Genomic DNA, 72,089 nt, shown 5'->3' on the forward strand with positions numbered 1-72,089 from the left:
CTTATGGTTCTTTTTGTCCATTCATCTTTCCCTTCCTTTGGGAGGAGGATTACCCAGCCAAAGCTTGAGGTTCTCTGGGTGCTCACCACCACCACCACCACCACCACCACCACCACCACCACCACCACCACCACCACCACCACCACCACCACCCTCTCAAAGTTATAAATGAGATTGAAATATGATAGAAGAAAGTGTAGTTCGATGAATTCAGAACTAGTTGAAGGTTACGAGATAAATGGAGAAAACCTAAACCAGAGAAGGATAAAGGAAAGAAAAAGAGCCCTCAGCCTATATCAGTAGTGAATATTAATTCAAAAATTTTTATCAAAATGGTAGTAAAAAGACTATAATGATATATCCCATGGATGATTCACTACAGCCAAGTTGGCTTAATGCCAATAATCATTCATCCCTGGAGAAAATTAACATAACTAACTATATTAAAAATCAAACTCCCAGAACTAGTTGAATGACCTATGGTCATTATTGTGGCCATTTCAACACAAAGAGGGATCTCTGGTAGAGTAGCCCAAGGATTTATTCTTGGCAATATTCTTTGGAACACGAATACTTATTAATGATTAAGTGAAAGGCATAGAAAGAAGTAATGCTTATCAAATCTACCAAGGGCAGGAGCAATAGTTATTGAGTGAGGGTGATCTTTTCTCAAGTTGAGCATCTTTTTTTTTTAACCCTTAGTTTCTGTCTGAGAATTGATACTCAGTATTGGTTCTAAGGCAGAAGAGCAGTAAGGGCTAGGAAATGGAGGTTAAGTGACTTGCCCAGGATCACACAGCTAAGAAGTGTCTGAGGTCAGATTAGAACCCAGGACCTCCTGTCTCCAGGTCTGACTCTCTAACTACTGAGTCACCTAGCTGCCATAATCTTCAACTTTCTTGACCTCTCTGCTGCATTTCACACTACCGACCATCCTCTCCTCCTAGGCCCTCTGTCCTTTCTGTGTTTTCATAACAGTTCTGTCTCCCAGTTGTCTGATTACTCTTTCTTAATCTCTTTTACTGACAACATTCATCTCATAACTGTAATAATAGTAATGATAAAAATAGCTAGCTTCTATATAAGTGCTTTCATGTTTTCAAAGGGTCTAGGTATTGTTGTGAGGAAGATCATTTAGTATTAGTTACATATAGTTTATATGGACCTAGCAGGAAGGGCTGGAGGATTCCAAGGTGGAATGAAGGAGCAGGAAGTAGGGCTTGTGCTCTGAGAGAGACTCCATTAGTGGTTGGCACAAACTGTTGCTAGCCCTGGGAGATCTCAGAGTTAAGGACACCCTGCATCCTGACTCCCTGGGGTCCTGAGTGGTGGAGGCTTTCAGTAAGTGGACAAGACCTACAGAGCTGCACCAAGTGGAGGAGGAGTTTGGGATCTGGTGGACAGCATCTCAAGCACACTCTGTCTACTTGGGTACCTTGAACCACCTTGTCTTTTGGCATTCTGTGATCATCTTTGGATTACCCTGAGAACCCTCAAAGCCATCCTCAGGCCCTTTAACTGTGCTGGTCAAACCTTGCTGGAACCAGGTTTGAAGTAGCCTTCCCAGTGACTCCAGAACTGCTCCTTGCCTAGGTCAATTAGAATTAGAGTAGACAAGTCCTCCCTTTGCCCCTGTGATTTGCCCTTTAGGGTTTTAAGTGTAGAATCCCCTATCCCACCTTTATTAGTAAATCATAATTAAAACTGTTAAAACCCTTTACCTTGCTTGCTGGTTCCAAAGACCCTGGCCTAGGGTGAGCAGAGTGACAGTTGGGGCTAACTGCCATTCTTGATTCTTGGTCTCCCTATCCTGTCAGGTCTTGTCTCTCCTTCAACCCAGTGTGTGTACCCACAAACCATTAGGACACATTTACATCCCTGGTGCCCCATCTCTTTTACAGTATGTACTTTATTTCATCTTCACAACAACCCTGTGAAATAGGTGGTTTTATTATCCCAGTCTTACAGAATTGGAAACATGTTAAGTGACTTGAACTCGAGTCTTCTTGAAGTCCAACACACTGTGCTATCTGGCTACTTTCAGCAACTGCCTCTCATGCTCCTTTAACTGTGGGGTGATTCCCCCAAGGGTCCGTTCTAGACTCTCTTTTCTTCTCTCTCTGCCTTGTCTCTCTCACTAATCTCATCAGCATGCATGAGTTAAATTACCATCTCTGTGCAGATAATTCACAGATTTCTGTCTAGCCCTAGTTTCTCCTTCCTCCTCCCCAAGTCTCTCATAACCAAACGCCTAGTCGCCATTTCTAATTGGATATTCCAGAGTGATCTGAAGCTCCATACGACCAAAGAACTTCTGTTTCTCTTCAAACTCCTCTCCTTTCCCAACGTCCCTTTTCCTATAGAAGACACAAGTGCCCTTCCTATCTCTTGGTTTTGTAACTTGCCAAGTGGTTTTCCTTAAGCCTATATTAGACTTTTCCCACTCCCCTACTCAACAAACTTTGTAGATGCCTACGATGTGGAGGATAAATATCAACATCTGTTTTCAGCTTAGAACAACCTTCGTAATTGGCCCAGTCCATTTTTTCCTGCCACATTGCAAATTATTCTTCTTATTCTGCTTTGTGATTCAGCCAAACTGGGCTTCATGCTGTCCTACACACATAGCACTTGGTTTTTCTAAGCCTTTGCAGTGGGCTGTTCCCCCTGCCTGGAATACATCTCATTCTCATTTTTGCCTCAGATGATATCTCTCTTTGATACACAACGCAAGCATCACCTTATACATGAAGTCTTTCCTTACCCCTCCCCAAAAGCTTGTGCCTTCCATTCCTAACTACCTAGTATTTATTCTTTATATACATACATACATACATATATATGTAAATATATATGATCTCTAGGATAAATATCATATATATTTATCTTCATATATAAATGTATTTAATTATATATTTCACATATAAATTTATATAAATATATAAAAGTATGTATTTACAAAAACATATAAAATATTTATCTTCATGTCTATCTATACATACATACATACACATACTTGTTTGCCCTTTGAATTAGAAATTCTTTGTTAGTAGATATTATTTTGTTCTTTGTCTTTATACCCACATAGCATCACAGCGTCTGGCACATAGTATATATTTGTGGATTGATTGAGTGATCCAAAAATATTTGAAAAGACCAAAAACATTAGACTGAATTTAATAAAAGGAAAGTTAATAGGGATAAATGCCAAGACTTGGGCTGGCAAAAGCAACATCAGCAGTATAAGATGGTGCAGCTACAGTCAGAGAATTTGAGAATAGATTTGGAGGTTGTGGAAAACTCTAAGCACAAAACGAGACAGCAGGACATCATGGAAGCCAAGGGGAAAAAATGCAGAAGAGATCCCAGGTCATGCCAAGAGGGGATGATCTTTCTGGGTCTCCTCTGGCCAGACCCCATTTCCGACCACACCTTGTTCAGGCCTGGCTGCCAGAGAAAGGACGTGAACAAAATTGAGGCCATCCAGAGGCGGGTGATCAGGATGGGGAGGATTCTTTTAGGGCCTGCCGTCTGCCAGTTGAAGTAACTGGGAATGCTTACCATGAAGAAGTTTTTGTTTGTTTGTTTTATAAAAACTCCTTCTACCTATTTTGGTGAGGCTGGAAGGGCTTAGCAGCCAACTTAAGAAATCTGAAGAGTTGTTCCATGGATGAGGGATTAGATGTATTTTGCTCAGCCTCAGAGAGCAGAAACAGGAACAATTGATAAGTTGAACAGAGGCAGACAGAGGATGAATGTGGGGGAACCTTCCCGACAATTAAATTATCTAGAAGTGGGCTCTATTGCTTTGGCAGGTAATAGAGTGTGCCTTGCTAGAGATCCTGGAGTTGTATCTAGGCGACTATTGAATACATCGTCGAGGGGATTCTTGGTCATGTCTGAGTCGAGCTAAATGAACTCTGAGGTTCCTCTTAACTCTGAGATTCTATGATTCTGTAATGCTGGGACTGACGTCACACTCTTCATTTGGGTATTTTTTATCCTTTTTTTTTTTTTTTAAACCTGTACCTTTCATCTTAGAATCAATACTGTGTATTGGCTCCAAGGCAGAAGTGTTAAGGGTAAGCAATGGGGGTCAAGTGACTTGCCCACGGTCATACAGCTAGGAAGTGTCTGGGGTTGGATTTGAGCCTAGGACCTCCCATCTCTGGGCCTGACTCTCAATCCCCTGAGGCACCCAACTGCCCTCATCCTATCTTTTTTATTTTTCTTTTTAGTTGTAATAAGCAGTCATTTTTGAGACAGTATAGGTAGGTGGTGCAGTGAATAGAGCACTGGGCTTGGAAACAAGAAGACTCATCTTCATGAGTTCAAATCTAACCTCAGACACTTATTAGCTGTGTCATCCTAGACAAGTCACGCAACCCTGGTTTGCCTCGGTTTCCTCAAATCTGTAAAATGAACTAGAGAAAAAATAGGAAACCACTCTAGAATCTCTGCCAAGAAAACCCCAAATGAGGTCACAAAGAGTTGGACATGACTAGAGAACAACCAAACAACAATAACAATTTTTAAGATTAGGCTGCCTTATTTTAAATAGTAAAATAAAGAGCTCAGAATTGAATGTATATAATCTAACATCTTATAAACTGACACAACAATATGATATCAAAGGCAGTCTCTTTGAGGCAAAGAATTCTTGTTTTTATGGATATTTGACATTCACCTGTCAGTAGGTAACTTGGCAGATGATCACTTTGGCTGGATGTTAATTGCTAAGTAAAAAGTTGAAGCCCAGATATTATAAGATTAAAGGCAACTCTTGATTATTCAAATTAAATATGCACTTTTGAAATATTTTTATTTAGCTATTTTTAGTCATTTCCCTGTCCTTTAGTGATGAAAAAATCACATAAATGATTTTATTCCTTGCTTGTTTTAACAAAAGTTTTGTTAGGGAAAGAGGCTGAAATGATTTTATTTTTATTTCATTTATGTATTTATTTCTTTATTTTAAACCGTTACCTTCTATCTTGGAGTCAATACTGTGTATTGGCTCCAAGGCAGAAGAGTGGTAAGGGTAGGCAATGGGGGTCAAGTGACTTGCCCAGGGTCACAAAGCTGGGAAGTGTCTGAAGTCAGATTTGAACCTAGGACCTCCCGTCTCTCTCTAGGCCTGGCTCTCAATCCACTGAGCTACCCAGCTGCCCTCTGATATTTTATTTTTAAAGTAACGTTAGGATATTTCTTGCAAATTTCACTCAGCAACGCCACCTCTAGAAAAGTAGCATGGATAGAGGGTCTACCATAAAGTCAGAAAGACCTGAGTTCAAGTCCTCCCTCTGACATATATGAGCTATGCAGTAGGCCAGTGAACTTCTTTCAAGGCCCCCAGACAAATCTCTCTGACTAGAAATTGAAGGAAAGTGGAGATTTTCTGTACCAGGCATTCCTCCTATTCACGAAATCACTGATGTAGACTTTTAAAAAGTCTCTAACTTCCATGGCTTCAGAGGATAGAAAGCTGATTAATATTTTTTAAATGTATACAGATTGGAAAATAGATGTAGGCAAAAAAAAAGTGATAGAAAATGTCAAATAAATCAGACAAAAAATTCTCCCATGCAAATATGCAGAATAATGCAGACATGTTAAAAAATTGACCATTAACTTTGAAAGAGCCCCTCAAGGCAATAGCCCTCCTATGAGGAATCATAGCTGAAAGGAAGAAATTGCATCTGAAAGAGGATGACAAATTGGGCTGTAAAAATTAGACATTAAGAAAAGAATCTACCCCCAGAATTTTCTCCAACCTCGCCCTCACCCCTTTCCTTTAATATGGAATGATTACAGAAGGAGGGGCAGTCAGGTAAGGAGAAATGTCCTATAATTCTTTTTCTGGGAAACTTGAAATGCTGTGACCTACACGCCTTTTCTCCTGGGAACTTGGTTTCCAAAAGGGATGAACTGATATGGTTAATTACTGTCATCTCTCGGACTTTTTTAAGATGTGGCAGAAGATGAGGAACTCGTCTGTTCTCCTTCAGAGGGGAGCCGTGGAGAACCCTTCCTGAAGTTACTGGCGAAGGATGTGGTTCCTCTAAGTCACAAGGAATCTAAATGACTCTGGATCAAGGAGAAAAGTTTGTGCCATGCACACAACCGCACTCAGAATGCTGCTCTCCTTCAGATTCTGTACCTTCTCTAAATGCACTGACTCAATGGAAACATCCACTTACTTTGAGAAGATGTGCTTCTTCAGGCTGAATCCAATGGTTTCCCTCTTCAGATTTCCAAAGAAACATCCTTTAAACAAAGTTGTTTCTTACCCTATCCTCTCTCTCACTTTCTCCACTAATGGGAAAGGCAACAGCTGTTACCACAAATACTGAAAATCTACAGGAACTCAGTGTCCAAATCCAGTTTTAATCACATTAGTTTTTGACACAAGCACACACACACACACACACACACACACACACACACACACACATCCCTACCCTCCAAACCCTCATCAACATTCGTATTTTTCAACTTCAAGATTGCCAGAGAAAACACTGAAGAATAGAAAAGAATTGGTTTTGCCCAGGTCCTTGGCCTTGGCATCCCTGAGCAAAGCTTGCTACCCTGGGGGCTCTTGCTTGACTCTCCCTGCCAAGGCAAGGGTTTTAGAAACAAAGACATTTCAGCTGTCACTGTGATAGAGTGAAGAAGTTCTCACTGTTGAAGTGGGAACTGTGCCATGCCCAGAGTAGGGGATGAAAAATAACAACTCGGCCCTGGTTAGTCCTAAAATCATAGCATCAGAGACAAGGAAAGAGATTTTCAAAGTCTTTAAATCTATCCCATCTGGGGTTTGATGGCAAAACTGGGCTTTTTCAAAGGATGATTGACCTTTACCAAGATTCAACTTTTATGGATGAAGCAGGTAACCTTACTCTGCTACTCCAAACAGCAACATTTCTTTTTTTTTTTTTTTAATTTTTTAAACCCTTAACTTCTGTGTTTTGGCTCCTTCGTGGAAGGGTTGTAAGGGTGGGCAATGGGGGTCAAGTGACTTGCCCAGGGTCACACAGCTGGGAAGAGTCTGAGGCCGGATTTGAACCCAGGACCTCCCGTCTCTAGGCCTGGCTCTCAATCCACTGAGCTACCCAACTGCCCCCGCACATTTCAATACTTTATTAAAATTATTCATTATGTTTTTGATTTTATAATTAATTTAATATTAAAAATATTAAAACTCACAAATTCATTGTTAGAAAAGCATTTTGTTAGAACTTTATATAAATAGGAGCCATTATTTTTGAAGAAGTGCTGTACTTTTAATCAGAAGACTTGGGGTCAAGTAAGTCCTGGTTCTGTCATTTACCGGCTGTGTATAATCTTAGACAAATAAACTTTAATTTCCTCATTGCCAAAAATGAGGACAAAAATTTCTAGTCCAGAAATTCTTAATTTAAAATCAATAGGCTCCTGGGAGCCCACAGAGAGATTTCAGGGGTCCAAGAACTTATTATTATTTCCATAAATTTATTTCAATATAATTTTTAGTAATGCCACATATTTTATTTTATTCATTTGAAAACATTATTCTCAGAAGGTCCAGCACTTCAGCAGACTGCCAAAGGGGTCCGCGACACATAAACTATTAAGAATCCTTGGCCTAGCCTACTTGTTTCAAAGAGTTATTGTAAAGATTAAATAGATTATGTCTGTGAAAGTGCTTGTAAACCAGAGAATGCCATACATACATTAGGGTGTTATTACTATCATGAAGAAAATCTCAGGGGATAAGGCCAAAAAAAAGTGAAATTTATATCATGTTGTTAATGTTTGCAAAGTACTTTAAAAATATAATTTCACATGATTATTGCATAAGCCTACTTTCCTTTCTACATACATTTTTGATGAGGAATAATATATGCACTTTATTAGACTACATCTTTACCACCCTACAATTGACCGAGATATAGAGAGAACAACATCTCCTTGTACTAATTGTTCTGAAGCAAAATGGGTGCTTTAGAGTTCTCTGCCAACAAGGTATCTTCCATGAATATACCCAAATTAATCAAGATCCCTTGGAGGACATAACGACAGGAATAAACTTGCTTCCTTGTCCTCTGATCATTAATATCAGGCAAGACACAAAAAAGGGAGAAGCCTGTTAGCCAAGAATTCACTATTGTCATAAAGGAAACAATCCAGGGCAGACTTTAAGATGGAAAAGGATTCCCTAGAGAAGGTAAAGTCCTCCAGATTTTCTTGTTTTACATAGGATACTGTGCTCATTGCATCAAGTCTTACTAAAAATTTTCAGACTCCTAAAGAGATCCATAACCTCAAAAAAGTTTGGCTTAATGATCCACACAGGATCATTGTTGCTCCCTGCTGCCCATATCCATCAGTTTATAGCACACACACACACACACACACACACACACACACATAAAGATATAATATATATTTTATATATCTATATAAACCTGTATACATTTATTTAATATATTTTATTTATTATATCTTTTACATATTTAATAACTATATAATAAATTATACATAATATATTTAATAAGAATATATAAAAATCTATATGTCTATATACACATATATATATGTAATCTAACCTTCTATCCCCACCCCCTACATTGCTCTGAACCCAGGAATTTTTTAATAAATTGATGCTGAATGAAATGAATGAATGGTATTTAGTACCCCAAAACTAGGCATCAAAAGTGGTATCTTTAGTATGGCTCTGATGGCACCAACATACATTATTTATATGTAGTATCATATTATAGTTGCTCTTATTATATAATTGTCCAATAAAATCTCTCAGTATATAGATATTTAGGACACATCCTACAAGCTGACGAGTTGGATTCAGAATCAGAAGGAAGAGAGTAGACTGGATTGACTTTGGGGCACTGAAAAGCTTGTTTAATGAATTGAAACTAGACTTGAAACAAAGGTCCTCCTTTTTTGATGTGTGTTTAAATGCTCAGCGTTCATAACGTGTCCGGGCTGAAAGGGCAGAGTCTACTCAGAAGTCCACTCCCATTACTGATTAGCATGGGACCTTTGACCGGCTCCATTTTTGACCCAGGACAGTTTCTCTCTCCCTTGGCAACGTGGTGGCTCCCTCTCCTAAGGGTGCGCCATATTGATGCTTGACAACACAGACGCGTGATTGCCTCAGCTCACCCATCGCTCAGCACTTCCAAGCTCAAGCGGGCTGTCAGCCTTAGCCTTCCTGCTAGTGGGGATGATGAGCTTGTGCCACCATCTTGTAATCCATTTTTTTAAATCTCAATAGCGCGATGAGGCTGTGGGTTATGGAACAAGCGGGCTCCAAAGAATTAAAAATGAGCGTTGGTCAGGTGTGACTAGAAGGGCGCTGGAAAAATAGGCTATCAACTTTTAATAAATACTTATTATATGCCGGGTGCCGTGCTAAGTGCTGGAAAGACAAAGACAAACAGAAAGACAGTCCTTGCTCTCAAGAAGCTTACATTCTATTGGGAGAATATAATAGATGAAAGGAATATGGGAAAGGGAGTAGAGATGGAGGGGGGAGAAGAGACAAAGGTGTTTGGTGCATTCATTTTTACATCCCGCTTGTGAGTGACTGTGACTATCCCCATTTACAAATGAGGAAATAAAGCTCAGAAATATTAAGGGATGCCCACAAGTATGTGATCATTAAGTATTAGGGCTGGTTTCAAGGTCAGGTTTTTTTCTAACTTCAAGTCTGGTTCTCTTTCTATTACACTCTACTGCCTCAGTAAGGTGGGGTCAGCAAGAGCTTTAAAAAATGTCACACTAGGGGTTTTAGAGGTCTTCCTATGTACAAGGTTCAGCTCAGTGGCAAGACTAAAGTGATTTTGTTATTGTTCAGTCATGAATTCTTCAGTCTAACTCCATTTGGGATTTTCTTGGCAAACTAGAATGGCTTACCATTTCTCTCTCTAGCTAATTTATTGATGAGGAAATTGAAACAATAGGGTTAAGTGACTTGGCCAGGGTCACACAGCTAGTAAATGTCTGGGACAGTAAATGTCCGGGCACAGTATTGTAGCCATTATGCTACCTAGTTGCCCAAAGTGGTTTTATAAGAATATCAATCTAGTAGAGGTGTATGAAGGAATCTGGAGCCAGGAGGATGAGCCCATCCAAAGAAGTGTGACAAAGGCCCAAACAATGGCAGTTGCAGTGAAAATGGAAAGGAACCGATTGATTTGAGGAACATGATGGAGGTCAGTCAGTAGGACTTGGTGATTCATTAGAAGAAGGAAACATGAGAAAGTAAAAAATGACTGAAATTTAGTCTAGGTGACTGGAGAAATGGTCCTACCATTGAGACACTGGGAAGTCACAAGAAGGTATAATTTTGAGTGGAAGGATGATAAAATCACCCTCCAGCAAGACAAGTTTTAATTTTAATCTTAAAAATAATCATTAGAAATAGGTCTTGAACAATGATACACGTATAAACCAGTGGAATTGCTTGTCAGCTCTGGGAGAGGGGTGGGAAAGATCATGAATCATGGAACCATGGAAAAATATTCCAAATAAATAAATAAATTTAAAAATAATCATCAAACTATTCAGATTTGCCCTTTCAACTTCTCCCCATTTTCCCTCATTGAATTCTAACCTTTAAATCATATCCTTCACAAAGCTTCTAGTTGCCCAGTTGGCGATGCTCTCCCTGACTCGTCCAGTCCCCTGAGCTCACAGAGCACTTACATAGAATTCTTTAATATTGCTGTGTATATGTGATAGCTTCCTCCTAGACTGCCATATCCATGAAGGCAGGGATCATCTGTTATCTAACTTTTTGTCTCCTCCAGAGTATTCTGCACACAGCAGGTATCTAATAAATCAATGTGGAATTAAATGAATGGCATTTAGTACCCCAAAACTAGGCATCAGAAGTGATATCTTTAGATGTGGCTCTGATGCCACCAACACGTGTTACTAATATGTTGTGTCTCTTTTCAGGTCCTCTTCTTCTTATGTATTTCCTTTACCCACTCATTTTGGAGCTATTATCATCTCCTATTGTTACTTCCCCATTTAATGTGACTTTACTGCCCCAACTAGACTATTCCTAAAGGACAAGAATCAAGTATCCTTCTTAGCACCAAACACAATGCTATATATACAAGGCATGGTCAATATTAAAAAAACAAAACAAAACAAAAACTTACTGAATTAATCCAATACGAGAAAGAGAGGGAAATCAATTTATGTAGCAGATCTTTGCCGCATACGGGACAAAATCGATACTCCTTAGCATTGTATTAAAAAATCATCACAATCTGAATTGAACCTACTCTTCAGCCTAGTCTCCCACTACTTTCCTTCCTTCAGGTGAGATATATTTTTAAGTGTTTTTGCAAATTTTTAAGTAATAGGTAACCAACTATTAGTTATTATTATCACTTATGGAGTATGTATAAAGGAAGAAAGCATTGAGTGTCTTCACTGCCAAGTGGACTTCCAGTATTTCCAGTCTCTATGTAGCCTATGAGGCCCTGCTCCCAAAGCATCATGGAATTTATAGATTCAAAGGACCTTACTGATCACCTAACCCAGTCCTTTATTTTACAGATTAAGAAACTGAGGAAATTGCTCACGGTCACACAAATTAAGCATCAGGGACATGTGACTTCTAACACTGGAATTCTATAATAATCACCTTACATTTGTATGGAACTTCATTTTACAGACTCCCAACATTTCACTTAATTGCAGATTAAATTAAATTAAAATGTAATTATGTTCAAGCCTTGCCAATGAATTTCATTTTTACCTAATATATGCTTATTGGTCTTAATAGTAAGGAAGTAATATTAATATTTCTACTATACACAAAAGGAAAACGAGGCACAGAGAATGTATGACCTAGTGTCATAGAACAAATTATTGATGAAATCAGGAATGCTTTCTAGGTCTTATGCTCACCAGCTCAGTATTTGGTGGATAAAGACTTCTCTTAACATTCTTCTCTTGGCCAACACATCACACCCCTCACAGCAACCCCAACAACTACTTCAATAAAGAGTCCAAATCCAAACATCCCAACGCAGATCTGAAGGGGTCCCCAGAAGTCTTATTTCTAAATTATCTTTGTGAATCACTTCTAGGGACAGTCTCTGTCTTTGAGATGAAGTTTTTGCTCTGCGACACGATCTCTCAGTCCTCCAGCTCTAAACCACCATTCCCTGGACTGACCCCAGTTCTTCTAGAGTCCAGGATCATCGCTTTAACTTTTCCTTAAAAAGACACGTAAACCCAACAGAACTCATTCACAAATCTGTCATTAAACAGCAATAAAAGTCAGTACCCACAGGGGCTGGGGCTCCGTAGAAAGCAGTCCAATAGCACTTAGCGGTGGTATACTAATGAGAACAAGCCCTCCAGCAACATTACCGAACAGCATGAATCTTGGTGGCAGTCCCTGAGAGCATATATATGGGTGGCTAAAATATATATGTATTTGAGGAACCTTTGAGAAGTTGCATTTGCATACATTTACACCATTGCCAGGAGGGAAGATGGAAATAGATGTCATCTTTCCTAATCCTCAGTACAGGACTTCTACTTTTTCCTCCACATAACATGAAAATTTACTAATAAAGGGAATAAAATTCACATACCTAAAGCACCTCTAAAAGCATAATGAAAGTTCCATTATAGGCTCAGTCAATAATACCGACCTCAGCAAAGTCTTCTAACCATATTCCCCAGATTGATTTCTTTATTTCACTAGAGAACAGCACTATTATTCCTTTCCTACCATACGAAGCACTTCTAAAGTTTAGGCCCCCTTTTATACATTTCGAGGGACTTTCTATTCAAGATGTTTTTGTTGAAACACAAAATATTCACTATTTAAATGAAGTTTGAGCATGGCACTCCATAATGCCTTCAGAGATATTGTTTCTTTAAAATGCACATATATTACATTTCAGAGTATTTCTACTTAAGAGACACTATGTGAAATTGTGGGGAAATGAGTTCGACTCCTTAAGCCGAGTTTAATCACACATGGTATAGAGACGACTCCCTTTATCCCCCCAAACCAGCTTTTTAGAAATTGAATTGAGTTTCCTCTCTAATCGAATTCTAGGCATAAATCCTTAAACGTTCTTTTAATAAAATGGGCAGTTCCCAAATCTCCTAATGTGACTTTTTCACTGTAGAAAAACATTTTTTTTTCATAGCTAAGGTCTATGTCATATTTCCTAATTCTCAGCACAGGACTTATAGTTTTTCCTCTCTATACGTGAACATATGGTGGTCTAAGAGTATACAGTGTCCCAAACTATGAAAGCTATTTTATAGTATCTTATCAGAAACTCTTAGAGTTAGAAGGGACCTTAGTGTACCCGGGATCTTAGATATACTCCAACCTCCCACTCAGTGCAGGAATTCCCTAGACAGAATCTATGACAGATGTTCATCCAGCCTCTGGTTGAATACTATCAGTCATAGGGAACTTGATACTATGAGTCAGTCCATTCCATTTCTGGCTAGCTTTAATTGCTAGAAAGCTCTTCTTAATAGTCAAAATTTACTTCCCAGTAACTTAATCTCATTCATTCTAGTTCTATACTCTAGAGTTACAAGAATAAATCTCTTTCCTTTTTCACATGTCAGGGCTTCAAGTATTTGAAGGCAGCTTTCATGTCTCGTTCATCCCTTCCCAAGACTCAACAGTCCCAGCAGATGGCCACATTTTTGAACTGTTTAATAAATTCCATATATTGCTTCTATGATAGTTTTAAAGTCTTAATTTTTTAAATTTAACAACAATCTTTTCTCTTCTCACCTACCCTCCCCTTGGAAAAAATTAAAACAAAGCCTTTATAATAAATATCTAGTCAAACAAAGTAAATCCTACATTATTCATGTCTAAAAACTTCCTTGTGAGGAAGTAATCAGCATGCTTTATCACTGAGCCTTTGGAATTAGACATGTATTCATCAGAGTTCTTCAGTCTTTCCAAATCTTTTAGTTTTTGTTTTGTTGTAGAAATTGTTCTGGTACTGCTCACTTCATTCTGTATCAATTCATACACATCTTCCTAGGTTTCTCTGAAACTGTCCTTTTTTATCATTTCTCATAGCACAATATTCCATTACATTGATATACTTTGATTTGTTCAACTATTCCCCAATTTATGGGCACTCCCTTAGTTTCTAGTTCTTTGCCACAAGAGTGTTGAAAACACATTTTTTTGTACATATGGGGCCTTTCTCCTTTTCTTTGATCTCTTTGGTGAATAGACATAGTAGTGATATTGCTAAGCCAAAGAATATTGAAGAGTCAGTGACTTTGGAGGCCTAATTATAAATTTGATTTCCAGAATGACTGGACCAATGAAAAGTTCCAGTCCATTAATGTGCCTGTTTTCCTGTATCCCCTTTAACTTTTTATCATTTTCCTTTTTTGGTCAACTGCCAGCCTAATGCATATGAAGATAGAACCTCAAGATTTTAATTTGCATTTCTCTAATTATTAGGATTTGGATTTTTTTTTCAATTTTTTAAAATTATCTTCTATCAGTTTCCTTATACATCTTGGAAATGAAACCTCTATTAGAGAAATTTGGTATGAAAATTCTTTTTTCATTTACCTGTTTCTTTTCTAATTTTAGATGTGTTTGCTTGTACAAAAACAATTTTATTAAATCAGAGTTATCAATTTTATCTCCTGGAATCATCTGTATCCCTTATTTGGTCATACACTGTTCCTCTATTTATAGATCTGAAAGATAATTTCTTCCATGTTCCTCTAATTTGTCTATGATGTCATTCTTTATGTCTGAATCTCTAAACTAGTTTCTTGTAGTTTAGTTTTCCCAGTAGTTTTTGTAAAATTGTGAATTCCTACCCCACTACCTGCTGTCTTTAGTCTTATTAAACACTAAAGTGTTTATTTGCTTCTTTATATTGTGTTCCTAATGCATCCTACTGACTGACTTTTTTTAAACCAGTATCAAATTGTTTTGATGATTACTACTTTGTAGTACTGAAATCTAGTACATCTAGACCCCACCTTTCTTCCCACTCTTTTTTCATTATTTCCCTTGAGATTCTTGATCTTTTGTTCCTCCAGATGAGTGTTATTCTTAAAAATAAGTTTATAAAGTAATCCCTTGGTACTTTGATTGTAATTTAACTGAATTTATGAGTTTATAGTAATATTTTTATCGAACCAGCTCAGCTCAACAATGAACTATGAATATTTCTCCAATTGTTTATATCTGTATTGAACCAGAAAGAATACTGATTCTGAAGACTGGGAGACCTGGGTTCAAATCCAGTCTCGGACACTCTCTGGTTATGTGACCCTGGTCAAGCCATTCAACCTTGATCGCCTTAAATGTCTCTCCTAGATCACTGCCTTATTGTGGCAGAGGGGCTTGCATAGCCCAATGAAACTATGAGCTAGGCTGTGCAGGGTTACCGAAGAGAGACAGGTCATAGTAGAGAGCTTTGACAAATAAACAAGCAAACAAACAAAAACATAATCCACTAGAGAAGGAAAGGGTAAACACTGCAGTATCTTTACCAAGAAAATCTTATGGAAAAAAATAGTCCATGAAGTTGCAAAGAGTTGAACACGACTGAGCAACAAAATATTTCTATAGTGTTTTGAACTTATACAGTTGCTGTATTTTGGCTAGTAGATTCCCAAGTACCTAATACATTCTGTAGTTATTTTAAATATGACATCTTTACCTATATCTTCCTGATTAGTTTTGTTAGTAACACAGAACTACTGATGTCTTATGTGGATTTATTTTTATCTTGCAACTTTGTATAAAGTTATTTTTTCATTTAGCTATAGGGTTCTCTTAGTATATCACCATAATAGCTTCAAAAATCAATAATTTTTATTTGACTATACTTATTCCCTCAAGTATTATTTTTTGTAGTGAGCATTTCTAGTACTATATAAAATCATAGTTGGCAATGGACACCCTTGCTTTACCTCTGATTTTGTTGGGAAGGCATCTAATTTAGTTGCATTACATAAAATACTGGTTCTTGGTTTTAGATAGATATTGCTTATTACTGGGCCAACTTTTTACAACTACCTAAATAATAATAAGTGGAGCTAAAGTTAAAGTGATTTTGTTTGGAAGCCAAATACTTAATAAGGATGCAGATGAGTTCTTTAAGAGTAAGGTTATGTAAGAATAAGGCTATTTAATTTCTTTTCTCCATCAATTTTGTATTATCTGTATTGGTCAAATATGTCAAATATCTGTAGCAAACTTTTTACAGTATCAAATGTCTCATGTTAGTCATACTTGAATAAAAATGTAGCATTTCTACTTTAGTCTTTAAGGGATGGTATAACAGCTCATTTTTTGTATAGTTCTCACAGGACTTAGCTCAGTGCTTAATATCTACTGATTGCTTAATGAAAAATATGGCAGATAGTTTCTCTAACAATTATTGATATCTTTTGTTTTTGCATTATGTTCATTGATACACTCATTCATTGATGAACACATCCCTCCTCTATTGATGGAACAATCCTGTTTAACAAACTTAATATATATTTATTTATTTATTTGTTACACTAAAGTTCCCAGGTATCTCTTTCTCTCCCCTCTCTACACTAGAGAAGACATCATTTGACCACACACACACACACACTCACGCTGTATATAATGTTCTCTTGGCTCTGCTTGCTTTACTTTTAATAATTATCTAACATGTTTCTTTTTTTTAACATGTTTCTTTTAAATTAACCTGTTCATCATTTTTTACTGCTTAATAACAAATTAAAAAGGAAAAAATAGATCAGCAAAACTGACACCAATTGTGTTTAACAGCATTCTTAATTCATCACTAGAAACTAGTTTGTTCATTAGCACAGTCTATTAAATTCTCCTAAATCTTCATATTTGAGCTTTGGAAAATATGTGGATTTTGGAACTTGAAAAATTCCTTATTTGGAATTTTAGAAAATGGTTAACTTCCCTCATTTTTGGAAACAAATACTGTTGAATGAATGCAACTAAGGAATAACATCCTGTACTTTTTCTTTTTTGGTGGGGTGTACAGGATAGGTGTGGGAGAGAATATGGGAGAATCAAAGGAGGAAATCAAGCAATGTGTATTTAACCCTGAATACATCTTTTGCAAGCTAGTTTTCTACCTAATTCTAGTTGCTACCACTCACAAGATGATGAGGATAGGAGAAGTAAAAAGGGAACATAGGATCAGAGATCCAGAACTGGTAAGACCCTCAGAGGCCATCTGGTTCAAGTCCATAATTTTATAGATGAGGAAACTGAGGTCTAGGAGAGTGAAATGATTTTCTTAAATAGTATGAGAGGGAGGATTTGAACCCAAACCCTCTGACATGAGTCAGTTCACTATCTACTGTACATTATGTTTCTCCATTTCTCTTGATTAAAGGGGGGAGGCAGAACAACAAAAGATTTGCATGCATTGTTATGTAAAAATATTTTTTATCATCACTAAATAGGGATGTTGTTTCCTCTTTGCCAATATTTTTGCTTTTTTTTTTGTCTTATTACTATCAATAGCATTTCTGTAACTTTGCTGTGAAGCAGCAGAGAGAGGGTTTATTTACTTCTATATTACTGGGAAGGCTCCTGGTGTTTCTCAGTTGCTCATATTAGCAGTTTGAGGGTTTATATTTATAGATTTATCATTGGGCTTTGTCCAAGACTCTGCATCTAATGATAAGCATGTGGTTAGGAGTGTTTTTGTTTTTAATGTTTACTAATCTTATTTCCTAATGTAGAACCATTCTTGTGTCCCTAGTACAAATTCAACTTTGTCATAGTGACAAAAAAAGTACGTGTGAATATATACACATATATATCACTATAGTGTTTTTGCTAATACTAAACATTTTTGCACCAATATTCATTAGTGATAGATATATAGTTCTTTTCCTTTATTTTAGCCTTTCTGGTTAGGGTTTTTAAGAGTATATTTATCAAATAAAATGAGTATAATGGTGTTTTATTTTAACCCGTACCTTCTGTCTGTGAATTGATACTGAGTATCAATTCCAAGGCAGAACAGCGGTAAGGGTTATTAGGCAACTGGGGTTAAGTGACTTGTCCAGGATCACACAGTTAGAAAGTGTCTGAGGTTATATTTGAACCCAGCACCTCTAGGCTTGGCTCTTTATCCACTGAGCCACCTAGCTGCCACATTAATAACTTTTCAAATGTGTAATATTCGTTTCCAATGAAGATGTCTTCAATATATTCCTTCTCATGACCAAATGGCTTTGTCTGTTTTTCCATAAATGAAAGAACTATCTGTTACCCAACTATTTCTCTGCCCCACACCTAGTTCTACCCCAAGCAGGCAGAACAGATTTTTTTTTCTAAAAACATGTTTTTGTGGAAAGTCTTTTTTTTTTATTACTCTCATTTTTCTCACAGTTCATTTTAAAACTATTAAAATGTGCAGGCAACAGAATTTCCCCCTTCTTAGCCTGATCCCTGGCCTTCAAATATCTCGTGTTCATTTTCTTTATACTTCTATAATGTACATATCTTCCTCAATAAACTTCTTGGGAACAGGGACTGTTTTATTTTTGTCCTTTGTTTCCTCAGCACCAAGCAAAATGTCTGGCCTGGTGTAGGCACTTAATAAAAGCTAACCAATTAATGAATTCTTTCCAGCAATGCACAGTATCACATTTTGATGTAAGGGCCTATTAAATAGTTTGAGTTTCTGTACCTTTCTTTCTCAGTTCTCAAAGTGCCTGGTCTTGATAGAAAGTAAAATATAATCATTAATTTCTCCTGATAACTATTGAAAACCCAAGGACACCAATTACTGGAGTAAAGAATCTCCCAACAATAACTTGGGAAAATTGTAAATTCGTTTGACAGAAATTAGCTGCAGGTCAACATTTTGTAATGTACAATAAAAAGCTCCAAACGAATACATGACCTAAATGTAAAAGGTCACATCATTAAAAAATTAAAGAAAAATAGAATGAGGTAGTGTACACAACTATGGCTAATGAGGGAATTTTAATTAAACAAGGGTAAGAAGTGATCAATGGCATAAAATTGAAAAGCTTTTATACAAACAAAATCAATGAAACTGGAACCTAAAAGGAAGCAGTTAACTGAGAAAAATCTTTGTAGCAAATGTCCCTTATAAAGAGCTAGTATCAAAAATATTTAAAGAATTCATGCAAATATATAAGAATAAGGGTCATTCCCCCAAAGGTAGATAGACTATATTTGGAACAAGTGATTCAAGAGATTAACAAGTAAATGGAAGGATACTCTGGGCCAGTTACATGGTTCCGTGGATAGAGTGCCTGGCCTGGAATTACTAGCAATGTAACCCTGGGCAAGTCCTTAACCCTCTTTGCCTTAGTTTCCTCATCTATAAAATGAGCTGGAGGAGGAAATGGCAAATCATTCTGGTATCTTTGCCAAGAAAACCCCAAATGGGGTCAATGAAGAGTTGGACATGACTAAGCAACAATAACACGATTAAAACAACTCTGAGAGTTTACTTCACGCCCACCAGATTGGTAAAGATGATAAAAAAAATGAATATGGTAGATATTGGAGGGGCCAACGGGAAGAGAGGCACACCAAAGAATAGTTGGTAAAGCTATAAACTGGTCAAACCACCTGGGAAAACAATGAGGATTTATACTTTGAAAAAGTCATCAAACATATGTGGCAATTAAACATACACAACAATTCTATTTTTAGGCATAATAGTTTGAAGAAAAGGTCTCATGTATTTTAAAAATAATCAACAACAGAGCAGTCCTCTCCTTTCCTGGAGTAGTAAAGAATTAGAAGGAAAGTAAATACTCACTGAGTGGGAAATGGCTGAACAAATTATGGTATAAGAAAGCAATGGGATATGACTGTACCATAAGAAATGATAAACAGGAGGAAAATGATGGAGCTTGGGAAGTCATGAACTGATGCTGAGTGAAGCAAGCAGAACAGGATCAATTTTTATAACTATAAGAACATAAGTGACCAATTATGATTTCAGAGAACTGATGGGAAGCACATAGTCTACTCCTCAAGCCAAGAGGCAAACAGACTGGACGTAGGAAATGGGCAATTTCAGATGCTGCCAGTATGTTTTTTACTTGACTATACTTTTGTCAAAAATGAATTTTCTATTGGGAGAAGGGAGTGATATGACATTAATGTAAAGAAACTAATGAGAAACAATGAGGATGAAAATAAAGCTTATGAATAAATTCACCTGTTGTATTCTAGACTAATATAAGAATATGTGAAATGCAAGAGTAAAATTTTAAATCCATTGCATTGAGTTAAAAATAAAATCAGCATGGGGGCAGCTAGGTAGTTCAGTGATTGAGATCCAGGTCTAGAGATGGGAGGTTGTGGGTTCAAATCTGGCCTCAGATACTTCCCAGTTGTGTGACCCTGGGCAAGTCACTTAATCCTCATTGCCTACCTTACCACTCTACATAGTATTGATTCTAAGGCGGATGGTGAGGATTTTAAAATTTAAAAAAAAAATCAGTGATCAAGTAGGAAGCAGAGAGAACAGAGTAATAGGTAGAGGAAGTTAATATTAGGGAATTGCTAGTCAAGGGAAGTGAGAGGGACTCGAGATCAAGAATCTGAGATTAGGATCCAGAGTTGGTTTAGGATTCTACCCATTTTATGGAAATCTTGGCTTAAATGTTGGGCCAAAGCAGTGAGGATGAAGAACAGTTGTTGTTGCTTAGTCTGTTGCTTAGTTGCTTAGTCTGACTCTTCGTGACCCTATTTGAGGTTTTCTTGGCAAAGACACTAGAACAGTCTATCATTTCCTTCTCCAGTCCATTTTGCAGATGAGAAACTGAGACAAACTGGGTTCAGTGTCTTGCCCAGGGTCACACAGCTAATAAGTGTCTGAGGCCAGATTAGAACTCAGGGAGATGTCTTCCTGACTCCAGGCCCAGCAGCCTGTCCACTGTCCACGGGCTGCCCAGGACAAGAGACTTTGATTTAAGTTGGAATTTGCAAGATCAGAACACATCCTCACCCTCAGGTGTATAGCCTAGTCCATTTCCCTGACTCATAGACAGGATCATAGATGGAGAGTTAGAAAGTCCCTTCCATCTTGGGTCACGTTAAATATAGCTTCAAACAATGAGACATAGGAATGGGCTGAAGTGCAACAGTTTATGATGGAGCTGTTGGCAACGGCATGGCTCTGAGTACAGAATTTCTGAAAAAGAAACTGTTAAAGCCAGGCTTTGTAAATCATGTTGGAAACATAAGCCGGAGTCACTTCAAAATCTTGGTGCAGTAAGCACATTTTGGTCACAGAGCAAATCTGTCTAACACACCTACCCAGAGATAACAATCACCGTCAGAAGCAGATCTGAATGGAAAAGCCAGCAGCCTCTACAGATACGTCAGGATTCTCGACTGCACTGGCTTATTTCAAGTGGGAAAACGAACGGAGGACTGATTGACTAAATCCATACTAGCAGTCAGTCATGAGGTCCAACATTGAGCACATGGAGGGGACTGTGGAATTCCAATCTCACTGACTTTGCCAAGAGAAATACATGTCACTTAAACTTCAGTTTCCCCAGCTATAAAAAAGTAATCATATTGTTCAGAGACCCTGGAGAATAATATGAGGATTAGCTCAGTTGGCTGGTGAAATCAAGGCCACAGGCTCGGTTCCCCATATAGGTAGCAAATTTGAAGAGAACAGAAAAATGGTTCTCCTCTACCTCAACTTTAAAGAGGCTGGCCCCAAAAAAAGGTATGTCATTGTGGGTCAATAGTTCTCTAGAATGGACAGAAGTGACAATTTTATTGTGGCAATTATGAGAAATGTGTAAAAATTTTCAAGTTTCTAAAAATAAAGCTATTAGATGAAAAATACCTTCTCTCTCCTACGAAAAATGAGAGCATTTAGATACAGCAATCTTCTACTAGTCCCCAAGTTCTAATGGGTATAGATTTTATAAAGGCTATGAACTTCCTTACAAATACATCAAAAATGTTTATTTGCATGTAAAACAATTCTTAGATTTCTCCCAGAAAACAGCACCAGCACTTGAAATTACAGAAGGAATAGTAGTCACTATCATCCCTTAAGACTTAACAAAAATTATGATTTATCAGCAGATCCCTCAGTCTAATTTTTGGCAGAGAAGAGTCTCTTTTTGTTACAATAAAATTTTATTAGTTCTGATCCCTCTGAATTGGAATTGATGAAACTTTAGCCAAAGCAGAGCTCTCTATGAAAAGGCTTGCTAAGGAGTGCCAAGACTGTAGGGATGATGTTAACCTACTTAAAAGAACTATTTTACATCGTAACAGCATCCTTTTGGATACCAATAGGCCAAATGCAAATGAGTTTTATCCATTCTTCATTAGCACAACCCAGCAGGACCTCTAGTTTGGTAACCCTGTGTCAGGAATGCTCTGGAATATTTTATATACATGAACTCAAGATCCTAGCAAAATAAAGTAAAAACATACTACTTAAGATGTCAATAAAGCAGACTACCCAATTACTGACGATCTGTTGTATTTGAAAGAATTCATTTTAAAATTCATTTTTAAGAGACAAAGTTCAGATTTTAGTTTTCTCCTGACTTTCTCCAAATTAAAGGGTATATATAATTAACTTGTCATATTTGCCTGAAAATATCAGCCAGTTACTTCTGCTCAACATTTCTCTGCCCTTGTCTAAAATTTCTGGGGGCCTTCCCAAATAGCTCCCAAATAAATTGTGGGGCCATGGCTGAGCGATATAGTCTAGAAACATCTGGGTCACTTGCCATCCTCCAATATTGTGCATTACATAGTCTATCCAATATCTGTACACATCCATAATGTCTTCTCTCTTTAGCCTCGTAAATTATGGGGCAGAATCCATTTGTCTCCTGAGTCAGCAACATGGGTGGCAATAATACTTTGAACTAGTGCAAACAAGCTAGGAGTAGGGAAGGGGGAGGTTGGAGGGAATATAACAGGAGCAGGAGCTTTTAAGGATGGTTGGTCAGGACTCAATTCTTAGGCATGATTTAGTTCAGTCTTAGCAAAGATAGCAAAGTAAAAGTACTCAGCTAAAGAACCTTGGGAAGTGTTTGGAAAAGCTGGCCAGCCTCCTTTTCCTTAATATGTCCCTTTTGGAGCCTGTTTTCACAATTGTAAAATACAGATAATGGCACCTAAGCCAGTTAAATAAAGTACAAATAAAAAATCTCTTTCCAAACCTTAAAGCATGATATGTCAATTAATATTATAATTCTTGTGAAGAATACTTAATGCAGTTAAAAAAATAACCTCAGCACTAAACTTGATCAGGGATCTGCAGCAGAACCCTATTCAGAGATTCACCAATGATGTCAGAACCTTGGTTTTAAGAATAAAGGTCAGCATAAGCATGAGTTTTCTGCCCTCAGTAAGTTCGTTAACTTGACATTGGGTTTGAAATCTATTGCAGAGGGAGGTGGGGTGGTGTCCAGTCAGTTTTGCCTGGGTCTAATAACCTAGGCCATTTTCTACTCATATAGAATAACTATTACTTCCCAAGGCCCTTTGGGCCAATACTTAAAAGTAGAATGGGTTGCCTTGGGAAGTACTGATTTTTCCTCATGATGAAAGGTCTGTAAGCAGAAGCTGAATAACTAGTTACTTGATGTTATATAAGAGATTCTTGCTGAAGTTGGATTATATTAGGGGGTCTTAACATTGTGCCATGGACCTCTGGCAACGGGACCCTTCTTAAAATGTTTTTAAATACAGAATATAAAGGAAACCAATTCTACTGACTTGTCAAATATATATATATATATTTTAAACAAATTCATGAGTCCCAGGTTAAGAATGCTTGGATAAGATGAACAGAGGACCTCTGAAACCCTGAAGATCTGTGGTTCTATTTTTAAGACTTAATGAAATGCCTTAGTCAATTTTTACTGTTTGTCTGGTTACTAATATGCATGTCTTATTGTCCTAAAAGAGAACCCATGTCTATGTTTCTGATGTAAATTATAATGTTCCCTTACTGAACATTTACAAAAAAAAGTTGCCATCACATGCATGGCAATCATTTTGGGTGCCAGCCATTTGTATTTGTCCTCAGCAGTTGTTTTGGGGGTAAGAAACACTAAAGCAAGACCAACTCAGTCTCCTGGATGATTAGCTAGGAGATGGCTCAAAAGACAAAATTGGATCAATGAGGCAGACTAAAAATGAAGCATAATTTTCTGCTAGTTGCAAACTGTTTGCCATAGCCCACAATTATGGGGGAGGCATTTGAATGAATTTTAGGGCTCAAGGACAAGGAAAATGTATTTACTTAGAACAAATGTCTTTGCTACAATGCAAATGAAAATCAGTCTTTGACCTCTAGGAGTCTGAAGTTAAGAATAAAGTAATTTTACCACTTACACTTTGTTCTACTGTTCCATAATGTACAGGTATACACGGGGGACAACTTGCTCCAGTACAATTGCATATTATAGTACTTTTATTACCGTAAAAATTGTAGCATTTCCCAAAGTAGATCTTGATTAAAAGTAGCTCCATGGCTGAAAACACCACTCTGCAATAGATCTATTAAAATCCAGATATGGCAAGGGGGAAATAAAGATATATACCAAGGAGGAGGTCAGGGAGGAAGTTAGCAAAAATAGGATGCTACAGATTTGTGGGAGATAAAAATGGAATTGCTTTTAGAAGCAGCTAATTTCAGTGAATGAAGGGACACAGTAACCTGGCTGCCTTGCACATTCTACAAAACAAATGAGAAAATGCATGCTCCACTTGGAGGAACATCCATTTTCTCCTTAAAAGAAGTCATTTATAAAAGAGCAAATTGGTGATTTGTACTTACAGATTGGACCCTTTTCAGCCCTTGTCAAGAAGTGATAAATTATTGAACCATAGTATAGTGTTTTATTTTCTGCATGTACTCATCAAAGCCTTCTGAAATGTTTCTATTCACCTTTCCCCCACTATTAATTAAAAAATAATTGTTTCAAATTATTCCTAAAACAAAATAAAACAAGAATAAAAACCTACACCTTTCTTACTGCTGTCTACTACCACCATCTTGCAAGGAAAGAATTGTTTAAAAATCACACCATTGGTCCCTGGAAGAAGAATCTGTTTATATTAGAGGAGGGACAAAGGAAAAGGAAGGAAAGAGGAAGGCCAATATGACATTCACACCATTGTTTGGTGTTCACTCAACCACGGTGACTAAGAGGTATTTGTTGTTCCTAAAGCACCGTAAAACCATTCAGAGAATAAAACAGGGTTTTGGAAAGCTCATTAATAAATTGTAAAAACTCTCTCAGCAGGAGACACATTATCCCAAATGACTACCTTGTGCCAAGCAACATGAAAGCTGAGGTCCGAGGCAGTGCTACGGGGTAAAAATCATGCTCAAATTCAGTTCGAATTTTTGTTGCAAAGGCTTCCCTAAAATTACTTTCCAAACATAAGTTAGAAGATTGATATGGAATTGTTTCCAAGTCAAAATTTAATATTTCAGACTTAAAAGGAGTTTAGAAACATTAAGCTTTGCTTTAATCAAGTGTTATTGGGGAAATATATTGGGATGGCCTGTTCCCTACTGTTTATAAAATAAGATTACATTGATGTCATTTTTGCCTAAGGAAAAAGATATCTATAAAAATCTAACTAGAAAAGTGTCCGAGAAGACCAGTGTAGGGAGATGCCAAAATGACTCATGCTAGACTTAACAAATGAAAAAGTTTTACTTAATTGGCACAGTTAACATACATACTGTAACTTAGTTCTTTCCCTGTGCGTCCCTTTTTTAATGAAATGTCACCATTACATCTGATTCAAACAACTTAATTTGCTTTCTCTTTTCCCCTCATATCTACTTCCAGGCAATTTAACTGGTCAGCACCTAAACTTAAAAATTTACAGACATTTTAAAAAGTTTCTAACCAAAACTGTTTATCTTTTTTGGAAAATGTACCCTAATACATATGTGATTTGTGGGTAGCCAGGGAAGAAAAGCAATGAAACAAGGGGCAACACTTCTTGAAATTGCCTAAATTATTGTCCCATCCAACTGTTTTATTTTCAGTCAAGGAAATGAGAAATAAAAAGACATCTTCCTATTAGATATTCATTACTACTTAAAATTGGGAGAAAAAAAATATTTTGCAGCAGCAGTAGGTAACAAAGATTTGTTACCTTTTATGATTATTTTTTAAATTTATCACTGACACAGCCATAAGATCATCAGAACTTAAAGGATAAAAGAACTCTGTACAACTGAAACCATTAGTTTATGTATGTTTAAAAAATCTCTACTTCCTCCTCTCAAGTCAGTGCATAAGCAACAATGAAAACAGGAAAATTTACATGACAAAAGTAAGAAATAGTTTTTTAAAAATTAAAAAATACAAAACTACAAAAAAAAATTTTTCCTTTGCTGGTGTCTTCACATTCTTCTCTTCTGTGTACTTATATATAACACTGAAAAAGAAAATAGAAATTGATTAAAAGGAATATTCTTAAAAACTATAACATCAAGTTTTATTAAAAATATTATTTCAATTTCCTAGTTTTAAAAAACAAATTTCAAGAGAACACAATTTACAATATGAAATGAATTTTAGAACATATTACTTTATAAAATACTCTAGGCTTAAGCTTAAAGTCCAGAGAAGTACATCCTGGTTTTGGCTCTGGAGCTTACTCATTTTGACATTTTCATGAAATTAAAGAGGCACCTCAGAGTGATGCCAAGAAGATAAAATAAGCTAATCCATGTTGATATATACTAGGCATATAAATTCCTACAAAACTTCAACATATCATGTTCATGCTCCCAGAAAAATGAAAGTTTTCTGTATACCTGAGATGATTACTATTTATCCTCCTTGAAGGATATCAGAATAAAGTCTAGAAAAGGATAGAATATAACACTGGAAAGAGCACTAGATTCAGAGAAAGAAAAGTGGGTTCTACGTCTTGTGTCTGCCAGAACTTTAAGCAAATCGTAATTTCTCAACCTCCCAGGGCTGCTATTAAGGAAGTATTTGATAAGTTTTAAAGCAAGCACCACCTATATGAAATCAGTCAGTCGGTCAATAAGCATTTATTAAGTGCCTACTATGTGCCAGGCACTGTGCTAAGTGCTAGGGATACCAAGAAAGACAAATGATAGAGAGTAGCTGATCTCATATTCCCAAGTCTATATTTTTTGTTTTCAGAATTGCATTTTCTGCCCTTTGCTCTACTTGTAATTTTTTGTTCTAGTCCTCCCTACCACTCAATATAAATATCAAACTCACTGTTTCATTTATTAAAACAAATCCAACTGATGGGGAGAAGGAAGGAATACAACTTTTATTAAGTGCTTACTGTGTGCAAAGTACAGTGCTAAGTAACGGTGCTACAAAGAAAAATAGTCCCTGCATACAGGTATCTCAGAAGCTAATAGATAGAGAACAAAAACTGAAGATTTCAGTGGTTAGTAAGATGGAAAGATTCTGCCATCCTTAAGGTGCAACAGCAAAGGACATATTTGCTAATGCCTCTTCTTTCTTATTAGATGTGTGACCCTGGGCAAGTCACTTTGTCTCAATTTCCTCAACTGTAAAACGGGGGCAAGAGTAGCACTTACTTGCTAGGATGTTGGGAAGATTAAATGAGATAATTTTTTTTAAAGCACTTAGCATTAGTGCTTGGCACAGAGCGGGTGCTATCAAAATGCCAGCTCTTATTATTGTTCCTTTCTTCATTAGTGTCAGTTCCACTGATAAAATCCTCAGTTTATGATGCTGAACCATTTGAGAGAAGCAAGGACTTTACTGACAAGAATTTTCTTTCTGAGTTACTCTTGAATTCAGAGTCTTAGATTATCTCTAGTAAGGTTCAAGGGAAGATGCCCCATGTGTGGCAGCTGACTGGTGGTTGGGGGAAACGACTGCCCCTTCTCCATAGGAGCCGCCTTCCCCAGATGATAGCTGCGGGGCTGCTGAGAAGCAGGATGAGTGGTCAGGGTTCTTGTGCCTATTAGTGTTGTAGGTGGTGACAATGAGAAAAGTTTGTCCTCCCCTTCCCTACGTTCTTTCTTTCTTCAATAATGGCTGCCAGGGCATGGCTGGAAGCAGGTCTGGTAGTTTAAACACTGCTTTTTCTAAAGTTCTTGGGTTCAATGTCTGTCAGAGTCTTGGGGAAGATGGTGGTGATGGTAAGACTTGCCTGGCACAAAATGCATCCCATCTCATCTCCAGTGTTTTAGTCAGGAGGGCTTGGCGACCCCATGGGTGTCAATTGGTAGGAATGGCTGACCCCTAGGGTTGGGCTGGGACCAGGGGTGTGCAGGTGCTACCACTCCCAAGGCTCCCTCTCAACAGGCAGATGCTTGTTGGCAGAAGCTGATCAGAAGTTGGTGGTGGTGGTAAAGAGGAAGGTGGCCCCTCTCTTCACAATGATTTTCTCCCCTCAATGATGGCAGTGGCAGCTGAGCCGATAGGTTGTTGAAAGGGCCCTCAGAGACCACCTAAAGTTCTTAACCTGGAATCCATGAACAAGGGGTCTGTGAACAGATTTGCAAGGTCTATGAATTTGGATGGGAAAAAAATTATGCCCTTATTTTCACAAACCTTTGGCTTCCTTCATAATCCTGCATATTTTGTTTTAAGTATTCACAACGTCATTCTGAGAAAGGGTCTGTGGGCTCTTCTACTGATACAGAAAAGGTTAAGAACTCTGATCTAGTCGAATGAAGGTATCCTGGCACTAAACTCAGGTTAAAAGCTATGAGATCAATAGTGAATGAGACACGTAATAGTTGTTTCTTGAATATGTCTATATACCTAACCAATCTGCTCTCTTAAAAAAAATCTGGCTTGTGAGTATTGGTCAGATTCTGGTCAGATTCATGAGAGGTCCATTGTTATTCAAAGCACAGCTTAGAGATGTCAAGTCTGTTGTTGACAATAGTCATTAAGAAACTTCTAGGTAAAAATGCCCTACATATTAACCAAGTGAACCTTGGCTTTTCTCCAAGACCTAAGGAAAAGTGTTCTGAAGCACCTGGGTTATGAATTAGTAAGAATTTTCATATAATTGCCATTAATAAGGTTATGGGAAAGGTCACAAACAAATTCAGCAGGGAATACACCTATTTCCAAAGGGGAGGGAGTGGAAAGAAAGAGAAGATCACTCATCAAACAGCTGGCATTAGTACAGTCTTTAATATTCAAAAGTACTAGTATCTTCTGACTATAACTGAGAGTTTAGAACACTAGGATCACCACTAGTCATTAAATAATCTGGTCTAAATACCTGGATCAAAGAACCACAAAAGGATAAAAATACTGAGTTTTTTAAAATAGGTATCTTTGAAGGCACCTCCTGACTGCCAGAATTAAGTGCAAAAATACTTTCCCTTCCAGCAGAGGATGGATCTTTTGCTGTTCTGACAAAGGACAAATAGGCAGCAGACAAGGTAAGCTAGCCATAAAAGGTCAGTAAGTGAAAGAAGCAGCCAATTCCTTTAGGAGATAAGGAATCACGCCTCAGAGACAGAGGTAAAAAGAGAGGGCTCATACCTAGTTGTAGGGCAGGAAAGGTGGCTGGCTAGAGTAATAGAGAAAAAAATAATACAGGACCCAGATGGTAAATGAAGAAGTCTTTCTAGGGTCACTGAAATAATTAATGGAGTGTTCATAATACTATCACTGTTCCTAGGAGTCAGGTCAATATGAAATAACTCCATTCAATACTTCAAAAATTTAGTGGTTTCATTGATGGTATTTCCTTTGACCGATGCAGATCAGAGCTCCTCCCAAGGCCCCTTGTAGCAACAGACAAGATTCCTGAAATGAGGTGGCCAATGATGAACCTTTCCACACTTAGCCATCCTCCTCTACTGCCAGGACTGTATTCACTACAGTTTGTAAATTTGCCAGAACTTAGCTAAAATAGCCTTTCAGAACTCAAGAGTCATCACTACCACGATGATGCCACGATGAGGCATCAGAGAAGAATTTTAGTATTATAAATGCTCTTATATAAATGAGCAAGCTAAAGACATGGGAATAAGTGAGAGATTATTTTACGGGACATAAAATGTTTTAAAATAATAAGAAAAATAAGATGCAAAACTTTGGAAATTCTGAACCTGGTATCCAAATGGGAAGACTGCATACACAGAAATACTTTTTCGTGGTACTTTTAAAGCAAGAAAAAGACAAAAGCTCTGACACAAAGAAATATGGTAGCATAGGAATAGGAAGGAGGTATGTATTTCAAAAGTCAGCTTGGGTGGAATCATAGCAAAACAGTTTGTGAATCAATGGGTTAATAAATAAGTTGTCCAAGAACACATAGTATCAAATCAAGTTTTTGAAAAGAATTAGAACTTTTAGTTCCCATTGGTGGAGCACATAAAAAAAATAGGATAGAGAATAGGTTATTAGACTTGTGATTTCATTGGGGTAGGTAACTCCCAAAGGAGGAAATTCCCTCTACTAATCAAGGTTAGTATCTTCTCTAAAATTCATAATCTTAAAGATTAACCTAAACATGTGAGAAGGCACACTGACTTGGCCAGTACCACACAGCAAGTTGGTGTCAGGGATTGGATTTGAACTCAGGACATTCTGGCCTCAAGGCAATCTCTTTATCCAATCTGTCACACTACCTCTTCATATAAGAAATAGCTCCCATTAATTTAGACACCAACTTTATATTAGGTTTTAAATTTCAAACTCTGACCAATTATTCTTCAAACTAATAGAATGCTATGAATGTCATTATTACATTATTGTCCTATCTCACTGACTTTAGAGCATTTCCTAATCACTAATTCTTAAAAGTACAACTCAAAAAGCATCTGATGTAACCAATGGTGAAAGATCACTTTGAGATAAATTACTGGAAATATTATTCAATTAATGATAAATCTAGGAAATTCTGCTTCAAAACTCAATTTTCTTAACCCATTAAAAAGCTAAGAGATAAGATGTAGTATAGCAAAAATTGGAAATGTAAAGATCTGGGTTCTGATCTCAGTCAGCTTTAACTTGCTGTGTGATCTCTTTGGACTCCTGTAAAGGAGTTCCCAACATTTTTTAGCCCTGGTATCCCCTGGTTTTCATCACAACCTCTCCAAGTCTCCTATCTAATGAATATGAAAGTAAATTTTAGAGTTCGCCATGTAGGTTTAAATAAAAATAAAGAGATAATTTCAATAGGTTAATATATTTATTAAATATTTCCACAGCCCTCAAAAAATTGTGCATACCCCATGCTGGAAATTCCTGCACTACAAGGCAATGTCTAGGGTCCTTTAGTTCTAAAATTTAAGTACCTATGAAAGCACAAATTTAAACATTTTATTGCCATGCCTCACTATAAATAGATATAAAGAGAGAAACTGCACTGTGATTTAAAACATACAGAAATACTGATTGCAATTATGAAAAATCATTTCAGAAGCACAGTTATAGTTAAAAAAAAAAAAAGGACATTACCATTGTTTCCTCGAATAAATGCATCCCCATATTTATTCTTTAGTTGTCCATTTACATATTCTTCTGTTTGCTCCAGAGCTATATTCATGTAGCCATCCAGGCAAGCCAGGACACCTAGAGACGCATTACGATAAAGACGAAATACAAAGTAAATCAAGCTTGAAAATCAAGGGGTAAATCATATACATGACAACTCTCTTTTGTTCCACTGGATACTGCAGGTTTAATATAAATTCAAACTCTAAGTGACAAAGAAAAATTAAATTTTTTTTAATTAAAAAATTTTAATTTATTTTGAATACTTTCCCATAGTTACATATTTCATGTTCTTTCCCTCTTCCCCCAACTCCCTGTAGCCAACTCACAATTCCACTGGGTTTTACATGTATCATTGATTAAGACCCAATTTCATATTATTGATAGTTGGACTAGTTATCGTTCAGTATCTAAAAATTAAAAAATTTTTAAAAACTAAAAATTTCTATATGCCAAATATAAATAAAATCTGAAAAGAATAAGATATGAGCAGTGGATTTGCATTCACAACCACCAGGTAAAACAATGACCCTTCATTTATCTTTTTAAAAGCCTGCAGAAAATGTAACAGAATATTCTTAATCACTGTAAATTTCCTATTTTGAAAGCTAAAAATTTGAAAACTGCTACAGTTACACAGCAATAAATGGCCATTCTCTAATACAGCATTATTCCAATGGTACTGTCTTTCACATTAAACACTAAATCAAAAAGCCTGATCTGGCTAATTTAATTCATCCTTTCACAATGTCTACAGCAGCAGATGAACTTATCACAGTGTTAAGTGGAAGGCTCCCCAATCTGTTGAAATAATAGAACTGGAGACAGCAGGTGCTAGTGAAAGAACATCTCAAAGTGGTGACTCACAGTGAGGAGCAGCTTGAGAATACAGAACAACATATTGCACTGTGACACATTCCATTTTGTTTTGTTACAGTTACAATATATTTTCAAATCAAAGCTACTATAGAAAAGTAGCTAAATGCATTCCAAAACAGCTTTCCAGGAAACCACTCTAGTACATTCTTTTAATCATACTGAGGTGACATAAATTTTGCAGAACTTTCACCTGCCAACTTTCTACTTTGTCATTTCAGGATAGAATTTTGTAGGTTTCTTACTCAAAGTCTCTAAACTGAAGTGATACTTTCCAGGAAAATCTGCAAAGTGAAATGAGAACTATAAAATTCAATTCTCTTAAGCAAAGGAAAATAATTAATAGTTAGTAGATTATTTTAAAGTCATGACTTCGTTAATATGCTCCACATTCTCTGAATGTGCACTCATTATCCTCCAAACAACAGCAAAAAAGATTGTTTTTCAAAATGGCATATGTATAACAAGAGCAGGCTAAGGAGATTAATTTATAAGAATCTTACTTTTTGGGGAAAGCTTTGTTAAAAAAAGGGCTTTATAAAGCATTAAAATCAGATACTGTTAAATAAAATTTAGGTATAATTTTAGGAAACGAACTAGTTTTTAGCCTAATTTCTTTATAAATATTTAAAGACATTTTTCTGAGGCATAGTTTACATGCTTTTAATGGCTTCCACCTCCAATTATGTGAATTTGTTTGAAAAGAAAAAGTGTTTTATAGTTAAACTTCCATCTTCTGATTAAAAGATATTTCCCCCATAGCAACAACTAGTAGATCTTCCAAATGAAGACATCAGTTAAACTGGATATAGAGAGGCTTGAACTGGAATTTTTTCTAACTCCTCTTAACTAGCTCTATGAACAGACTATTTTATTGAAAGCATTTTGAATAACCACAAAAGAAGTACAATTTTTACTATAATATTTTCTAATGGTTTAATAATATTTGGCTTAAGCACTTCCAAAGGCAAAAACTACTCTTTATTTCCTCAACATCCAAAGTATGCTCAGCATTGTTAGAACATACAGAACACACTGTCCTTTCCCTAATCAATTAGCTCATATATTCAAGTCCCAGGAAAACCATTACTTTCTTTGGGCTTGCTGAAGGTTTATGGCTAAGAAGCAATGCATGGATGTTTCATATTGCCTCTCTACACAGTATAAGTCCATTAACCCAACCATAAAATGTGTATATTATTCACCTTGGCAAGTGTCAAAATATGCTAAATAAAAAACTAGGTCAGTTATAACAAGAAAATTTAGGCCAAAAAAAAGTCTACAAAACCTTAATATATGGAATAAAGACAGAATTGCCAGTCTGAATTATCTATATTGTACATATCAAATTTCCTAAATAATTTAACCTTCATTTTGTCTGAGAAGGCAACTACTGTCAATATAAAGGAAATCTGCCCTGCCCCCAACAGATCTAGCAATTTTGGCAGCATTCATGACTAAATTGATTTATTTAGTCATGAAAGCGATCCCCCAAATCTGAACATTTTAAATCATAACAAATCAGTTAATAAAGTGTTTTCTTCATACCAACCCTCTTTGCAAGTATTTTTAATATATATTTTGATGGTAAAATAACTGAAGCTTAGAGAGGGTAAGTGATAACCTTAGCTACAGTTATTAAGTATCAGTATGTGAATTCAGATCTTAAGATCTCAGTTCAGAGTTCATTCCATTCCTTCATGACTTTAAAAAAAAAAAAGCCTTTAGGGGGTAGCTGGGTGGCTCAGTGGATGGAAAGCCAGGCCTAGAGATGGGAGGGAGGTCCTAGGTTCAAATCTGGCCTCAGACACTTCCCAGCTGTATGACCCTGGGCAAGTCACTTAACCCCCATTGCCTAGCCCTTACCACTTTTCTGCCTTGGAGCCAATACACAGTATTGACTCCAAGATGGAAGGTAAGGGTTTTATTTAAAAAAAAAAAAAAAAAAAAGCCTTTAGAGACTAAAGTTCTGAACTAAAGAATTCTGTTTCTCTCTTAAGAACAAAGACAGCTTTAAAGTCATATCTTTTGTTCAGAAAAAAAGTTACTAGAAAACTTGATGGTCCACAGATTTAAAATAGATTACTAAAAGACAAGAGCTATTGTGACAATCCCAGGATATAGTATCAATATCCAAAATCCTTAACTCCATAGTTGATCCTCACTCTGTTGTGGATATCATTAAAGATACTAAAATACTAAAAGTGTTTAAGAAAAGGAAGCTTATTAAGACAGCCCAAGATAAAAGACTATAAAATACCATTACCAACATGTCTTTATCTACTAGAAGTTCTAAAAATGGTTCCCCAAAAGTGAAACCATACCATTTAGTTATAAAGGTATATAAAATGTGTAAGGCAAGAAAGTATTACCTCGGTAATCCACTCCAGAATTTAACTTTACTACAACTGGTCTTCCTATGATCTGCTTTAGGAAATCACTTGGAGTTTGCTTTCGTAGACTCATTTTTAGTAATTCTGTTAAGAGAACAAAAAAGAAAAAGAATAAGAAAACAGTAAGTCAATTATCCACCTAAGAGAGAAAACAAACCCAGATAAATTCTTTACAGAAAATAAACTGCCAAAGTACTAGATAAAAACAAAATTTCAGAATGCAAACTGAAAACTTTAACAAATTAAAAAGTTCTTAGGATATTCAAAGATTTAAAAACAAACAAAAAAAAAGCAAACAAAATACAAGCTAAAATTCAAAATACAAACGAAATATTAATAAAATCAATGTACTTTAAATTGTAGCTATTTACCAAAAAATAGAGGGGCAGAGAAACACTATATGTAAAACTATCAAATTAAATTGCCAAGTAAAATGTAGCTTAACATTTTTTCTGTAGCTCATTTTGTTTTACAATAGGGACTTAGAAAGATTTGGGAAGCAAAACAAATAAACTAGATTCACATCAATTCTGCAGAGTTTAGGGATGAAACCTGATTTTGAATGTAATTTCTTTCATTCTAGTCAAATTCAGCAGCTACCTAGCTTCTAGATTGCAAGGTAGCAGACATTTAAAAAAAACACATTCTTCCCTCAAGAATGATTTTCAAAGATTTTTACTATCTGAAAAAGAATAAAATGGAGTGAAGCATTTTTCAAATTACTCCCTAATAAATTCTTTGTACAAAATTGCAGAGGCCTAACATGCAGGTAGACTGCAAGTTGCGGGCTATCCTTTTAATAATTTGAGCTTTGCTAGCATTAGGGTAGTTATTTGAAATTTGACCAAGTGAATTATAGGGGATTCAACTATTTGAACAAGCTGCAAAATTTTTTTCTTCAGTTTTTATGCTATCCTATAGATATATCCTATATCCTAAATAAAGCTATCCACAAGAAAACAAGAACCTACTTCACCAAGACATCTTGATATCTATCTCATTCCTGTCCTCTTTCTCCTTAGAGAGCACCCTCTCTCCTTCCCCCAAACCTAAGCAAACCCAAAAATCCTACCTGAAGTTAATCTCAGCTTTGACCCTCTTGCTAGGGCCTAAGCTATCCTAGTGTAGATAAGTGAAAACTTACCAACCCACTGTATTTATATGATGCAGGGCCATTTCCTAACCAGTAATCTATCTGGAAATGAGGGTCTGACCAGGATAAGTATCTTGCACTGTGCTAGTGAACTCTTCCCTTTATCAACATAATGTTACCACTGATAATGACTTTTCTAGAACTGGCTTAACATGAGATTGCTGTATGGTTTCAGTCACAATCTCTGACTCTCAATACCAAAATCCCTTCCCAGACCTTGCTCCCCTATATGTGTTGTCCCCTCCACTAGAATCTAAGTTCCTTGAGAGTCTTACTTGTATATTTATATTCTCAGAACTAGCCCATGGTATGTATTTAATAAATCAAATATTTAATGATGGTCCATTATATGTAAAACACCATAGACTACAAAGATAAAGAAAATTTCTTCTTGTTTTTCAAAAGCTTAAATTATAGCCTTTATAGAAGGCAAGAATAGATTTAATAAGAATAACAATCATCTTAGTAAATTTTTTTGTAAGAGGGAGATTTGCAAATCAGCTTGATTTTGTCAAGGGGGAAAAAACTTCAAGTCATTCTTTAATTTTAGTTTCTGTTAACCAGACACTGAGAAACAAAAGGGAGAAGGGAGATCTATAAAGAAAAATGAAAGAGCAAATCAACTATTTGTCCACATTTCATAATTAGTTTACTCAATTCTGTTTATTACTAAACTGCCTAGTTGATCTGGCATCATGAAGAAAGTCTCAGTTGAGAATTCAAAGTACATTATAAGAATAATTGGAAACAATACCTTGCAGGGTCACACTGTATGAAAATTACACTGAAGCTATACTAAGTATAGGGAAGAAATTTAAAAAAACCAAAAACTAATAAAAAATTTAAGACCAATGAAAACTTTAAGTGTTCATTTTAGTGAGAAAAAAACAACCTATATATGTATAAACTACTTTATTTTAAGCCCAGGATAAATGATATTTCAAAGTGAAACAAACTGAATAGTAACCTTCTCTAAAAGAGAGAGATGAAGGTTAGCACTTTAGAGTAGGTTTAGCTTTAAATTCTGGGATGCTACCAAGATGAAAAAGACAATGATTAATAACCTCACTGTAGCTCAGTTTCCCTAAATACAATCTATGAAGCACTCTGTACACTTTGAGGGAGAACACTAAAATGCATGACTGAGTCAGATGTATAATATTATTAAGAATCTTAACTAATATTTCATGTAAGCAGAAAGGTCAGAAAACCTTAATTTCTATCACTAAGCCAACTGCTAACATTAGTCAATAAACATTTGTTAAGCACCTATTTTTGCTAAGTATAGTGCTAAACTCTGGGGACACAAGGAAAGGCAAAAGACAATCCTTGCCCACCAGGAACTCACAATCTAAGGGGGAAAGATCAACACATAAAAAGAAGCTGAAGAGGGGAGAGAGGAGAGAGGGTTATCCATCCTAGGGGCATAATGAAATCCTGAAGCCTGTTGGGAAATGATGAATTGTTTTCCCCGGGCTCCTCTGGCCATCCTCTATGCTCTCCAAATCAAAGACAGGAAGGGGACCAAGAGGCAGGGGAGAAATTTAGAAGTCTTGAGTTTCAAAGCTGATTTGATCTGTAGGAAGATAAATTTCTGAAAACAATGATGAAATCCAGTAGAATAATAATAAAGTTTCCACGGGGTGTCTGTCCTGGGCCCCTTCCTTAAAAGGAAGATCCAGGAGGAGCTCTTCATACCTGTACTCTACCCTCTTCAATAGGAGGATGGGGCCCAATGGGCTGTACTAAGGAGGATTTAAATTCAAAGTTGATCTGAACTTACATGAAAATTAATTTGTGGAGATAATACTAAATTGATAGATTTAGAAAAGGTTCTAGTAATTCTTAATAAGCCTCACAAATAATAATCCAAACTAGCCTGCCTCCTCTTTTTGTTCCTATAACTGCCACATCTTATGTATGATATCCATATACAAATAGAAATATCCTACATCACAGGAGTCAGGGAGTGTGGTGCTCCTGAGATCTGGAAAGTCCATGTAAAATTTTTTTTCCTCCCTTCATACCAGAGAAGCAATCTGAGATCTTTTCTTTTTCTTTTATGGGGTGCTTACAGTACCTTCTTGTAAAATTTGGATTAAGTATTTGGGCTTTATTTTATGGATTTTTGAGTTTCTAAAACTTTTTCTGTGTCATTTGTGGTTTCTGCAAAACTCTTCATTTAGTTTCCTACACCAACCCGCAATATAAGTAGCGATGTGGAAGGTATCTCTGTTAAGACAATGTGTGTTTACCTATCCCCCTAGAAAATACAGGTTTCATAAAGACAAGAGACTTTTTCTCAGTTTTGTCCCCAGTGCTGCCTGAACACAGTAGATGATTAAGAATGCCTACAGTTTGTCTCAAGTACCATTTTTTTTCTCTATATCATCTTCCCTTTTAACTCTGGCTGAGATCTCCTTTTATGACTACCATAAAACTCTCTACAACACATTTTGGAATTTTATTATGTTCAAGTTTTTCATTTCATTGTATGCTGTCTTGCATTGTTTCCAATTTTTTTTCTCATTTGTATGTCTAGTATTCCTCCAGGTCTATTAAGCTCCATGAAGGCAGGGACAACAATAAAGTCTCTTTTATCATTTAAAGCACTCGGTATACTAGATATGTTAATAGATAAATATTTAATGAACTGAATAGTAAAAAAAAAAAAAAAAAAAAAAAAAACCTTAGAAGTAGGCTGGTATCTTCAAATATACTGTTCTCTTCATTGTAAGAGACCAACATATTTTACATTGGTTTTTAGTATTTTTTTTTTATAGTTATTACTGCTACTTACTAGCTTTCTGATGATCACTTTATATTGGTAAATTTTAAAATGACAATTTCTTCCTTTTGTACATTTAAGTAAGTTTAAATTATCTTCTAAAAATGAAGTTGAAGACATAGTTCTTTTGACATTAATTTAAGAAGAAAACAAAATTCTGGAATGATGTAGCCACAAGAGTATCAGGGGATCTCCTGCAATGGTACCTTAAAACTTGTATAACGCATAAAGTACTGGATTTGGAATAAGATGATGTGGGTTTAGATCTCAGCTCTGTGCTTATAGGTTCATGGATTTAGAGATGGTAAGAACCTCTGAGGTCATATAGAACAAGCCTCTCACCCTAGAGTAAATGAATGAAAAAGCATTTATTAAGCACTTATGTGCTAAACTCTGGAGATACAAATAAAAAAACAAGCCAGTACTTTCTCTCAAGGAGCTCACAGTCTTAATTGGAAGAGTTAACACATATGAGATTTAGGCCACAGGATAGATGGATCAGCCTAAAAGCTCTAAGAGTATAACAGAGGATGGCATGACCCAGGTATCCTCAGGATACAATAGAAAATCAGATGGCAGTTCTGGAGGGCATAGCAGCAGAGATTAGGATATAATGGCACAGCAGATGGTTATGGTCTGGAGGTCTTACTTTTATTTATTCTGTTCTCTCATTGTAAAGGGGTAGAGGGAGCATGTGCACCTTTGCAATCTTAATCAAAATGCATAACCCCTTAGGCCTCAGTTTCCCTACTGGCAAAATAAAGGGCTTGAACCAGATTATCTGAGGTTCCTTTCAGATCTAAATTTTTTTCAACTAGTTTTTAAACTTCAGGAAATTCCCATTATGCACAAAGCACTTTAATAGTTAGTATGTCCAGAGCTAGTTCCTATGAACTTCTCTCTCTAAATTATAGGCATGGCCATCATCTCACTTGGCCCCCACCTAGTGTTTAAAATGAACTGCTTTATTTAATCAAAGCCAGCACATTTCATTTAGGCTGGCATGATATCCAGCACCACATCATTCACCGAACTGCATTGCACCACTGCCCTGCAGAGATTTTTAAAAAGAAAATGAAGGGGCAGGCAAGAAAACAGGTTTATTTGCTATTTCACAGAGGATACCAAAAGCCTATTTCTAAATATTTGGGAAGCACAATTTGAAACAGTCAGTGGGAGAGGTGGTTGGAAAAAGCCGAGAAAGGACTGAGATGAGAGCGAACTGTAAATTAGGAAACAGTTAGAACTGAGATATAGTGGCCAAAAAAGAAAAAAAAAATTCACATGTCATTTAGAGCAACATCCTCAGGGGAAGACTCAAGCAGGAAAAGTGACCATCCTTTCTCCTAGGAGGTATTAAATCTGAAAAATTTCACTTGGAACAATTCATACAGTTCTAGGTCAAACACATTTTCGACACCAGCAAGCTGTAGGGAAAAAGTAGAGTGCAATTCAATGAATATAGTGGTTGATAGAGATAGTGTTTAAAGGCAGCATCAAGAATTGAAGAGATCTCCAGTTTTTTTGATGACTTTAGCTCGAGTCCCTTACCTCTGATGAGGTAAAAAGTGGACCAGATTGAAACATAATAAAATAAGAGAAATAATAACTGATATTTACGTAGCACTTTAATGTTTATAAATTTCGTTACATACATTATTATGTCATTTGAACATAGTGGAAAGAGAATTTGGTATCTACTATCATAAAAGGAACTGCCAGAGTCTGTATTGCAGATTGAAGCATACCATTCCATACATTATTTCCTCCATGAATTTTTCTCTTAATGTAATCAATATATGTTCTTTCACAACATGATGAATGTAGAAATATGCAATGTATGATAATAACACATGTACAACCTATATCATATTATCTGCTATCCTGGAGAGGGGTAGAGAGAGTGGAGGGAGAGAGTATTAATCACAAAAAAGCAGAAAATAATTAAAATTTGTATTGACATGTGAAAAAATGTTTTTAAAATAGGATAAATAAATAGTGCTGGAGACATTAAAAAAAAAGGGGGGGGGGAATTTGGAATCAGAGACTCTAACCAAGGGACTTTGAATTCGGACTCTGCTATTGAATCCTGCTGAGACTCAGTTTCCTTGTAAGATTGTATTTTTAATCAGGCCTGCATATCATCTGTATAAGGCGCTCCAGACAAGGAACTTCCTCTACAAATGTAGATCAGCACCTTCTCTGTAACTTGTGATTTTAGAAAGTTGTCTATAGGCACTGAGAGGTTAAATGACTTGCCTGTATATTTTAGAAGCTCACTCTAACCCAAGATTTTCTGACTTAAGAGGCCAATTTTCTATTCACTATGCCTTGTTGCCTCAATGTATGATATTAGGGCATTGAAACAGATGAAACAGCTTTGTATGACAAAGAGTGTTAGATTTACGAGTTGAAAAAAGATGGGCTTGAATCCCACCTGTGATACTTAATAGCTGTGAGATCATGAACAAGTGAGAATTACTTTTGGCCTCAGTTTCCTCAGCTGCAAAATGAGAATAATAATACTTGTAGAGAGGCAAGATGATGTAATAAAGGGACAGAGAAATGGCTTTAGTCATAGACACAAGGTACATGCCAAGACTCTTCATATGATGATCGTGTAACTCTGAACAAATCACTTAACCTCTGTGTCCCTAAGCAACTTTTTAAGACAAAAAATGACAGAGTCAGCGCTGCAATGGTGAAGGAAGTCTCTTCACTCTGGGTTCCCTTCAATGCAATCACAGGTCTGGTCTGAAAACAATCCAAACTGTAACATGGCTTAATAAAGCGACTTACCCAAGTGAAATAGTATAAGTAAAACACTGAATACCTATATGAAAATCAACTTAAAAAATTAACTTGTAATTTCTTTGATAATGGGAACTCCCTGTGAATAAAGTACCTTTCTCCCAATGCAGATCCACAGCTGTCCTATAATTTACAGTCTTGAGAATAACCAAGGGAACTGAGAAGGTAAATGATTTGTCTAGGGCAGTGGTTCCTAAACTTTTTTGGCCTACTGCCCCCTTTCCAGAAAAAATATTACTTAGCCCCCTGGAAATTAATTAAAAAAATTTTTAATAGCAATTAATAGGAAAGATAAATGTACCTGTGGCCATCACCACCTCCCTGGATCGCTGCAGCACCCACCAGGGGGCGATTGCGCCCACTTTGGGAATCACTGGTCTAGGGTCACACCAAAATTTGAACTCAACATTCTCTAGATTTAGAAGCTTGCTCTCTCTTCACTGTATCATGTTGCTTCTATCATCATCATCATTGTCAAAAATATTATTATATCTTAAAATCTTTTAACTAATTAAGGTTAGGTCTGAAACTTACTCTTCCTTTTCTTCCACCTCAATTATGATGACTATGATGTAAGTTTGAAAATGGAAAGCAAAACTACTAACAAAATTCAAGGCTTGGAAGCTTCCAAACTATATTTCCATCCAGATCTTTCAAAACTTCTCTTCCTGAAAAGCTAATTATAGAACAGAGAATACTTAATAAATGTTGAATGGTGACAAGAAATAAACCAAAAGAAGCTTTTTCTTTTAAAGTTTGTGACTGAGGGCAGCTGGGTATCTCAGTGGATTGAGAGCCAGGCCTAGAGACGGGAAGTCCTAGGTTCAAATCTGGCCTCAGATATTTCCTAGCTATGTGACCCTGGGGAAGTCACTTAACCTCCACTGCCTAGCCCTTAACACTCTTCTGCCTTAGAACCAATATACTGTACTGATTCTAAGATGGAAGGTAAGGATTTAAAAAAAAAAAAAAAAAAGCTTGTGGCTAGGAAAGTAACCGTGAAAGCACACTTAAAGGAAACTCAGCTGTGAAATTCTAGCTAAATACCTTAGAAACTTTGAGTGTTGAAAGTTGTTTTTCAAATGGTTCTATCTAATGAAATAAAAGATGTAAAGTGTCTGAAAGTTAAACTGTCAAAATCTTGAAAAGGGATTCCATACCAAATCAGTTTCTCTCAATTTCTAATCCAATCCTACAAAATTTATGAAACTTTTCAGCACATGAGGCCCTTTGGATGGCTAAACGTATTAGAAAGAGGGCTGAATCTGGAGTCAAAATAACAATATGCAACATGACAGTTATGATGTACTTTATATTCCAATAGTGTTTAAAATTTTATTAACGCATTTTGTTAATATTAGCCATTTCCCAGTTTTATGTAAAAACCTTAATGTATGACACAGTATTATTATTATTATTCCCATTCTCCCTGTTGATCCCATAAACTCTCTCTTTCATTAAGAAATAGTTAAAACAAAAAACCTAAAGGCAAATTAACTGTTTATCAACCATCTATACCAGTGATGGTGAACTTTTTAGAGACCAAGTGCCCAAACTGCATCCTCACACTGCATGTGCGCCACCCCCATACCACAGACATAGGAGGGAAAAAGTGCTAGGCAGGTGATATCCTCAGGAGCATTGGAGAGAGGGAAAGTAGCAGCCCCTCCAGCATGCAATCTATACACAATATTCTGCTTTTCTGGTTCTCCTTAACTCTTATCAAGAGGAGGGAAATAAACTTCATTTCAATAATGCCTTTTCGAAATTCTAAATGCTTCTATAACAAAGTTCTGGCAAACTGAATAGCCTACAAAACAGTAATTTATATATCTCCAAAGCATAATCCGAACAAAACATTTCTAAAAAAGTAACCTCAACTTGGACCAGTATAGAAAATCCAGTGGTTAAGGTTTAACTCTATCTGCCAGGTCCTCACCAAGCAATTCTTAACATTTTTTTTTTCCCTAACAAGGTGGGGTCTAATTGAGGTAAGATAGAATTTGGAGCAGCCAGCAGATTTAGCCAAGTCTTCAGGGCTTCTGACAATGTTATGGGCTTTTGTATTTTTTAGATCTAGTCCTGACTGGTGATTTTATTGATAGAGAGAACTGTCTCCAAAGATATATACAACTCATATATATATACAAAGATATATAGAACTCATATATAACCTAATAAAGTCTTGGAAGGCTACTGAGGATCATTATTTAAAGTGACTTGCCCATGGTGAACAACTTAGCATGCAACAGAGGCAGAAATTGAAGTCTGGTTTTCCTGAGTCCAAACCTGGCTCTCTATTCTAATACCTCATGCTACCTCTGTACAGAGTTAACAAATGCTTTCTCTTTGGTGTGAATAAGAGACTCAGTTTAGGAAAATTGACCCATCACTGCAGCTTACATAGTTCTCCTTGCTTGGTGGTACTGAAAAGTTAAGGCGCTTGCCTTACTTAGTCAGTATAGGGTTGGATATGCAAAAAGCAAGATTGGAATCCTTGGGTCTTAGTGAATCCAAGGTCAGTTACTCATTTCCTATGCTCTTCTATGGGAGAATAAGTTTGCTAAATTAACTCGAATCCAAATCCTCCATTTTACAGGGGGAAAAAAAGTAGCACACCAAATAGAAGGGTTTCAAAGGTACTGAAGTCTAGGTTTTCTGCTCCACTTCAAACATAACTTCAACTCCCAGACAAACTGATTTCTCCTGTATGGACTTGTAGTCTGCCAAGCAGACCTAGGCTGTGCAGGTCGGTCACATTTGAGAGGCTGAAGCTAGTGGTCTTAGCCCCAGGTGGACAACCTGGGGGAAGGAGCACAGCTGGTCTTCAGCTGCCTACAGCGTTTCCTGCTCCGTAAAAAGAGGAGATGAACTGTAGGAGTTCTTAACTTTGGGTCCTGGGGCCCTCTGGTAGATGGGGAATACCCTTCTTGAAATAATGTTTGTAAAGGCATTAAATAAAATGCCCGGGATTTCAAAGAAAACTGGACGTATTAAAATAGAAAAAAAAATTTTTTTTAATGGCCTGAGGCCCTCCTCCTCCCCCCCACCCCCCAGAAGAGCTTCTGAAGATCGCTCCCTCTAGGTTCTGAATCAGAGTCGCCGGGGACCAGTGGGCCGGTCCCGCCAGGCTTCGGAACCCCAGATGCACCCTTCTTTCCCATGCGACAGGGGTGTTTTGCTCGTACCAAGCTAACCCGATCACCGCTCGCCCCAGGGGGCCGCCTTTCCCAGATTGTTGGGCTGGGCGCAGCACCCCTTGGGAGAACCCAGGAGCACCCCGCTAGAGGCCTCCAGAGAGAAGGCTTGGCACCCGGAAACGCTCGGGTCACCCAAAGCTGCTCTCTTGGGAGGACGCCACAATCCCCTACACCAAGGGTCACTCAGGCCTCGTGGACAGCCCCAGAATTCTTCCCACCCCGTAGCTGCTCACCTCTAAGATCCTTGGGCCAACCCCGGCCACAGCCTCGCCTCCACCTCCCGCCTAGCTCTCGCGCCCCCGCCCAGGCAAATACCAGTGCGGCCTAGCGCGCCTTGCCCAACCAATCGCGGCTCTCCCCGACTACGGTCAGCCCGCGGGGACAAAAAGACTGCACTCTGAAAGCGCCCAGACTCCCTCAGTAGAATGCCGCTCCTACCCACTCCCCGGTGGCTGCTGTAACTAAGGTGGAGCCCTGAGGGGCGGGGTAAATGCTTTGAGGGGGCGTGGCCAATAACAGCTCGGGGCTAGGTTTAAGAGGTGGAGAAGGGAATGGTTAGAAAGCAGTAGTGCATCTCTCTGAAACCCGAGTATAGAGGGCACCCAGAGCACTAGTGCCTGCCCCGGTGGGGTAGGTGGGTGTGCACGAGTGTGTGTTGGCCAGGATAGTATGTGTGCAAAAATCTTAAATTTACACTTGGTCCGAATAGTGGGTGTATGTGTATAGTGTGTATGTGTTTGTGCAAAAAGATTTACAGTTGCTCTGGGTAGTGTGTGTGATAATCAAAAATTGTTAGGATTGTATGTGTGTAGGTGTGATAATCACAGATTTATTGTTAGGATACTGGATGTGATGTGTGGGTGGATATGTATGATCATAGATTTGGTTAGGATAGTAAACTGTGGCACAGAGAATCTGAAAGGACTTTCCCAAAGTACTGAAGCAGTAAACTCCGGGACGGGGGAGAGAAACGGGGACTGAGACAAGAATTATGTAACCAGGGAAAAAATTAAAATTAAATAAAAATATATTTGGGAGAGAAAGAGTGTGAGAAAGAAGAGAGGAGAAGCAGAAAAAGGAGAGACAAAAAGATGGGGCAGAAGTAGAGAGTAGAGTCAAAGAGGCGGAGGGAACGCAGAAGAAAGGGAGAGGAAGGAAGAAGATAAGGGAAGGAAGGAGAAATTCAAAGGAGGAGGATAAACAGTGAGGTAACAGAAAAGGAAGGAGATAGGGAAGGGAGAGAAGAAGGAGAGGGGGAAATAAGGAAGGCAAGAAGAGGAGACATGAAAGGTAGGGGAGAGGGAATGAAGAGAGGAAATGTTGAAAAATAGGAAGGAATAGGAAAGAAGGAAGAAAAAAGGAGAAAAAGATGGAGAGGGATATGATGCATACATGGGGCAGCCACCCACACTGGTGTTATAGTGGTGTCCACACACAAAGGATGTCTCTTCACCTGCTCTCTGTAGACTGACACCCTCATTCCAGTCTTTATTTATACTGTGTTCCCAGAGAAGGAGAATTCCAATGTGGCTGCTTTCACCAGGACTCTCAGAATCCTGTGGTAAGGGGAATACAATTCCCTTACTCATGACTATAGCTCTCAATCTCCTCTTTGGTGCCCTTCTCTGTACATAAATAGCCACTAACAATAATGACACTTAAAAAAAATCTTAAACATAACCATTTACTTATCAACAAAGCAAAAAAATAATAGATAAACAATAAAGCAAATGCAGAAATAATGAGTCCGTCAAAATCCAATCACAAACCTGAGTTACATTCTTCCATCAATGACCTCAATATCTTTTGGGGAAAACAGGCCAGAACACAAGTGAGGAAAGATTCAGGAGGAAAGGTTCACAATTCTAGAACAGTAAAGACTGGTGCCCTCTTTTTGTCACAGGAATGTTCATAAAAATTCCTTAATGAACCTAAAATCTGTGTTGAGCAAATGCCTCCACTGCTAAGTTGGTTCTTGCTATGCTTGATTTTTATCTCACTGAGGATGATGTCTTAAAAAACTAATGGAGCTGATGAGTGACTTCACTGTTTTGGTAAAGCTCTCAGGCGCTTCCTCTTCTCAGCTAGACTCAAGTGCAAGTAAAGTATCCAGCACTTCCAGTGTCAAACTTAGTTGATGCTTAGACGATGAAATCTATCCTTTCTTATAGACCTAGGATCTGTGTCTTTCAGCTTATGGCTAGTAACCAAATACTCTTTTTTGTTTAATTAGGAAATATATGTTTGTCCCATAAAATAGAATAGTTTTGGTGTCTGTATTTATTGTCCTTAACCTGAACAATTATCCAATTCTTCATGTACATATCCCTGAAGCATGCTTTATTTTCCATTTGCCCCATGTTTAATAACTAGTTGCATTAAAAGTGAGTTGACTGGGGGGCAGCTGGGTAGCTCAGTGGATTGAGAGCCAGGCCTAGAGATGGGAGGTCCTAGGTTCAAATCCGGCCTCAGATACTTCCCAGCTGTGTGACCCTGGGCAAGTCACTTGACCTCCATTGCCTACCCTTACCTTACCACTCTTCCACCTATAAGTCAATACACAGAAGTTAAGGGTTTAAAATTAAAAAAAAAAAAAAAAGTGAGTTGACTGCTGCCTTGAGACTCTCCAAGTAACTTTTTCTTAGATCTTTGAGCAGATCTAAGCCTTATACAAATGAACTATAACTCAGTAACTGCTTTTTCTCAAAAAATGACCTCATGCCTCCAAAAGTGTAAACTGTCACTCCCTTAAAGGGGGACTCTCTTAATAGAAAAAGGGAGAGAGGAAAGAAAAGTGAGACAATAGAGAAAGAAATTGAGAGTAAAGAGAAAAGACAAGGTCAAATTTTTAACTCACCTTTGAGGTATTTAAATGTGAGTAGATCAAGTCATTATCAGATTATTGTTTCCATTGCAATAGTAGTGGGTAAAACAAATGATTTTAGGAGGTATTTTTTAAAACAGGGAACTAACACCAACTTCAAGAATCCTGTTACAATGAGGCTTCAGAAGAGTTCTTAATTACTGATGATTTATCTGTAGTCTCAATAGTCAGAAATGATGCACACACTATGTGCAACTATGGGAGCCTAATTTATTGTATGAATTCTTATATTTACTCTAGTAATATGGGAAATAAGCCAGCAGTTGAGTGGAAAATACTACATTACCGCCTACACAAATTTGATTCCTTTTTTTCTATGCACTTAGCTTAATCAATTGAACAAAACAAATGCTAGGTTTTGTTTAGGGCTTCCAGCAGAGAGAAATAAGAAAGTTTCCTTATATACCCAGCCCTAGACTGGATTAATTTTTTCCCCCAATTACATGTAGAAACAATTTTTGGCATTCATTTTCTAACATTTTAAAATTCTTTTCTTCCCTCCCTTTCCCCCTCCCTGAGGGAGTAAGCAATTTGATATTGTTTATATATGTATTGTCATATAAAACATTTCCATATTTGTTATGTTGTGGAAGAAGACCGATTTTAAAAAATGAAGAAAAGTGAAAATGATATGCTTTGATCTGTATTCAGATTCTATCAGTTCTTTCTCTGGAGGTGGATAGCATTTTCATTATGAGTCCTTTAGGATTATCTCGAATCATTGTGTTGCTGAGAATAGCTAAATAATACATCATCTTACAGTATTGCCCTTACTGTATACAATGATCTCCTGGTTCTGCTCATTTCAATTTGTATCAGTTCATGTCTTTCCAGGTTTTTAAGAGGCAGCTTGGTGTAGTAAAAAAAAGACCACTGGATTTAGAGTCAGAAGATTTGAGTTTGAATTCTGCCACACACAGAATCTTGGGCAGACTCTTGGGCAAACTGTCTAAAAGTAAAATGGGTCACTCTGAGAGGTAGAGGTCATCTACTTGAGGTCTTCAGGCTACTTGTCTTTATACAGTGCAATTTTTCAAATGTAAAGTTTCTCATGTCCCTTCCAATTCTGACATTCAATGGTTATGTAATATAATCTCTTTTAGTCACCTTTTTTCTCTCTTAGATGAGAATGTTGAAGAACATGATCCCTCCAGCTTCTTCCAGTTCTAGTACTTCTAGATTACCACTATCTAATCAATACAATACTTATTTTTATGCACTTAAGCCTAGGTCAGAAAAATAGCAAAATGAGCTTTTAGTTACTAGGCAAAAAATATGAAAAGATGTGGAGTTTTTCTATTTGATTTTTTGGAGAGGAGGAAAATAATTTTCCTAAATCTATCAAACTTTAGTTTGGGATATGAAAACTAGAATCACAGCTAAATGGTTATTCTTGAGTTCAGACATCTTTATTTGAAGGTCTTTTGTAATAAGCAACTCTTCAGAGTTACAACCAAGGTCAGGTGATTAGAGTTTTGTCTCAGAGCACCAAAATTTAGCAGGAATTGATAGCACTTGTATGCCTTTAACAGCATAGAAACAATCAAGGTTGGCACCCAGTTAGCAGAACTAAATAGTTAAAATAGGAAACTACCAAGTGTCTTCCCTTACACACCTTCTCCTTCTCCCAATGTAGTTTTACATTGTTCCAGATTCTTTACCCACAGGGAACTCTATCCTTGGGCCTCTCTGCCTTTCCCTGAGATGGTGATGTTCTTTCAGAGTCACCCCACATATTGAAGTTCTTTTTAAAAGTTTTTTGGAGGATATATTTTGTGTTGCTTGCTTTAAGTATTGAAATGGTTATGAGTTATTCTGACAATCTTCTCCTTTAGGCCAAATGCCTATTTGAAAAGCCATTGGCTTTGCTCCTCTCCCCACCTTTTTTTTTTGAGATCCTTCAGAAAATTTCCTTAGGATAATTTGAATATCTCATCCCTAAAGCATTGGAAGAAGATGTGAGAAAGATAAATGTGTCAGGAGCAGGAAGTCTCCAAATTCCCCATCTCAATTGAAGGTGCCAGTATAAACATAAAGCACAATACCTGTACCCTTGGGGAAAGAGGAGGAAAACATAATTGACACCCTCCCCTCCCCAATAGCCATCAGGGAGGGGAAAACAGAAACCTTTTTGAGTCTTGAAAGAATGAAGTTTTTCCATAGCACCCTGAGAGGTCCTTGGTCCTTGAGGTAGGCAGACAGGGGATTATGGTTCCCCCATGCATAAAAGCAGAAGGTTTCAAAAGAACTTAGTTGCTGTTTGGGTCAAATGATATATATAAAGCTCTTTGCAATCCTTGAAGTGCCATATAAATGTGAACTATTATTAACTGAACCACTCTGGCCTGGAGGTGTGTTTCTGAGCTGTGGCATATTTGGCCAAGGCTCCATGGTAATCTCTTCATGGGACTGCTGCCAGACAGCTGGGTCCTTGGGAAAGTGATGAATACCATCTGCTAAGGGATGGCAGAACTATAAGCCAGTAAAGGAGCTGGGCTACAGGATGCAGAACTGAGGTACAGGACAGAAATGGCAAAAGACAGAAGTATTGGAAACTTTTACAGGAGGCAGATCTACAGAGAATTAAAAGCAGAATCTTCGGGATCTATCAGGATGGAATATTATAATACTGTAGACAATGGGGAGCATTTATGAGATGTCAACTCCAGAGTCCTCCCTTTGTGCTGCTGCTCCAGTTGCTACTGGTAAATCATGGAGACTAGGTCTCTGGGTGAGTACTGGAGAGGGGGATTCTTAATGTTCTATGGACTCAGATGTGAGTTCTACCTATATCCTCCAATTTGTACATAAAACTATTCTTTGTTTTGAACCTTGTGAGTCCAAGTGCTTGTAAGGAATGTTGGTGTCTACCCTAGGAATAGGCCAGAATATGACATTCTCAAGTTACATTTTGATGAGGGCAAAAAGCCATAGGAGTGAATCAAAGGCCTCAAAGTTTACTCAGGTCTTTTTGTGTTAGAGTCAAACCTTGAAAATGAAGGTTATACTTTAATATGAAAGTGATATTATAAATAAAAAAGTGAAGGAAGAGCTTCCTTGACCAGATATTTTAATTAATTAGCTACAAAAATAAGCATAGTAAAATATAAAACTGTATCCCTAAAAATCAGTCTTTGTAGAGGACATCAAATTTCATTAAATTACTCAAAATTAATAATGACATTTTCATTACTTGACTCATCATTACAAATTAATTTCATAGTATTATGCTTATTATACTTTCATAGTGTTATGCTTATTATAATGAAACTTATTTTGTTATTTGTTATGATTTCACCAATACTGCAGGAGGAATATTATTACCTAAAAGCTAAATCTTATCTATCATTTATGATAAAATGACCCTATTTCTAGTCAGTCGGATAACATTGGGGACTGGGTGACCTGGAAACTCTTACAGCTCCACTACAACATCTAAAATGAACCTAGACTGTGCATTTGGAAATTTGAAGAGGCTAGGATAGAAGCTAAAGCTAGAAAAAGTCTTAGAAATAACCTGGTCCAACCTCCCCTTCTTTTGCAGATAAGGATACATATGCACATGGGAAGTAAGAGCAGAACCAAGATTCAGATCCAAGTCTTCTGGCTGCAAATCTAATGGTCAAGTTCTCTTTGCTTGTCATATTCATCAGGTAAGTGGCTCAGATCAGACGTGCTAAGCACTACATATCACTTTATGAATTTATTATTGCTCAAAATAATGCTTTAAATTTCTTGTAAATGTGTTTTCATTTTAAAATATTTTCTAGTATTTGATAGTGAAACAGAGTCACTCACCAATCCTATTATTATTGACTCAAATTTTGAACTAATAATAAAATATTCTTCCCCATTCTCTTCCATAGCCATTTAATTCCACACCTAAATGGACCTGTGATCTCATCAATATGGGCACTTACTCCATCCAGCCCACCCATGTCTCGTCATTCTGTGTGACTCTTATCAATGTTCTCCAATAAATATTTCATAGAGAGGCATCCCAGGAAGCTAGGGGCTCTCTTTCTTCCTCTTTTCCACATTGCATAGATACCAATGGGATATGTTGGCTGTCCATCAGTCCATCAATTCCCTGACTAGTCCTTTTTTTAAAGACACATTTCTTTAGTGATATCCTCTAAAAGCATCTGTGAAGTTCTTTTTCAATAATATTTTACAGTGTATTAACTCCCATTTTGTGCTTTTATACTGCCCTTTGAATGAATTTCAATATTAATTGTATCTTTATGTATTGTATCTTTAGAGATTGTGGTATTTCATGACTCTGTTATGTAATATCATTGGAAGAATATTGTCATTTATAATATGGCCTGTGTATCATCAAAAAACTTAGAGTAATTTAATAGGAATACACAATTTTCTAAAGGCGCCCTTTTCCCTCCTATTCAGTTCTGGTCTCAACCAATTTTCTATATCAAATGTGTATCCGAAACATATGTATTTGGAAGCTTGGAGGGTATTCTATCTAAATTTTATATCACAGTCTCATCAATAAGTGTTTTTCATCCACTTAGTTTTTCTTCCATGGATCATTAGTCTGAACTCTTTCAAATAATAAGAAATATCATTTAGGAGGCTCTCCAAATATTCAGGTACTTGATGCAATCAGCACAATGTCATCTAAAACCAGAAACATTTGGAAGAAATTACCATTTATAGGGAATCCATCTTCCACTTGAGCTGTCTGTCCACCTCATCCCTGTCAACCAGTAACCTTATAGTCTAGCTATTATAGTAGTAGATAAAATCACTCCCAGCACCTCAGTGTCCCCTCTGAAGCAAATATTCCCTAGAGCCTTGAACTACCAATAACAATGAACCCAAGAGAGTGAGCCTCCAAATAGTATATATTATTACATAAGATAATATATAAGAATATAAGTATGCTGATACAAGAATAGCAAGTAGAGCTGAAGTGCAGAATGTATGAACAGGAATAATCAAAAGTTTGGAAAGGTAGATTAGAGACACACTGTGAAAGGATTTAAAAGCAAAGCTGAGGAGTTTGTATTTTATCCTAGAGGCAAAGGGAGCCACTGAACATTACTGAGCAAGGGAGTAACATAGACAAATATTTTCTGAAAATTATTTTGGAAGCCCTGTGGTAGATGGATATGATAAACTCATCCAGGATAGAAGGTGAGCCTATTAAATAGATCACACATCTGGAACAGAGCTTTGATAACTTAGTGACAAGACACTTTGTATTATTTTTTATATGCCTTGGATAAACTTAAATACTTTCATTAGGGGAGCTAGATGGCACTGTAGATAGAGTGCTAGACCTGGAGTCAGGAAGACTTGAGTTCAAGTAATCACTCATATTCTTATAAATTTGACTCAGTTCTCTATATATTTGAGACACGAGGCCTTTATCTGAGAAACTGTCTATAAACATTTTTTATAATTTTCTGATTTCCTTCTAATCATTCAATATGGTCTTGATGCCTTTTATTACTTGCTAGCTTGCCTCTTGATTGTGTACATTATTGATTAGACTCCCATGGTTGACAGACAGTGCTGCTAGCCAAAACCAATAGACTCTTTAACCTCAAATTCCTGCTAGAACCCTTACCTTCGAGGTCTCTGTAAGTTTCCCCGTCCCAGAAATTAGATACTCTGATTTCGTCCTCTCTATTTCTTCAACTTCAAGGCTATATAATTTCAGAAGTATCAGCTATTCCCTGAATTCTACCAATCATGCCTTAGTAGATACTTTAGTACGTTCCTGTGACTGACAAAAAATTCATTATTTGATAGCTGATTTCCTTCCAGTAATGAGCTTCTTCAAATATTGCTGGGCTGATCATTAAACAAAAGATGTTTCGCTTTGTGCTGTGCTCATGCTTGAAGTCTTTCCTGCTTGGTGAAATCTGTATAGTATTTAAGAACTCATCTCTATTCCACGATGAAGCAGAGCACTTTAGTTGCAGTATATACTCTTTAAAAACCCTTAAACAACACATTTATAGCTACAATTTGCCCTAAGAGAAGCATGAAGTATATTCATGTGGTGGACAAGGGGAATTTAGGCCAGTGAAGTGTCCTAAGGCAGCCATACAGTCTTCTCATTCTAGTCATCTTTGCCATTAGGATATTGATTTCTGGAAGGCCGTGGGCCTTTTTGTCTTGATTCTAATTTGTACTTGTGTTCTGTTTTGGGTTAGGATAAGTTCTGGGGCAGTGAAGCATTTAGAGGCTAGGCAGGCAAGAAAGCACTTTTCTAAGGTGCAAAGGATGAATTCTCAAATGGTGGCATGAAGCTACCTTGGGAACAGAGCCACCAGCAGTATTCTTCTTTCTCTACAGACATACCCAGTGGCCCCTGGCAAAGAGAGGGAGCCTGCATGGAGGGTAAGGGTTCTATCAGGACTGAGAAGCTAGAAATGAGTGGTAGAGAGAGTCACCCTCATATACTCTTCAAGAAGCCCCTCCTTATCCCATGATCACTTTACCTGAAGCTTTTATGTAATTAATAAGTCTGGTCAAGCAAAACAAATACATTGGTCAAGCCTGAAAATGCCTATTTGTACATCTAATCCATTGCTTCCCCCCAAAAGAGGGGAGAAGCCTGCTTTTTTGGAACATTACTTTTTTTGGAAGTCTGGATCAGTCACAACATTGCTCAGATTCTTGGAATCTTTCAAAATAGTTTTCCTTTTCACCACTGTGATCATCCTATAATTTGTTCTCCTGGTTCCGCTTATTTCATGCAAATTTTGTATCAGTTCATACAAATCTTCCCAGGCTTGTCTGAAGCCATAATTTTAGTTTCTTATGTATGGTAATTTCCCATGACATTTATATTATTGTTGCTGTAATTCAGTTAGGTCTGGCTGTAGGGACCTTATAAGGCTTTCTTGGCAAAAGATACTAGAGTGACTTGTCATTTCCTTCTCCAGTGTGTCTCCATTTTACAGATGAGAAATTGAGGCAAACAGGAGTAAGGTGACTTGCCCAGGGTCACACAAATAGGAAGTATCTGAGACTAAACTCAGATCTTCCTGGCTCTAGTGCTTTATCCACTGCCCCAACCAGCTGCTTCTACATTTGTATGCTGCCATTTTAAGAGCTGTTCCTTAATTAATGGCATGCACTCTGCTTGCAGTTCTTTGCTAGAACAAAAAAGGCTACTATAGATATGTCAGTATGTGTGGTTCTAAGAAAACCTTCTATATGCTGTGGAAAGTACACTGAAACATGGCGTTATAAGAGCAGGATAAAGTCCCCCATTCTCCTTGTAAAAGAGGACAGGAGCAGGCCTGTGATTCCCCCTTCCCCATCTACTTCTTATAAATGAGCAATTTGGGGCTCTTCTGCCTGTTTTTATTTCCCTTTGCTCCTGAGAACATCAAGCTGAGTGTGAGAAAGAACAATGAAAGGAAGAAAGAGGAGAATAAAAGAGGAGAGAGAGGACATGGTGACCATAAATGGATATTTATATATATATATATAGGTTTTAAAGCTTTTAAAACACTTGATATCATTCAAGATAGTTCAGAGTGCTTAGTCTACATAAGGTACCCTTCTAGGCACTGTGAGGAGACACAGAAGGATAGTGTCAGATCCCTGGATTTAATTGAGTTGGAGAGATAAGAAGACAAAAGTTAAATGAAAATACACAAATAGGGGAGATGTGCAGGGGAGGAACTTATAGAGGGGAAAGCACACTGGACTAGGAGTCCAAATCATTCCAGTACTATTTCTGTCACTAAAAGCTGGGTGACTTTGGACAAGTCATTTAATCTTTCCATGCCTTTCCCAATCACCCTGGGGCTCAAATATCTTCCCCTTCCTCCAAACTCCTATCAAATGTCTGAGCTTGACCATTTATTTGGGACTTATTGTAGCAATACATTTGCATGAAATGTCATCTCTTCAATTCAATTCAGCAAAGTTTATGAAGTCCTTATTAAGAGCAAGACACATTTCTGTGCCCTGAAGATATGAAGACAAAAATGAAGCCTGTCCTCACGGAGCTTACACTCTATTGGGAGCCTGCCATATGTATGCAAGGACAGAGACACAAAGTGTATTCAAAGCAACTTCCAGAGATACAGAGAACTGCGAGCTGAGGAGATCAAGAAAGACCTTGTGGAGGGGCTGGCATCAGAGCAATATTTGAAAAGAAACCAGAGTTTCTGAGTGGTGGAGGAGTGTCTTACTGGCCTTTCTTTCTCTGACGGCATCTTCTAAACCCTTAAGAAGTTTTTGCCGATTGATTAAAAGGTGGCTGGTGGCATAGTAAATAAAGAGAGTCTTAGTCCTGGAGTCAGGAGGATCTGAGTTCAAATCCTTCCTTAGATGCTTATTCATTGTACAAATCACTTAGCCTCTCAATCTCAATTTCCTAATGTGTAAGATGAGGCTAATTATAGTACTTACCTCGGAGGGCATTGCAAAGATCAAATAAAATGATGTCTATAAAGCATTTTGGAAACTAGCTATTATTATTATTACTGGGATCCTAACAATTATGCATCTGGTTTTAGGGAGCCCCAGTAGCTTGAAGAAATTTGCTGCTAACAAATTATATATACATATTTGTATATAATATTATATATTCATATTATATATTATGTTAAATATATGCCATATAATATTATATATATTTAATTTCTACATATATACAGCACATGCATATATAATGTTCTTTACATCATATATGGCACATGTTTTGATATAAAAATCAATTGGTGCATATGTGCACACATATACACATGCGTATATAAGCATGTTTGCATGAATGCTCATGTGCACATGTGTCCATGTGCACCAAGTTATGTGCATATTGTACAGTGCATATGCATGTTTGTATCTGTTTGCATGCATGTGTGTTTATGTGTATATTATACACGTGCAGTGTGTTTATATTTATGTGTGTATACATGCATGTGTTTGGTGTGTATATATCAGCACTTTTTGATATAGTAAAGAATTGGAACCATCATTCGTGCTCCTCAGCGGGGAAATGGATGAACAAATTATAGTATTTGAATCTACTAGAATATCATTGCTCTGTGAGAAATGAGGAAAGCAACAGATTCAGAGAAAACAGAATAACTATGATGAGATACAGAAGGAACAGAACAGAACTGAACAGAACAGAACAGTGGCCACGATAATGTAAAGGAAATTAGCTTGGAAAGACTTAAAAACTCCCATCATTGAAATGACCAAGCATGACTTGAAAAGACCGCCGATGGAGGGTGCTTCCTATCACCAATGTTAAAAGTTGTTTTGGTTGGGTATATTTATTTGTTAAAAGAGAAGGAGTCCGTTTGTGGGGACAGTTAGCAAGTAATAATAATGATGCAAAAAAAAGAAAGAAGTGAGCATCAATAAAATATTTAAGAATACACAGAAGAGAGTAGAAGGAAGTTCAGATGGAGACAAACAGCAATTTTGTCACTGTCATGTTGAGTTTCATGTACACTTGAAATATACATAATAAAAGTTCATAATTTCACATAGAATTCTGTGTGCATTTAGTGAAATATTCATATTAATGTTGTCCATTTCATAATAAAAAAGAAAGTTTAAAAAATTAAGTTAAGGCAAGGAAAAAAGTACAGTGATCAGATACAGTAAAACCCAAAGAACTATAAAGAGAGCAGTTTAAAAATCAAGAATTTTGATTTTATTAGAGAGCAAGTCATAATTCACCTTATTAGGCAAATGGTATCTAACTCAAATATTCTGACAGACATTTTGCTTGTTCAATAGATTCATTTCAGTGAATATTTGTTAAACTCCTACTGTGTGCAAGATACTACTGAGTGTGGCAGATGTAAACATGCTGAACAGCACAGTTCTCACTCTCAAGGAGCTTATATTCTACTATGTAGATCCATGTAATACAAAAAAAGAGAGAAGAGGGCAAAGGAGAGATATGAAGTACTCTAGGAAAATACGAGGGACAAGGTTATTTCACTCTCATTATTGTTTTTTCTTCTAATTGGCAAAATTGCTATACAGACAAAAACCAAAACAAAACAAAACAATAACTTGTAATGGACTAGTTCTTACTTGTTGATATAGAACCAAATATCATAGAATCACCTGGTTCCAGAGCTGGAAGGAAACCCAGAGTCCATCTTATTCAATCCCAGGTAGAGATCTCCAGTACAACTCAAAGGGTCATCTTACTTCTTGAAAATTTCTTGTGAAACCCAACATTTCCCAAGGCAACATACTTCACTTTTGGACAAGTCTCATAGTGAAGAAGTTTGTTCTCCATCAAGCCTCAATCTGTCTCTCTACCACTTCCATCTGTTGCTTCTAGTTTGGTCCTTTGCAGCCAATCAGAATGAATCGAATCACTTTTCTATGTGGCAACCTTTTCACTAATTGAAGATAGTTATCATGTCTTCCCACAGTTATCTCTTATCTAGACCAAACATCTCCATTTCCTTTAACTGATACAAATATAGCACTGTCTCCAGCTCTTTCATCATCCCAATTTGCCACTTTTCAAATGTGTTTCGATTTGTTTTTTTTTAACAGAACCCTCAAAAGTCACAAACCAAATTTCTCTAATCCCAAATCCATAGTTTTGATTGAATTATATTCAACAAATATATATTGAGTATCTACTATGTTTAAGGAACTGTGGAGAGGCATATGATGTGAACACAATTAAATCTAATTCATAGTAAATTGGGAAGAAAGAAAACAAACCTGGGGATTGAACTAGATGGACTCTGAACTAGATAGCTCTGGAACCAGGTGATTCTGTGATATTTGGTTCTATATCAACTGGAAATCTAAGGAAAGTTTCATAAAGGAAACCTTGTAGAAAAACAGAAAGGAGAAAGCAGGACATGTCAGGGATGGGTAATACTTGGTGAGAATGTTGGGGGTGGGGAGAGGTGGAACAGTGAGTTTGAGAATAATTAGTAATCCAATTTGAATAGAAAGACAAAACAATTAGTATAGAAGAGACTAAACACAGAGGTAAGAGCTAGATTGTGGATAGCTTGGCATTTACCAAGCTAAGAAGTCTTTCTTCAGCATCCTAAATTTGGCCCCTCCTTTCCATGATTTCCAAACACCACTGTGACATTCACCTTTGGACACCATGAGCCCATTTCTACTATTTTCAAAAATAAGCTGTTGAAATTGTTTGGTGAAGAGCAAGTCCAAAATCACAGTAGAGACCAGAGAAGATAAGGATGATTCCTTTCCCCAAAGACTGTTGAGTTTCTACACAAATCTCCCAGAATTGTAGAATTTCAGATCTGGAAAGACATTAAGAGTATATGAAAACCAAACTCGACTAATTAGGTAGAGAGATATAGATACTCTTTGTAACATCCGTGACAAGAGATCATTCGGCTATTTATGGGAGATAATTCAAGCATATTAATTATTGGACTTTCCCTGATAGATCAACTTGTTAATATCATGGATATTGAGAACCTAATCCCCCCCAAAAACCCCTTTCAGTAAATCTATTCTCCTCAAGAGCAAGAGCTATTTTAATTTTTATCTCAGGGCCTAGCAAATTACTCTCTCTCTCTCTCTCTCTCTCCATCTGTTTATCCATCCATCATCTATCTGACTAGCTACCTACCTTTTTATCTATCTTTCTTTTTTTTTTTTAACCCTTACCTTCCATCTTGGAGTCAATACTATATATTGGCTCCAAGGCAGAATAATGGTAAGGGCTAGGCAATGGGGGTCAAGTGACTTGCCCAGAGTCACACAGCTAGGAAGTGTCTGAGGCCAGATTTGAACCTAGGACCTCCTGTCTCTGGGCCTGGCTCTCAATCCACTGAGATACCCAGCTGCCCCCTCTATCTTTATTTCTAATAGATATATATAACTATTAAATATAGATAATGTCATGTCTAGATTATTGACCTCTATAAGTGAATCTAGACAGGTACACATGTATAAATTGCATATGCATATGCACATACTTCACACAATGTACATATGCACTCACATATATGCATACATCTAATATAAAATATACTCATGTACCCAAATGCTTGTGCACATGCCTATGATGTAGACACACATGCATGCAACACAGATACGTATACACATGTATGTGTAAGTGTGTACACACCTGTAGTAACAACCTCTGTCACCCCTGCCTTGCATGGTCCCCCTCTTCATCTGAGCTTTGTGCATTGTGTGCTTCTCCGGGAGGCTCAGCTGTGATGCTGAGGTCATCCCTCATGCAGGGCTCTTTCCTGAGCCCCTTCGCTCCCTGCCTTCTCCCATAGCGTGTTTTCTTCCCCTTTTACTTAGCTGCCTACACGTTTCCCCTCAGTAGCATGTAAGCTTCCTAAGGGCAGGGTCTTTCATTCTGTGTAATCCCCAGTGCTCAGGGTGACGTCAGGCATCTAAAACAGTGCTGGAGAGATGCTTTTTGGATGAAATCCTTGGATTGCACGAGGTTGGCTCTCCTGATAGATCCGACATTATTGATACCGCAAGCTTAATTTTTTTTTTTTATCTAGGAATTCTTTGGGCCCCCATTTTATGAATATGAGGGTTCTGAAAGAGCCGCAGACTCTTTAGAGTCTTTGGAGTCAAAGCCTTCCAACACTGTGGCACTTGGTGCTCCGTGGCAAATGCCAGAAAAGCCTTCTCCGCTTTATAATTCAGTGAAATCAGTGGGAAGCTGCCCTTGTGTTTTAATCAAAATGAACTTGAAAGGTGAACATTATAAGTGGGAGAAATTATTTATAATTTGGTAATAAAAGTTTATGTCTAACACTCCAAATTTCATACATCTGCTATGTGCTGGCCCTGAGATATAAAACAATTGAAGTTGCCTTTACATTTGGCCTTAGATGAAAGGTCATAAATTAGAATGATAGAGTTCGTCGTCTTGCCTAGCTCACAAAATTTCCATATTAACATCTTCACCTCAAACATAAATGGTTACCAAGCTACAAAGAAAAGAGTTGTAGTGGCCTTTATGAATTATAGTTAATGTTGAAAGTCAGTGATACATAGAGCAGCTCTAGGACCTAGAGGACAGAGCATCCTGAGATCTGGGTGCAGGAATGCTATTGACAGTTTGCATTCAATTAAAATGAATAAAGGGGTTTGTGACACTTTGGGATCCATCTAGCTATTCTAACAACCATGTTCAACTTAAGGGTTATTGCACTGGTACCCTTCCCTCCCTTTACTATTAAAACTGTATTTCTCCTTCCTGAAAGAATTTTCCTGGCCCAAATACCTGCTACCAGATTTATTTAAAATCCTGCTTTCAATTTTCAAAATGTTCCTTTCAAATGTGGTTTGAGCTGATAATGTAAAAAAATGTGATTTTTTTCAAGTGTATAAGGGTTAGCAAGCATACTTCATTTCTATTGTGGCATTCATCAAAACTACATTCCATCCAAAATATTAATGAATTGGACCAGTGCTTTATGTTTAGACTTTCAAGAAAATGTTTGCAGTTTAAAAAAAAAGAAGCCCAGATGTCCTTGATTTTCCAGGGTGGGTTATCAACTCCATATGCTTTTTTGAAGTGAAAAAGTTTCTTTAACCAGCCCGGAGGTTCAGCTAAAAGACAATATATCGGACACTAGCAGGGTCAGGTTCAAGAATATCAGAACTGGGGGGCTAATTTAGTCAGTGAATATAAAAATGTTTAAGAGTAAATGCTTTTTTCTGCCAGTAACTCTTCTGGGACAAAATGCCTTTAAAAATATTGGAGTGTAGTAGGGGGACATCTAGGTGGTTCAGTGCATTAAGAGCCAGGCCTAGAGACTGGAGGCCCTGGGTTCAAATCTTTTTTTCTTTTTTAAACCCTTACCTTCTGTCTTGGAGTCAATACTGTGTATTGGCTCCAAGGCAGGAGAGTGGTAAGGGTAGGCAATGGGGGTTAAGTGACTTGCCCAGGGTCACACAGCTAGGAAGTATCTGAGGCCAGATTTGAACCTAGGACCTCCCATCTTTAGGCCTGGCTCTCAATCCACTGAGCCCCCCAGCTGCCCCCCAGCTCCACCCCCCTCCCCGTGTTCAAATTTTGCCTCAGATACTTCCTAGATGTGTGATTCTTCTGGGCAAGCCACTTAACCTCCATTGCCTAGCTCTTATTGCTCTTCTGCCTTGGAACCAATATACAATATTGATTCTAAGAAGGAAGTTGAGGGTTTTTAAAACAAAAATTGGAGCAGGGAAAATAATGGAGCTGAACATGCCACATATCTTGTCATAGATCCTTTTTAAAAAAGAGGTAAAGTAAAAAAAAAACCCTAAACATAAGCAGAAACAAGACAGAAAGACTGGGGATCAAATCCTGCCTCTGATACTTACTGGTATCAGTAATAATGACAAGTCATTTAACCCTTCTTGGCCTCAATTTTCTCTTCTGTAAAGTGAGAAGTTTGGACTGGATGATCTCTGAGATCTATTCTAACTCTTAACTTTGTAACCTTATGATAAGAATTATAGAATTATAGAACTTAGGACTGGAAGGAACTTCAAGAGATCCTCTGACAGATAGAAAGGTGCAGTCATGGAACCATAGCAGTGTGAGTATAAAGGATGAATGGATGGACAAAGCATTTATTAAGCACCTGTTGTGTGCAAAGCACCATGCTAAATGCTTAAAGTAGACCTTGCTTTCAAGGAGCATTCTAATGGAGGGGGCCACATATGCAGCTTATAAGTCAAACGGAAAGGTTCCATGATCCTTAGGGTGCAATGGCGAAGTAGAAGGTAATATGTCTTCTTTAATGTAATTTTCACTGATAAAATCATATCAGTTTCTGATACTGAACTGACAATGCTAGGTGGTGGAAAGATCTTTCTTCAATATGTGTAGTGTAGCACCTACAGAAGCAATCGCCAGGCTGAATCTCCATAGGGTTTACTTCTTATAATGATGGCTGTGAACACTGGGCTGGAAGCGTTGGTATCACCAAGGCTCTTGGAGTCAGGGTCCTGCACCGTCTCCATCAATGTACAGAGAGAGACAGTGGTCAAGAGGGTGGCCTGGAACAGGTGCTTCCTGCTTCTCCCTCAGGATTTCTGATGTCCCACTTGGGTTGGCCATACTGCCCCATAAGAAGGAACAACTAGTTGGCATGTAAAAAAGAAGCCACCTGAATTTCTAGTTACCAGTTGAGCATCACTGTCATCTCACAATAAGAGATAGGAGTCAGGTGAGGTTTGATAACATCTGGACATTCATCATCTATTTCCTACATAATCAAGGAAATCTTCATGAATTACTAGTTAACGTTTCTACAGTGCTCTGAAGTTCACAAAACATTCTCTCTATAATTTAATGCACCCAAACTCTGAGACACAAGTGCAATCTTCATCTCTGTTTTGAGGATAAAGAAACTGAGGCTGAGAGGTATTAAGTGACTTGCCTGGGGTCATATAGCTAGCATGTGTCAAAGGCAGGATTGGAACTCTGATGTCTAGGACTTCTGGTCTAATACTACAATAGATCATCTGGCCTGCCTTGTTATTTATTTATTTACCCAGCAACCCACCCATTTATTTATTTATTTGGTTATCCTTTCACTTAGCCATTTGTTTGTTTGTTTGTTTGTTCACCCATATACTCATTTATTCATCCATTTATTCCTTTGATCATTTATTGGTCTTTCTGCTTATTTATTTTGGGATACTATCTCACTCACCAACTACCTCCTTTTAACTGAATCAACAAGCATTTATTAATGACCATGGAGTACCGTACACTGTGCTCAGAGCTGGGGACACCTTTCTTTAGATCTTGGCTAGTTGTCTAAAGAAGGTTTTGGAGTATAAGTTATCAAGATAAGATAAGATAGCATCTGCTTCTAATTCCTCCATATGCATAAACCCAGCCTCCTAAGATCCTTCCCCAAAGCCACTCTTGGAGAGTCTTCCCAAGTTTTTCATCACACTTGTACAGTTGTCTTGAATCTTCAGGAAAGATAAAAAATTGTTTCTCTTGAAGATTTAAAACAGTTGCCAAAGTGGGATACAAAACTAATGAAGATGAACCTTGACTATGCCATGATTTTTGTCTATGACCAAAAATTATGAGTCAGGATGGGTTTTGCCATGTTTCAGGAATAGCTATATATTTTTAACCTTGGTCTCCCTATTCTTAGCCAGTCAGCAAGAAAGTTTTTATTGAACACCAAATAAAGTGCCAGTCTTGTGAAATGGACTTCACAAGTCTCGGTCTTTCAATTCCTTAGTGGGTAGGTTGTAAGGATTCTGGGGACTTTAGATGAGTCTTTTTAGTTTAGTTGGCCAGAGGACCTTCGTTAGAAACCTTGCTCTGTAATGGTAAGACAACCTGGCATAGTAGGTAGAGTGTTTTTGGCTTGGAGTCAAAAAGCTGGGTTTGAATTCGATCTTTGACTCTTATTGTGTGGCCCTGGAAAAATGATGTAATTTCTCTCTAACTTTGTTTTCTCATGCGTACAATGAAGACAATGAATGGTAATGATATTTATCTTGCAGGTGGTTGAAAAGATAAAATGAGATAATCTGACAAAAAAAAACCTCTGTATGAATATGTTATTATTAGGGTCACTCAGATTCACAAATTTAGAGATGGATGAAGCCAGTTGCCCTAACTCTCTTTTATTATGGAAGTGGAAACTGAGTCCCAAGAAGACAGTGATTTATCTAAGATTACATGGGTAGTAAGAATTGGAAGTTGGATTTGAACTTAAGTCCTCCAGATCTGGAAGCAATGCTTTTTTTTTACTATGTCATATATTTGGTCCTGGAAGGGACCTGAGGTGTGGTCTACCCTCTCATTTTACAGATGAAGAAACTGAAGCCCAGAGAAGATTAAGTGACAATGAATTATCTATGGTCACTCAGTAGTAATTCAAACTCAGAGCCCATGACTCCAAATTTCACATTCTTGCCAGCGTACAATACTATCTCCTTATTCATTGCCTGAATGACTAAGGGCAAACAGCCTATGTGTGCCTCAGTTATCCTCATCTATAAAATGAAGGGTCAGGACAAAAGAATCTTTAAGATCCCTTCCAGTTCTAACTCCCATAATCCTATGATTCACTCAATATGAAGCACCTGGAAAACTTGACATTTGACATTGTGCTGTTCTCTGCCAGGAAACCACCCAATTCCATGTTGATCTGTTTTTAATACAAATATGAGCTGTCTCAGTGAAACAGACAAACTGCCAGACCATGGTAGTAAATTTTAGGTGAACATCACTTGGGGAAAATTCACTGTATTTTCCAAACCATGCCACCTGTACTTCTGCCATTCTTCTCATCCACCTCATGTCCCTCCTCCAAAGCCTTGGATTCTGTGCCTGGGGCATTAGGCCAAGAGAAAGGAACTTTCAGTTTCTCTTGCCTGGAACCTGGACTCAAGTGTCCTTCCTCTTTGTCCTTTTCTAGCTCTTCTTTAGATGTTGTCTTCCCTCTTTGGAGTGTCAGCTCCTTGAGAGTAGGCATTAGTTTTCTTGCTTATATTTGTATGCCCCAGTCAAGAGAGAAGCCCACATAAAAAGCATGTAAATAATCAATATAAAAAGGATAAATACAGATAAATATAAAATACTTCATTGAAGCTGGGGGTCTTAAGAAAGGCTTCATGTAGGAGGTGGTGCTCAAACTTTGTCTTGAGGGAGGAGACAGAGGGGAGGACAGAATGCAATTCATTGTGAACAGAGGAGATGGAATATCCAGTCTGTGGGACAGAGAGGAGACCAGTTTGGTTGGGTCACAGATTATTGGAGATACAATATACAATGAGACTGGGAAGATGAGTTGGGACCAGGTTGTGAAAGTCTTTATAAGCTAAAAAGAGGAGTTTATATTTTTATCTTAGAGAGAATAGGGAGCCACTGAAGTTTACTGAGTAGGAAAATCATTTTGGCAATAGTTTGGAAGATGGACAGTAGAAGGGAGAGACATGGAGTGGGGAAACCAATCAAGACAGTATTGTAGAGGGCGGCTAGATAGTTCAGTGAATGGAGAGCCAGGCCCAGAGATGGGAGTTCAAATCTGGTCTCAGATACCTCCTAACTATATGACCCTGAGTAAGTCACTTAATCCCCATTGCCTAGCCCTTACTGTTCTTCTGCCTTGGAACCAATATACAGTATTGATTCTAAGATGGAAGGTAAGAGTTTAAAAAAAAAAAAGACTCCTGTGTTTGTCTATCAAACAATCAATATATTTTTATCTATATACACATATATGGACTCACTATATATTATATATGATTTAACTGAATATGTACACAATATTAAAAATGGATGCAATTTCCCTAACACTTAACTCATTATATATGTATACATATACATACATATATATATTTAACTCTCTCTCCAAATATATATATATAACACACATAACATGTGTGTGCGTGTGTGTGCACTGGCTAGATGGCTAGATTTCTTTTCTTTCCCAGTGACCAAAAAGGATTCTTCAATATCACCTACTTTTTTTTTCTATATCATTTCATTAATGTGAAGAACTGCTGTGGAGAACCTCTGCAGACAATCGACTCATCTTAGAGAATTGCCCAGGATCCTGAGAAATTAAGAGACTTGCTCATGATCACAGAACTAGTATGTTGAACCAGAACTCAGGTCTACTTCCTTCTAAGCCTGGCCTTCTAACTTTATATCACACCTTCTCTTGGGGCTTATTAATGGTAACATAAATGCAGCCGGAAGAGAGGTATAATACATAACTTCTTTAAATTTTTGCCTTTTGTTAAATTTTATTTTTTTCCAATTATATATAGAAACCATTTTTGACAATTGTTTTCTGACATTCTGTGATTCAGATTCTTTCTCATTCTTCCCTCTAGGTGGTAAGTGGTTTGATATAGGTTATACCAGCAGTACATATTTCCATATTTCCCATGTCGTGACTGAAAACGCATATCACACATTTAATAAAAAACTCATGAAGTAAATAAAATGAAAGATGGAGTGTTTTCATCTGCAATCAGATTCCAAAAGTTCCTTCTTTGAGGTATAACATGTTTAAGAAAGTGAAAAAGTTAAGAGAAAAAATAATGTGTAGAGAACTTTTTATGACAAGAGGATGGGGTATTTTTTTAGAACAGAATTTTTTTCTTTAAGACAAATATTTTACTAGCCTCTACTAGCTAGACAGGAAAAAGGCTTGGCTAGGCTGTGTGCATGGCTTTTTTCCATCTTTCATGCTCCTACATTCTTCAATGGTTGGCAAAGTTTCCTTTGGCCTGAGGGAGTTAGTCTGGCTGAGAGGTATTATTGGAGGAAATGTGAGGCCCTCCATTTCACATAGATCAACACACAATGCCACACCAGAGAGAAGAAAAGTCCTGCCTGTACCCTAGCTCTGAACTAGCTGGGTCAAGGTTAACAAGCACATTTCAGCCCCTTTCCTGACTGATCTCAGTGCCACCAAGGGAGTATACCATGGGGTGATTGGCAGAGATCACTTTCATAGCAAAAGTGATCATGCTGAGCCTGCCGAGGTTCATTCCTTCCGATGCCAGGGAGACAGACACATGGGACATTGCAATGGCAAAGAACAAGAAGCAATTCCACTGGGAGAAATATTAAAGTAAAGCTGTCAGAGAGTAACAATTGGAAAAATAGCAAAAGGAGTGACCTCCCCTTAGCTGCTAGTGTCGCTGCTGATTAGTAGAACTAGTCTTGGGCAAAGTTTCAGGTCAAGTTTAGTTTGATGCCCTCCCATCTTCTTTTCCCTCCTTCCCTTTGGATTTGGTCTCCCTTCTCTTCTTTCCTATCCAGTACCTCTGAAACTAACACTCTCTCTCTCTCTCTCTCTCTCTCTCTCTCTCTCTCTCTCTCTCTCTCTCTCTCTCTCTCTCTCTCTCTCTCCACACTCTCCACACTCTCCCCATAGCATCCTCCTTCCCAATCTGCTCTCAGCTAGCTGTCACCTTGGAAAGGATCTCATAAAAACTCATTCTCCATGAGATATTAATAGCCGATAAGGCTTAGTATGTTATCTTCACCCCCTCTTCTCTCCTCCTCTGCCCCTACACCACTGAATTTGCATTTTAATAGATGACAGTTCCTTAATAACCCAGAGGAATTCATCTCTAAGTGATGGAATTTCAGGCATCAACCTCAGGCAGATAGGGTAAGGTCAGGGTAAGGGGGTTTTCCCATGCAGTGTAGACATAATAGCCACCAACTGCCTCTGTAAAGAAGGGGAAGGGGTTTGTGCCTGGTGATTAGTAGCCTTCCTGAGCAGTCCTAATTGAAGGCCACTATGGAAACATTGCTCATGACCCCCAAATGAGGGCCAGACGGTAGCTCACAGGAGCTGTGGAAAAAGTGAGCTTACAAAGGGATAGAATCATAAAATGTCAGAATGGGGGAACCCTCTCCTTTTGAAGAAGAAGAGATTGAGTCCCAAAGTGTTTCCATGACTTTCCACGTGGTGCATGCAATGGAAAGAATGAAATCAGAGAACCTGCCCAGGTTTGAATCCTGTCTCTATTACATCTGTGACCTTGCATAAATTACCCAATTTCCATGTAAAATGGTTTGTGTGTGTATGTTTGTGTGTGTGTGTGTGTGTGTGTGTGTGTGTGTGTGTGTGTGTGTGTGTGTGATTTTTACTTCTAGGTAGACTACTAGTTCTAAATCTGGGATTCTATGACAAAGAAGGAATAACTTTGTGTGTGTGTGTGTGTCTGTGTGTAGGGGGGCGCAGGTTCATTGATGTTGGGACTCTTCTAGTTATCCCTCAAACTTCTAACAAGAGAGGAGGAAAGATAACTAGTGACAATGAGTACATGGCACTGAGATGATGTGCTGGTTGCCTAGGCAACATAAAACTAGATCTCAAGTTCCCAGCAGCTTCTTATGCTTAGCTTCCTTCTCTGAGCACAGGTGATTGAGCAGTGAGCCTGAGAGAGATACTTCTATCCTTGTCAGCATAAGTTCAAGAGGTTGGAAGCCTCTGGGGCTGATTGCTAGGAGGCAACTCTACAACTTTTTAGAAGAAGTGACCACTGACTGGAGAATAAGCTAGACGTTCCTGGATGACCAGGAGACATGGACCACTGAATGAATTGCAGGCAGTACAGATTTGCTATGAAATCATAATACCACTTTAGGAATTTTACAAAGTATTTCTTGTTTTAATATTTTACATATTAACCTAGGAGAGTATAATGGAGGGGTGGATTACTGTTACATATTTTATGTATTTTTCTAAGCATGCTTATGAGGCTTTAGGGTTTTAAGCATCTGCCCAATCTACTTTGTATATTGAAAACTCTTTAAATTGGGACCCTGTAAATCCTTTTTAGAGGAGACTCTAGATTTGGGCCATACCCAAATTTTACTTAAGAGATTTTTCTCAGAATTTCAGGGTTAGAACATAATGAGCCAAAGACTATAAGAGAAAGCCTGAATCCCTCTTTTTGGGTTGAGGCTCTTCCCAAACTCTCCAGTCTACGTGATTCCAGAGCTGGGGTCCCTGGATAGGAATAAGATATATTTCCAGGACATGAGTTTTGCATTTTGGGGACTTGGCTAGGATCCTTCCGAAGGGCCAATTCCAATCAAACCTAAGTGACAATTTTCTTTTGGGGAGCCCCTTATATGTCTGGGGCTCATATAGATTTGCTTTTTTTTTTTTAAAACTAAGACTGGTTTTTCTTTTGCTAGATGAGTTTGAATTTCCATTTGGAATGCCTTACTGTTTTGTAAGGATCCTTTGAGGAAGAATGAGAGCATACCATGTGTTGTGGAGAACTCTAGAGAGATGTGACCAGTTCTCTTTTTCAACTGACCTACACATCAGCAGGGGATGATTTAGACATATGTATAGTTTGCTCATGTGTGGAGAGGACCTGTGGAAGAGTTTTCACCCAGGATGATTTGGCAAGGGAGGGACTTAGTTCCCAATCCTCTAGGGAAGAATTTCTTAATCTTTCAATGGATCCCCAAGGGTTCTGTGGATAGATTCAGGAGACCCTTGAACTTGGATTAGAAAAAATGTTTATCTTCATTTTCACTAACTTTTGGTTTCTTTTGTAATCCTATGTCTTTCATTTTATGTATTTAAAAATATAATAATATTTGGAGAAAGGGTCTATAGGTTTTATCAGACTTACCAAGAGATTCATGAAACTGAAAAAGTTAAGAACTTATGCTCTATGGAAACTTCATCATTCACTGGAAAATCATTTGAGATTAGACTGTACCTTTCCTTCTCTTTATTATTTCCCTTTTTGCCAATTGCTTAATTGTTTTTTAATATTCTTCCTAGTTGTTTTGGATTTGGACATGTCATTATAAGCATAAAGCAGTAGATAATATATTAGAAACTTTATAAAATGTCTATTGGATTTGCATAATATGTTTAAGAAATACTGTAATGACCATCCTAGCTGTAGTAAGCTAAGGCCCTCAGGAAAGATGGTTAATTTGTGATTGTTTACAAATTGCTATGAATGGATTGCTTGGGATTCTGCATGGCATTCAAAAGGCCATTTAGAATCGTTCTGTGTGGATTTTGTTGATATTTTTTAATGCAGGGCACTGGGGAGGTTAAATGCTTGAAAGGCTATCCCAGGTTTGGAAAATATGAAGGTGTATGGGCACTAGAGAGGTTGAACATTTAAAAGGTTATCCTAGGTTTGGAAAATATGACCATGTGTGAAATATATGAGTTCTTACTTTGCATATACTGATCTATTTCATCATCCAAACATAGAAATTTAGATTCTTTAGCACGGGGAGTTTTCTTTTTTTGTCTTCAAATTCCTAACACCTAACATAATATCCAGAACATACCTTATCCTTAATCTATTTGATTTCTTGAAGAATATGGCAGAAATGTAGGAAATGTATACCTTTGATGAAGCAGACTTCTCCTATTGACAGATTATTTTTTCTCACTAACTAAAATAAGCAGTTGGAAACAGTAGTCCACTCTTTGAAATTACTGGATTATTAGTTAATATGGGGAAGGGAAGTGCCATCTAGTTTTTGAAGATTTTTAAAGTTTCTAGTTTTTGAAGTGTTTTCCCTTTGGTGGTAGATTCAGCCATGCTCCTTAGTTGATCCCCCTTTGTGACTGCCTCCAAGCCTCTTTTTACCAGACTGCTAGCTATTCCTAGTCCCTACCATCTCTGTTCCTTCCTTTATGACTTTTGCTCAGACAGCCTCCCATATCTGATATGTATTCCTTCTCCCTTCTGCCTTCATGAAGTCAACAACAAGTAAACAAGCATTTTCTAAGCACTTCTTATATCCTTGTATTATGAGCAGGGGATACAAATACAAGCAAAAAGAGAGTCTATGGCTTCAAGGAGTTTATTTCTAACAGGAGAAAATAGCACATAAAATGGAGCAGAGAAATAGGAGGGGGACAGTGACCCTGGTGCAGGAGCATGGTGGTTAAGTCTGGAGAATGAATGATGGCTATTCCAGACCTCCTCAAAATGGGGTTTCTGAGAAGAACTCCCCAATGAGAGAAGGAGGTTGGTCATAGCTCAGATACTACCTACAAGTTCTTACTTCTCTGTTCCTCCTAAAAATACTTTCTATTTACTGTGTTTATATGTTAATTGTTAGGATTGATTGTGCAAATCAATCAAGTCCTCCCATTACATTTAAAGCAAGTAATAAGATGCCCTGATACTTTCACAAAGTGAGAACAAGTCTTGAACAACCAATCAACCAAAGAGTTTAGGTTAAGTGGGAAATGTCCTTGAACAAATTTGAGTGATCTGGACAGGAATAGTGTTCAGATTAGCAGAAGAAATGTAGGCCCTTTGAGTTATCTATAAAATGGAAGACCAGTTCCAAATCCATGTTATTTTGAGGATCTGAAGGCAATTCAGATTCCAGTGAGCAATGAATATAGAATTGCTTTGGAAGGTGAGTAGCACTTTGGTTTCAACCTGGGCCTTCTCTTTTATTTTCATCCCTCCTTTTCATACTAGGGCACTAGTGGTTTTGGGGCCAAGGGTATACTGGAATGAGATTCACAGTTTTAAAAAGAATCTGCATGATACATAAAAGAAATTTCTTTTTTTGTATTTTTTTTATTGATTAATGCAGAAAATTTTTCCATGGTTACATGATTCATGTTCTTTCCCTTCCCTCTTTCATCCCCCTCCCATAGCCCACACGCAATTCCACTGTGTTTTACATGAGTCATTGATCAAGATCTATTTCCATATTATTGATATTTGTACTAGGGTGATCATTTACATTCTACGTCCCCAATCATATCCCCAGCGACCCATGTGATCAAGCAGTTGTTTTTCTTCTGTGTTTCTACTCCCACAGTTCTTTCTCTGGATGTGGAGAGCGTTCTTTCTCATAAATCCCTCAGAATTGTCCTGGATCCTTGCATTGCTGCTAGTTAGAGAAGTCCATTACATTAGACTGTGCCACAGTGTATCTGTCTCTGTGTACAATGTTCTCCTGGTTCTGCTCTTTTCACTCTGCATCAATTTCTGGAGGTCTTTC

The 72,089-nt window shown here is 37.4% G+C and overlaps 1 protein-coding gene across 1 annotated transcript; it reads right to left on the reverse strand.

Annotated features, from left to right (window-relative positions):
* Positions 1-26,267: 26,267 nt before the first annotated feature.
* LSM6 (LSM6 homolog, U6 small nuclear RNA and mRNA degradation associated) lies at positions 26,268-45,042 on the reverse strand. The gene is made up of 4 exons (XM_044680928.1): positions 44,982-45,042; positions 34,776-34,880; positions 31,492-31,605; positions 26,268-26,476 (listed from the first exon to the last, which is right to left on the reverse strand). Exons 2-4 carry the CDS (start codon positions 34,867-34,869, stop codon positions 26,442-26,444), a joined length of 243 nt encoding a protein of 80 aa, XP_044536863.1. The 5' UTR covers positions 34,870-34,880; positions 44,982-45,042; the 3' UTR covers positions 26,268-26,441.
* Between the last annotated feature and the right edge of the window lie 27,047 nt (positions 45,043-72,089).

Source organism: Gracilinanus agilis, chromosome 6 (assembly GCF_016433145.1).
Source record: "Gracilinanus agilis isolate LMUSP501 chromosome 6, AgileGrace, whole genome shotgun sequence".
NCBI classification, from domain to species: Eukaryota; Metazoa; Chordata; class Mammalia; order Didelphimorphia; family Didelphidae; genus Gracilinanus; species Gracilinanus agilis.

Bases quoted from the DNA above. Each gene is read 5' to 3' on its own strand.
- LSM6 (XM_044680928.1), bottom strand. From the start codon at position 34,869: ATGAGTCTACGAAAGCAAACTCCAAGTGATTTCCTAAAGCAGATCATA. The intron at 31,606-34,775 runs GTAATACTTTCT...ATGCGTCTCTAG, and splicing joins TTCTGGAGTGGATTACCGAG to GTGTCCTGGCTTGCCTGGAT. The intron at 26,477-31,491 runs GTAATGTCCTTT...TTTCTTTTTCAG, and splicing joins ATTTATTCGAGGAAACAATG to TGTTATATATAAGTACACAG.